The sequence below is a fragment of the Agelaius phoeniceus genome, chromosome 1, assembly GCF_051311805.1.
Source record: "Agelaius phoeniceus isolate bAgePho1 chromosome 1, bAgePho1.hap1, whole genome shotgun sequence".
NCBI classification, from domain to species: domain Eukaryota; kingdom Metazoa; phylum Chordata; class Aves; order Passeriformes; family Icteridae; genus Agelaius; species Agelaius phoeniceus.
This window is the reverse complement of record NC_135265.1, coordinates 95,860,531-95,922,658: the sequence shown is the minus strand read 5'-3', so window position 1 is coordinate 95,922,658 and position 62,128 is coordinate 95,860,531. Positions and strand designations below refer to the sequence as shown.

The following is a 62,128-nucleotide window of genomic DNA, read 5'->3' as shown; positions in this document are numbered from 1 at the left end:
TTCCCTCAGGTAAGTTACTGTGTGGTTTTTGTGTTTGTTCTTCACATAATCCTTTGTGGATTTAGATCAATACAGGCTTGCAGAAAGCTGTGATAATACAGTGCACAATATTTGCCACACAACAAATGTTTCTTTAATGCCTTTCTTTTGTCAGCTCGTGTCCTTGATTCTTATTTTGGCTTGTGAATTTTTTTGAGGATGTGGGGGAAAAGTACCAAAGACTACTTCCATGTAGGAACATGAAAATAAAATAGGTCACCAATCATTCTGTGTCATGTCACTTAATACCCTTCATAAATACAACAAACTGCTTTTCCCTTTCCTTTTAATTTTTTTTTTATTTTTTAATCTTTTTTCCCTTGTTGCTCCCAGGCAAGATTTTTCCCCAACATAAGTGTAAATAGAAACTTTACTCCAGTTTCTAAGTTCCATTTGTCCATTTTGGGTACATTTTGCCATCTGTTCTCCCACCAACACAGAACAGTGCCAGGTGTCCTGGTGTCAGGGGCTCCTCAGAGTCTGGGCTGCCAAGAGTGGCAGGAGCTCCCCATGGGAACCTGGCAGCCAGGGCCCACCCCATCCCATCCCATCCCATCCCATCCCATCCCATCCCATCCCATCCCATCCCATCCCATCCCATTCCCAGCCAGGAGCCAGGTATCTGGGGGGCACCAGGGCAGCCCCAGCTCCAGATAAATCCTGGGGGACAAACCAAGGCTGGCATCAACTGAGAATCTCTGGCTCAGCATGGCCTACAGCCAGACCTGCCTCGTGCAAGGCCCCAGCACTTACCTTACCCCACACAGCACCACCAGCCAAGATCCCAAATGATGCAGCTCTCCCCCATGGCAGCTCACAGACCATCTAGCATGCCCCACTGTTTCTCACTTTTTTCCAGCTCTTGAGCTCCCAGCTATCTCATTTCATCCTGGTTGTACATACAGGCCAGGGAATGAGACGCTGGAAAACAGTGCCACGGAAAGGGACCTGGGGGTCCTGGTTGATGACAATTGAATCTGAGCAGTGCCCTGGCAGCCAGGAGGGCCAGGAGTGTCCTGGGGACATCAGCAACAGCATCTCCAGTGGGGCAAGTGGGGGGATTTTCCTGCTCTGCTCTGAGCTGGGGCAGCCTCACCTCCAGTGCTGGGGGCAGTTTTGGGGGCCACAATATAAAAACGACATTAAGCCCTTAGAGAGTGTCCAAAGGAGGGCAATGAAGATGGTGAAGGGCCTTGAGGGGAAGCCGTGTGAGGAGCACCTGAGGTCACTTGGTCTGTTCAACCTGGAGAAGAGGAGACTGAAGGGAAACCTCACTGCTGTTATGACTTCCTTGTGAGGGGAAGAGGAGGAGCAGGCACTGATCTCTTCCCTGTGGTGACAAGTGACAGGACACCACAGTGACCAGTGACCAGTGACAGGACCTGATGGAATGGTTTGGAGTTGTGTCAGGGGAGGTTTAGGTTGGATATTAGGAAAAGGTTCTTCACCCTGGGGATTGGGCACTGGCACAGGCTCCCCAGGGAACTGGTCACAGCACCAGCCTGACACAGTTCAGGAAGCTTTTGGACAGTGCTCTCAGGCACAGGTGTGATTCTTGGGGATGTGCTGTGCAGGGCCAGAAATTGGACTTTGAAGACCCTTGTGGATCCATTCCAATGCAGCATATTCTATAATTAATTCTGATTCTAGGAACCTGTCTAAACCACATCTAAATCTATTAAACCTATCTAAACCACAAATGTAGGAAGATCATAGGGATACTCCCAGCTTCAACTGGAATAATTCAGTTGTCCAGACTGGTGTCTGCCAGTCTGTTATATTGTACCCCATGTTATATTCGCCTATATATTAAATTCCCCTTTATTACACCCCTGTGTTATTCCGGCCCCGCCCCACAGGGCCGCCCCCCGGCAGGCCGCAGCCCCGTGATGAGGCCCCGCCCCTCCTTGGCTCAAGCTCCGCCCCCGAGGATCTCCTTGCCCGCGGATTGGCGGGCACGGCGCGGCGCGTGCTGCGGGGCGGGGCTGGCACGGGAGTATTTAAGGCACCGTGGGAGGCGGTGGTTTCTTTACTCCAGGTGGAAGCCGGGGCCGCGTGGCTGCTGTGGGTGAGTGTCGGGAGGAGTCGGGGGAACCGCGTCCCTTGGTCTTGTCGTGCGGCGGCACCGGCGTAAGTGGCCGGCCCTGGCCCTGTCACTGCCCCTGCGCGGCCTGGCGGGGAGGAGCCGGGAATGCCGGGTGCGCGGCGCCGCCGGCGGGCCGGGCCTTGCTCCGTGTCTCCCGGTCTGTTCGGCCTTGAGGCGCGGCGGCACCGTGGCTGTCCCCGGAGAGAAGCTGCGCCTGCCTCTCCGCTCCTGTCCCCTTCCTCACTGCCGCTCTCGCTCCCCGTGAGCCCTCCTCCCGCGCTGTCTTTAGGGAGCCTGCCGTGCCCTGCCTCCTTCCCTCCCGTCCCGAGGCTGTCACCGACCTGGGGGGCTGCGGGGACCTCGTCCCGGTGCTGCAAAACCCTGTAGAGAAACCCGCGTTTAACCTTCAGATCAGCCTCGGTCCGAAATGCTGAGCCTGCGACCTGAGCATGGGGCTCCATGGTGGCTGCAGAGCACTCTTGGTTCAGTGCTCTCCTCTGGGATATTCATGTTGTTTGTGGATAAGGAGGGCAAAGTTGTAATGGTGCAATGATAGTCCCTTGGGTTGTTTTATTTCAAGGTGCAACTTCTGTAGTCCTGTGAAAAGATAAAACTCTAGAGCCTCTTCTGCATAAGTAGGACGGGTTCAGCTCTCCTAAAGGACTTACCGGAAGTTCAGACCCTGGTTTTGAAGATGAAGGGGGAAGTAACATCCAGGCTTTTGCTCTGTAGTAACCAATACTTACTTTTTGTAGTTTGAAGCTTTCTGGAGCAGGCTACTTTGCAGCTCTTCTGTGTGACTTGTGTGATTCAATGCCCTTGTGATTTCAGAGCTATTTAACTATGGTTAAGGTGATATTTAAAGTAGTCCCTGATTTAACAAGTAGTTCAGATCTTGTTTGTGTTGGACAGAAAGTCAGCCTCCATGGACCTTGTGTTTTGTGTCTGTGCTGTGGAGCTGGAGCCCTGAGGTTGCTATAGAAACTAGTTGAATGAAGGGGAGGGTCAGATGCCCTGGACTGATACCTGTGGGGTGATTTCCTGAAAAGCTCCACATGAATCCTGCCCGAGCTCTAACTGTGTGTGAGGAGAGTGGCTTCATTAGGGAGCCCCAGCTTCAGTGAGAAGCATTGCTTTAACTTGGTTATGTCTATGTAGTCCTTCTGAAGGTGTTCAGTTTTCATGACTATTAAAGGGAGTGCTTACTTGTCTGATGATTTGAGGTTGTTCTAATTCGTGTTTCAAAGTAGTTATCCAAATTTAAACTTGATGGATGCTTTAAATTAAATTGATGATATCTCTGGTGAGGGAAAGGATTTTTGTATGTCAAACACCAGTATCTGTGCAGGTACAACCTTGCTTGAAAGGAAATTTGGGGTGGTGCATGTATTGCAGTATATTATGTGGGACAAGTTGCAGCTGAAAAGGATTTGTTTCAGATATGCAAAGTAGTCAGCTGCTCAAGAAATCCTAAGACAAGCAGTCAGATGTTTTAACAACTGTCTTGTGACTACTGTGTAGAAGCAGAAGAAAGGCTTAAAGGATCTGGCATAAAGCTGACTCAACAAAATACTGAATGACAGTGGCTGGAGCTGCTGAACATGCTTCTATTACATGGGCACTGGAGTTTTTCCTCCTAGTCCAGGTGCTTGGATTCTAGAGGCACACTTGAGGGAGCCTCCTCTGGGGTTAGTCAAGAGGCTCCTGGATGCTATCCTGAGTAGTGTGCTATAGGGCCACATCTTAGAGCAGCTGACCTCCAGTGTCCCTTTCAACCTTAGCCATTCTGGGATTTGTAAAGCTCATTGCTTTCCTGGCTTAGATGAGGTGCTGTCTCTTTAGCTCTAGCTTGAGAGTTAAGCTTAAACTTGTTTGCTTTGTTGCTTTAGTGGGCAGTATTTCTTTTCAATATGGTAAGGAAGACAGTAAACTGATAAGGAGTCTTGGGTTTTCTCCTTGAACCTCAGTTGAAATGAAAACAAAAGAAGGAAGTGGTGGCACTGAAGTAGTCACTGATAACTTGCTCATGACCTGCTGGGGCTGGCCTCTGTTCCCATGGCTTCATTCTGACCTTATTTGTGAAATCTGGCAGGCTGAGACTTAAGGCTGAAGAAAGCACAGTTTTCCAGCTATTGTTTTTAACCTCCTCTGCAGAGCACAAAGTGTGGTGCTTTCTTGTACCTGGCTACCAGCATTCAAGCCTATGGCATGCTATTAGTTGAACTCATAATGAAATCTACTCTTCAAAGTTGCATTTTACTCAAGTAACATTTTGCCTGTAAGTCTGCAGTGAAATGAAGTGTATGATTTCATTGAAATATCTCTAGAGACAAGACTGCTCAGTTCAACTTTGAAAGTTATTTTGAGAGGAGAGGCATAAAGAGTGGTGTTGAAATTTAAATATGCTTTTGTTTAGCCACTTCACTGTGGTGATTTCATGAAAGGGAGAGGCCTCAAGTTTTATGTTAGTACAGCTTGGTGTGTGGCATTAGAAGCTGAAAGGTGAAAGTCTCCTGTGGCTCTTGATTACTGACTGTCACTTCTCAGCCTTGTGAAAGCTAAATTATTTTTCTGTCACAGAATCTTCAGCAACACTGCTCTGAAAACTAGTCCAAAAATGTCTGCTCTGGAAACCCTCTTTAAATACATTGATGAACACCAGGACCTCTATGTTCAGGTAAGTTTTTTTTCAGTTTTTTCCTGCAGCATGGGCAGCTATGGGATATTAGAAGTTAGGTGAACAGCTTCAAGCTTGTTGTTACATCTCTATGATATACCCAGTAATAATGTCTAGTACTGGGGGAGAGGGGAGAGCAGGCAGCAAGTGTGAGGGATTTGAGTCAGGCCAGAAAACTGTTTCTTAAATTTAGGCATAGTTCTGTTTAAAAACTTTAATGTCCATGATAAATTTATTAGGAAATGATCTATTAGTATATGGTGCAACTGGTGACCTATTTAGAGGTACAGGAAGCTGACACTGGTTTCTGAATGCCAAACTGGGTTTATAGGTTCTTGCCTTTGGAGATGGGCAATGAAATATGTTATAAATGAGGCTGGAAAAAAAAAGCTTTATTGTATAAAACAATTTATGCTGGGGTACAGAGGGAGAGGTTGCCCTCTCCAAAGAGGTACTTTGCTGCTTGACCTGCTGTTTAGTTACAGGTTATATTGTAATCCCTTTCATCCATGAAGGTATCAGTGGTACAGCACTGTGAACTGAGGCATGAACTGTGCCAAGTGTTCAGCTTGATTTCTGCCAGTTGTTGTTGCTGAACTCATGCAGGGAGAAAAAGCTAAAGTGGCCTTTTTGAGAGGCCCAAAAGACTTTAGCTGCTTCTGGATACTTAAAGAAAAATGTAAAGGGCACAACAGGCACTAGCTGTGATACTCTTAAGCTTATTTGATATCTCTGTAGACTTTATGCTATGCAGCAGGGACAGCTGTAGGCAAGTGAGGTTTTAGAGAACTTTCTGAGAGTAATATTATTTGAGCAGGGACAGAGCTGATTTGCCTCAATTTGAGCTTGGCTTAAACCAGTGTTTGTTGAATCACGAGGTGTGTGGTGGTATTTGCATGGTGCCTGTTGAGCAGTAAAACCTGTAGCTCTTCCATCCCTGCAGCGCCTGGCAGAGTGGGTGGCAATCCAGAGTGTGTCAGCATGGCCAGAGAAGAGGGGTGAAATCAAGCACATGATGGAAGTTGCTGCCAAGGAGATTGAGCGACTGGGAGGCACAACCAAACTTATGGATATTGGCAAACAAAAGGTACGTGAGCATCTCCATGGCAGCTTAGTAGGGAAAAAAATCTCTTTAGAACACAAGGTGTTTTGCATGAGGAAGTGCTGGTTTCTTATGTTCCCCAGTATGAAAGGCACCTAGACTCCTTTGAAAGGCTGTTTATTGGACTTATCACTATAAAGAAAGATGATAATGTGGACATTATGTCCCTGCAGATACTGGAATCTCCAAGCTGTGCAGCATCTAGCAGCACCCAACCAGCATCCAACATACTGTGCAGATCCCATGCATGGAATTTTTTTTCCATTTTATTTATTCTGGCTGTTCAGTTCCACTGACAGAAGGGATTTTGTGTGAGAATTTCTTGATGCACTTTTAGATTAAGTCAAGGACAGGTGATGTAATCCCTAGTGCCAAGTGAGAGCTGCCTTCAGGTTGCAGCCAAGTGGCTCTGTTTATCCTGCAGTCCAGGGATATGCACAGCACAATACAGGCAGGAAGGTGAAACTGTGTGTGCAGCATAGCATGGCACAGTCTTTGGGCTATTCAGGTTGTCTTTGTGGGTCACTAATTCCTTGGTGCCTGATGGGCTTCTAGGTTGGGATCACCACACAAAGGTCCTGTGGGCAGTGGCCTAGAAAGGCAGTAGCCTGTTGGGGTGTAGGATAATGTCTTTGCTGCCACACAGTCTGAATGTTCTGTTAAAAGCCTTTGTTTATAGTAAACCTTGGGACCCAATTAAAGATGTTGAATTAAATTTTGGACTGTATTAAATGTGTTTTAAATACTTTTTGAACTGAACATGAATAGAGTGCCTGCATCAAAAATGTTAGACATTTAAACAACAGGCTGCTATTTGTCCTTAGACCCATAGACTGTAAAGATACTTACTGAAGTTTCAGCAAGTCTGCCAAAAGACTTCTGGACTCTTTCAGAAGTGTTACATGTGTCACAGGATTGCATTGCTGCCTTGCTAGATACAAAAGTATCATTAAAAGAATTACTTCTCTCCTTATTTTTAGCTGTCCAGACTGCTTTTTTTTTCCCCTGAGAAATGTATGTGCCTATAAGAATGATAATGATAATCTCATCCCAGAGAAATACCTGCTTGGTATGCTCCTCCTCTGAAGTGCTTAGCCACTACCTCCCTCAGAGCAAGACCCATACCACAATTGTTAGACTAGGATTTGGATAGTGGCATTAAAAACCTTGTGCTGGAATGTTTACTAGTTTTAGAAGATTGTCCTTGTAATTGGTGTGAAAGATTGCTGAGTGAGATCTGTGTTTATGGGAACCTTCTGAGCAGTTTTTGCTTTGGGCAACTGAATTACACTTGTTTGTAGCTACAGGTTCCAGCAGGACAACAGCTGACTTTGAGGGAGTCTATGGGTTAATTCTAGCTCTGCTACTACCTACAGCCTAAAACCCCATCAAAAGCATTTCAGTTAATTCAGAGACAAAGTTGTTTTTTTCATCACTGTAACTTTTTGGTAGCAAGAACTGATTTTAGAGTTTTATATGTAATATTTTTATTAGGTAACTTTAATCTGCAAGAGTTACTTTCAGTGTTCTTTTTTAAGTATAGAGAGAGCTAGTCAATGTGTTTTGTGTTCCTACTATATCTGTGAGGGACAATGTAAAGCAACTGAGCTTGTCAGATCAAAGTTGCTTTACTGCTGCTCAGCAATTTGTTGTGTTGATTACTGTAAATTCTTGCAGGAGGGCTTTAATCATGTAGAGCTGCAGCTGGCCAAGGAACATGTAACCTGTTGATAAAAATCTGGAGCTTGGGACCCATATAAGCAAAAAGTCAAAGCTGATCTTGCATCTGCTGAACAGAAGTACATGTTCACCAGAAGGGAAATACTTGCTGACTGGGAATAGCTTGTGATAATTGCTTATGGGGTATTCCAAGGGATTAAGCTAAATTCAACTCTTGAACTCTTGAACTGAGTTCATCAGCACTACCCTGCCCTTAGTGTAACAATGTAGGCTGGTACAGAGAAATATGTCAGTTATGCTGATTTTATTTGGGTGTAGGCACATGTTACACCCAGCCTTACCACTGTCAGGGAATTTTTGTCCAGAGAGCTGTACTGTGGACAGGATGAAAGTGCAGTGACAAGCAATATTGAATGGAGTTTATCACTTATGCTTAGGTCAGCATTAGATACAGCAGTTTGGCATGCAGTCAGCTTGCTCTGCTAAAATCTGATGTAGGATTGGTAGTTCAAAGCTAACAGTTCTAAGTGGCTTGGAACATTTTGGCTGTTGCTGGGACTTGTCAGGAAACTAACTGGCATGGTGCCACCAGGCCTTCTTTGGCACCCTGCTTCTGGCAATTGGTTTAAGTAGATTAGTTTTGTTTAGCTGTCTGTGCCTCTACTCTCATAACCTCCATAGTATTAAGGTAATTGATGTATCTGATTAAAACTCTGGCATTCCACATTTCATTAGAACTTCTGCCTTCCTATTTCTAGCTGCCTGATGGATCAGAGATCCCCCTACCGCCAATTGTTCTGGGAACACTGGGGACGGATCCACACAAGAAGACAGTGTGTGTGTATGGTCACCTGGATGTTCAGCCAGCAGCACTGGAGGATGGCTGGGACAGCGAGCCCTTCACTCTGGTAGAAAGAGATGGTAAGAGCAGTGGACTTCACAAACTGATGAACACTTCTGTAACAAGTGTGGTATTCCTCAACTGTTCCAAAGCTGTGCCATTGATTGAAAGAGGGAAGGAGAGTTAGAATGGGTATGGGTATTTGATAATGTTGAGGTAAAAATGTGCAGGTGGGGAAATGGTAAAAAAGTCTAGCTACAAAATCTCAGCTACTCTTGGGATTGTTTCCTTCTCTGATAGTCTAGGCTGTAATTTGCATGTTTTCTTCCTTGTAGCTACAGCACAATCTTAACTGCTGCCTTCCATGGTGCCAGCTTGTTGCCAGAGAGCTTTTTAGAACTAATTTCTTGTTCACAGCTTGAAGCCTGTAAGGTCATGTCAGACTGCAGGAATTTTGAACCATTATTGAGAAAAAACACACAACACAACTTCTTTATGCCTGGAGACAGGAGTGGCACAGCAGCCTCTCTGGGTTGCCTTGTGTTTAACTGCTCTACTATGGGTACTACAGAACCTCTTTTGCACAGGTAGTGCCCCAAAATTTGTCCCTCTCCCATACATGGGGATGAAGGAATGGAACAGTATCTCCTGTTGAAACAACATTGCCAGCAGTCAAAAAGACTTGAAACTTCCTTTTCTATTAAAAGCTGGTCCTGCTGACAGCTTCTTTATTTCACTTTCTCAGTGTTAAAGGTCAGATCAATAGAAGGACATTAACCACTCCTGCTCCATAAGCATTAATGATTGCCAGAAAAAGGAGTAGCTGTGCAACTAGTAGTTCTGCTTGGGCACTTACTCATAGGCAGCAGAGTCCAAGTTACTAAACTGAGTTATCTCATCTCCTAGCAAGACCTAGACTTGCCTCAGGCTGTGGCTTGTCTTTGTAGAGCCTGACCATGCTGGAGACATTCTCCAATGGCTTTACATTTGCAAGCTGTCTGGCCTGTTCTGTCACTGGTTACATGGAGTGCTGAGGAATTGTAGCCACAGCTCTGAGTTGCACTGATAGTGCCTCTGCTATGATCCCACGTACTACATTTTCTGGGAGTTCCCTGTGGCCTGCAAAACTCATCTTTGGCTAAATTCTTTTCTAGAGAGATCCACTTTTATCTGGAGAATCCAGAGAAGTGATTTGTAACTAGCTACTGAGATTTTACTCTTCAAACAAAGAATTATTGAACTGAACATAATACTTGATAGATTTCTGTTAAAAGCAGAAAACTTGTTTCTATACACTGAGGTGTTTGTAGAAAATTATATTATCATGAAAAATAAGGCAGCTATGTCTTTTCCTGGGTTATAATAAACTCCTATTAAGGGAGCAGCTGGGGGAAGAGGTGGGGAAGCTCTCTAAATGAGAGAACTATTGCAGTCCTGTATCTATCCTACTTGAAAGGGTATGTGAAGCAGGATCTAAAACTGCTACTTATGATGAATCAGAAATTATTCAAAAATTATTCATTAAGCAGGGTTAAAAATGTTACCCAAAACCAAATGTTCTCATCTAGGCAAGAGGTGAAACGTCATACTAATTTTTTCCTCACTGGTTAATTTCTATCTTGTTTCTACAGGAAAGTTATATGGGAGAGGATCAACAGATGACAAAGGTCCAGTGCTTGCCTGGCTGAATGCCTTGGAGGCTTATCAACAAACTAACCAGGTATGTGCCCAAAACATATTCTGCTTTTTCACGTGCAGCTGAGTCTAGCAATAAATGTTATCCAAGCCACAAACTCTTGTGAGGGAAACCTGCTTATTCAGCTGATTGGAGAAATGATGTAATAGTCCTGTAAATTTCCTGATTTCCTAGTAGGGTTAAGTTGACTTGCTGACAAATTAGTCCTATAGATGCTTAGGTTGCACGTCTAACCATTTTCCTTTAATGAAATATGTAGGAAGGAAAATACATATGCAAGCATGTGGAGCAGGAGGAATAATCAAATGTGATCACTATCACATAAGGATGTCAAATTACTTTGGCATTTATCAAGACTTAATGCCTCACTGCTACTGAGCTCTAAGAGGGGGTTAACTTAGTAACACTAAAATTGGGAGCTTTGCACATTTCTGTTAAAGAAAATGTGCAATCACAAATAGCTCAGACTGTTGGCTTAATCTTGCAAGACAAGTTCCTATTGCTTTTGAGAGGAATAACCAGTTCTCAGTTGCTGTCTAGGTATATGGAATATGCTAGACTGGATAGACAGGGTAGCTCTGTTCCTACTGTGGCATGCAATTCCTGTGGTTTATGTTAGTTTTCCCAGCCTGGTGGCTAACCTTTGGCAGCAGATTTCTGCTGTGTTCCCATGCTTACAGGGTTTGGGGATGATTTTTTAATACTTTTTTGAAGAGTTTGAATTCCATCAAATGAAGGTGTAAGTGCCCTCAACATAAGCACAATCCAAACTTTAAACCAGTTTGTGTATAATTAACAAATTCCATTGTCATTCCACTGGAGTTATTTTAGCCATGTCCATTTTTCTTCTTTGAATGCAACAGATGAAAATTACAGATCACTGAAGGAGTCAAGTGTTCTCACATGCTTAATCTGTTCTTGTTTTTCATTTCAAAGGAGTTTCCAGTAAATATTAGGTTTTGCCTAGAGGGTATGGAAGAATCAGGATCTGAAGGCCTTGATGAACTGATTTTTGCTCAGCGAGATGCTTTCTTTAAAGATGTGGATTATGTTTGCATTTCTGACAACTACTGGCTAGGCAAGAAGAAGCCTTGTATCACTTATGGTTTGAGAGGTATCTGCTACTACTTCATAGAGGTAAGTGCTGAAATACACTGCAAATCCATTATTATTAAACTGAACTTTCCACAGGAGAAGAGTGGTAGTGCAAACCTTTTCATGCCAGTAGCTTTTTTCAGAAAAGAAACTGGCTACTTACATGGAGTGGTTTTTCCTAATTGCCTAAACATCCTTCTCTTGCTATTCTATCTGATACTTGGGTGGGTGGGATAGCTTTCAGATGTGTGAAGCAAGATAAACCAGCACTTCACTGAAGGATTGTCTCATAGCATAGATATCTTTATCCACATACATCCTTCTTATAGATGGATGTCACATTTGTGCTTTCCAGTCAGCTGGAATATCTCCAGTTAACCAGAACTGCTGGTAGATGACTGAAAGTGGTTTGACAAGTTTTTACCAGTTCCCTCAGTACTTTGGGGTGGATCCCATCTGGGCCCATATACTTGTGGGTGGCTAATTGACATAGCAGGTCATTAACCATCTCCTCATGGATCATGGGCTTCCCTCATCTCCCCATCACCAACTTCCAGCAGGGGAGCAGAGCATCCTGAGGACAACTGACCTTGATATTGGAGACTGAGGCAAAGAAGACATTAAATACCCCTGCCTTTTTCTCATCCCCTGATACTATACTACCCTCTGCTTTGAACAAATGATGGGGATACTCCTTGACCCTTGGCCAGATCAAGTTCTAGCTGGGCTTTGGCTGTTGTAGTCTCCTCCCTACATGGCAAAATCTCCGTGCTGAATCTTCATTCACTTCAATCAGGTGGAATGTTGTGACAAAGACCTTCACTCCGGAGTTTATGGTGGTTCGGTCCATGAGGCCATGACAGATCTCATTGCTCTAATGGGTAAGAAAACACAGGTTTCACTGAAAATGCATTTAAAATGGGAGCAAGAACCATCCAAGCATGACTGAGTTTGCAGTAGCAAAGCAGTGACCAGTGAAATGGTGCTTGCCAAGTATCCAAAGCTACTGCCTTAGATACAGAAACATGGTGAAGGTCTTGCTAAGAAGTTGTCAGTTTACTCTGTTTTCCCTAAAACCTTGCTGCAAATTTGCATGTTAGATCAGCTGTCTTCTCAAATTCTGCTGTGGGTATGATACCGAACTCTTTGGGAATCATACCTTCAGACAGCCAGTGAAATGTAGCAGTAGAATTAAATAGAGTAGCAAGCAAGATTGCATTTTGGATACAAGCAAATTCTTTTAAGTGTCTTCCAGGCTCAGTGGTGCATGCTCTGGAAAATAGAAGTCTAAATTTCATTGCATTTACAGAGTTTTCAGAAGGCCCAGACTTCAGTTTCCCAAGGAAAGTGCTCCCAGGAATGACATCTTGTATCTTCTGGTTGAATACTGATATTAGGTGCTTCTTGTTTACAGGTTCTCTTGTAGACAAGAAAGGGAAAATCCTCATCCCAGGTGTTAATGAAGCTGTGGCACCTGTTACTGATGAGGAGCTGGCATTATATGAGAAGATTGATTTTGACCTGACAGAATATGCAAAAGATGTAGGAGCAACAAGACTTCTGCATGATGCAAAGGTGTGCTGCACTTCTCCTCTGCCCTGTCTAGATCAAGCTGTCTGTGTTAGTAGGAGACCAGAAACAAGCTTCTGTGGATGTGTGTGTGTTATTAAGTAATTTATTAGGCAGAGGATTCATCTGATGTCTTCAAAATGGTGACAATGCCTTGAAGATAATTTTGCTTACTGTATGGTTGACTGCATACTTAACACTTTGCAGAGGGACTGCTAGTGTTATGTGCTTGAAAACTTATTCTAGGTTATCCCATGTTTAACTCAAATAGTCTTGCCAACTCTAAATTTGCTCCTTACTCTGTATAAAATAGTATTTGAAACTGGTACAGAACTTTACACTGTTCTCTTAATGCTAGATAAGAATGTTGGCAGCTTTCCAGAGGTCAGGTGACAATCTACACAAAACATCTGATTTTCTACATCTGTAGGAAGTTCAGTGGGTTATCAGAAATAAAGCAGTTGCTCAGAGATGATTGCTCCTTAGGTGAGAAAAGAGCTTGAAACCCAGCTTTGCTGAATTCCAGGCTGGCATTCTGAACATGTTCCTAGACCTGGCAAACAAGGACTGTTTTGTAATCATGAGCTAGGCAGCCCAAATCTTTGAACAATCTCAAGCTCAATAAACTCATGTCTAAAGTTAAATCTTCATCCTGGGAGCTCTCCAAATGAATGCTTTTAACAGCAGTGATTCTTACAAGGTACAAGTATTACATACTAATTTTAAAACCCTAGATGTAAATACATCTCCTGTCATAAAAAGCAGACATAGGTGTTGTAAAAGGCAAGTTTACATGTGCAGGTCTGTCTTCTGTCCTAGTACTGTCAGGAGACTTCAAACTTAAATAGGAATAAGTAACAACTTATATCCTCAACCTTGTCTTTACATGCTCAGGTTTATATCAACTGGGAGCACACAGACTTCCTTGCTTAGCCCTGTCCTTTAAAGTAATGGATGAATTATAGCTTGGATATAAGGAGGAGCTGGCAAGATGTTCTTTGTGATACTGAACTGAAGCTGTTCAGTCTTGGCTCAACAGAAATTCCAGCTAAGGGACTTCTAAGCTGCATACATGCAAGAAGGGCTTTAGGGCTAGGGAGCGATGACTGAAACTTCCAGATCAAAAGCAACTGTGCTTGGGAGATTTGAACTGTGACAGCTACATTTGCTTTGAGAGAAGATGGTAAGCAGGTTGTACCTGGAGAAAAACCAACTTGTTAATGTAATGGACACAAAATTTCTGAGTCTGCTGCATTTCTGCAGTGAAGCTCATGCTGAAGATACTGCACCTGTGTCTGCTCAGGGCAACTCAGCAACTGCACTGAGTTCAGGATCCAAGGTAGTGAACAGTTGTGCTCAAGGTAACAGAGTTATGTTAAATGCAGGAAGTGTACCTGGAAGGCAGTGGTGGTCAGTTTAATCAGCCTGCAGTTCAGGCTTTTTAATACAGTTGATGATATAAAGAAAAGCACACTGTAAGCCTCAGTTTGAGCAGTGGTGAGGCTTTTAGAAAATGTCAACTTAAGCAGTGTCTTGGTGATGAAGGCACCTGCCTGTCCTGAGGCAGTGGGAATTAAAGCTTTCAATGTTCCCTACGAACTGTGCTTGAGCACCTTATAAGTGCTGCTTGTGTCCTAATCAGAATCAGACTCATCATGTCCCCTAAGTTCCACAGAGCTAGGAGAGAGCCAGACTAGAACTGCTGAGTATCTTAAGGTGCTAAGAGCCCAGATGTGTTATCAAAATGTGTGCTTAATGGGAGTAACAGCTTCTGAGTGATGTTCAATGAGCTGCATTTCTGCATGGGAAAAAATGCTATTTCTTGCAAGTTCTTTATTAGGTTGAAGAAATAATTTAGGGAACTCTTGTCAAACCTCATGTAACCTTGCATTTTTCTCTTTGCTTCTACAGAGAGAGATCCTTATGCACAGGTGGAGATACCCATCCTTGTCTCTCCATGGAATTGAAGGAGCCTTCTCAGCCTCTGGTGCCAAGACTGTGATTCCTAGGAAAGTGATTGGCAAGTTCTCAATCAGGCTTGTGCCAAACATGACTCCTGAAGAAGTCACAAAGAATGTATGTTGAGATGGATTGCTGCTAACCAAACAAGTGTCTCTAAACTTCTGCTCACCTTGCCTTGGGGAAAGAGTTTGTCTGTTTTCTAAAGCAGTTCTGTTCATTTGCTTTCCCACTATCTTCCCTGTACTGCACCTCAACACGAGATAACTGAGGGAATCCTGTGGTGCCCCAGTGGACTGTAGTGGTCTGATTATCCAGTTTCTCTGCACTCAAAAGGGCTTAGGAGTAAATGCTAACCTAATTGTGGGACACTTGGACTGCCAGAAATGCATATTCAAGAGCAGCAGTGTTTGACATACTGCCTAATTGTTCTACAATACACTGTTAATTTGCCTAAAGAAGATATTCTGGTTCAGAGCAGAGAATCATTGGATTACTTCAAAATAAGAAAAATAGGAAAAGTATTGCTGCACAATTGTAGTGATCTGCAAGTCCCTAAGATGCTTTTAGAATGTGAGCTTTGCCAGTGCTCATACAAATGCTACCAGTAGATAAGATCATTCAACCTTTCTTACAGGTTGAAGACTACTTGAACAAAAAGTTTGCAGAGCTGCGGAGTCCCAACAAATTCAAAGTGTACTTAGGCCATGGTGGAAAGCCCTGGGTGTCAGACTTCAACCACCCCCACTACATGGCTGGTAGGAGGGCCATGAAGACAGGTCAGTGGGTTTTTCTCTTAGCACTGGTAGGATTAAAAGTCTCTTGTTCCAGCACCTCAAGAAACACGGAGGCGGTCATGTTTGCTGAATATTAAGTGTTCTGCTCTCATGTTTAATACTTTGGCTCACTGAGTGAGGAAGCATGACATGTGCAACCTTTAAACAGAAGTTTAATTACAGGCAGGAGAGATACTGGATATCAAATTCATGTATGCTCTTCTGGGACAAGTTTGTTGATGTGGTGTTGCTTTTGCATAAGGATGAGACTGTTGGTTCAGATCACCTGCTAAGCCAAATTCAGTGAAGTTTGGTCACAGCACCCCTCTTAATCAGTTTAGTTAGATTGTATTGGGCAGCTAGAGCAACTTTAACTTGTGTTGGAGTACAGACAGGCCTTCAGATGAATTCTTTGTGTATGGCTGACAGTGACAATATTCCAGTGCTACATCTGTGGGGAGAAGCTCCACAGTTTTGTGGCCTTTGCAGTCTGGCTGACTTGGCCAGCACCTGGTGCAGATGGGAACATCATGGCTTAAGTGAGGGTTTGTGGGGAAAAAATAGACTTCAAACTGACTAGAGTATTGCTTTTCTAGTGTTTGGAGTTGAACCAGACCTGACAAGGGAGGGAGGAAGCATTCCTGTTACCCTTACTTTTCAAGAAGCCACAGGCAAGAATGTCATGCTGCTTCCTGTTGGAGCTGCAGATGATGGTGCTCACTCTCAAAATGAAAAACTAAATAGGTAAGAGAATATCTATTCCTATTCTGGGGTGTCTTGGCACGTGTTATGAAAAACTCCAAGAACTGAGCTCTTGCTTTTGTTTAATTCTCTGGATGGCAGAGTGTCATCCTCCCCAGGAGAGAATGACTGACTGGTTGGGTAACTAGTTTGTAGCTGAATTTTGATTTCTACATTGATACTCTTGAAACCAGAAGTAGATTTTATATTTTGGTCTCTCAGCTTGGCTACCCTCTCCCCAAAGGGTGTTGTTTCTGTCTTGCCAGGGAGGATGTAGGGTTTGGGCAGTAGTGCCTGTTGCCTGCAGCAGCAATTCCCATAGAGTTTGTCTTGTGCATAGGACTGATGTGTGGGCTTTGCAAATAGAAATCTGCTAGAAATAAAGCTCAGTGGAGACTCTTCTTCTTTGCTTCTCTAAAGCAAACTCTTCTTTGCAGGTACAACTACATCCAGGGGGTGAAGATGCTTGGTGCATACCTCTATGAAGTTTCCCAGCTGAAGGACTAAGTTAGACACCTCACCTTCTGGTTTATGGATCAGAAGTCTGAATTTTCTTGCAAAATGTCATCAATTACCAAGTCTTACATGGCTCCCCTTTTCTACCAACACTCCACTGCTTTGATGGGGGAGAGGGAAAGGGGCAGTTCCACTTGACAAGGAACATGATACACCAAAAATACTTCTCTAAATGCTTACTTTATATGAACAGACTATTCCTTAACTGGTCAGCAGTCCTGAACTGCATCTTCATCCCTCTGTATCACTTCAGTTTGCTGCATTGATCTACTTTTCCTGTAAATGAAGAGGAATGATTTACCCTCAGCAGTTTAAGTAGCCACAGCAGTGGCAGAACTTCCAGCCAATTTAAGGTTCCTATTCCTGGGTATGTCCTGGAAACAAGTAATCAAGATTATGGGGCAGCACTGGAACGTGCTCAGGCTGTACTGAGACATCTGTCTTTGCTGACTGTGAGTGATTTGGAAGAGCAGTTTGTCTCTTACAGTTGATGCCTGCCTGCAGGTTTCAATTTACAGGGAATCAGGTTGTAACAAATTTCACTGTGGTAGTGACTATTGGCCATTTTTGTAAAGCTGCCTTTGTACTACCGAAAAGAATAATAAATAATCATGCTCTAGTTTGGCTCTTGCTCTCTAAGGTTTAAATAATGGCTTGGGTGGGAAAGCAGCTTTGGGAACTTGGGAGGGACACTTCTGTGGCTATAAAGTCAGATGAGCAACATGGCTACCCAGGCTGTATCTTGTGGGAATCCAAATTTTTATTTCTGGGCTCTGGCTCTGTAAGAATTTTTTGACTTGAAGCTGATGTTGCAAACTCTAGCTCTCCTGTGAGAAACTGAGCTCAAAGTGTTTCATTTTGGCTCTGTAAACCAGGTCATCACACTGTAGCATAACTGATAATACTAAAGGGAGTGAATGGAATTTGTAGGCATAAACAGAGACAGAAGAGATCACTAGTTGCAACTACTACTGCCATCCAACTTCAAGCTCTCTACTGGATACATTTAACTCCAATACTTCTGTTATTATGCCAAAAAACTCCAGAAAAACAAACCTCTTAAATGATTGCTATCTGAACTGGATTGGGCTCCCTGCTTCTGAATGACCTGATCAGCACTGGCAGCCTAAGGTAGGTAAGTGTTTCAAGTGATGGTGCTTGGCTTCTGGTACAGTCCTGTGTCCTGACACAGGTTGGCAGCATGGGATGATTCCCACTTTGAAGGGTAGAAGGTGGGAAAATCTTCTCTACCTGGTCTTTACTGTTGCTTGATCTGGAGACTTTACAGTGGAGAGCTGTTGGGATAAGGAGTCTTCTGGTGTCACTGAAAACTCGTTTTGGGTTTTTTGGTTTGTCACTGAAGTTGATGACTGGAGATAATCTGGTACCATTAACCCTTGCACTTGGAGCTGGGGTACAGTCAGACCATCCTGTGTCAGTTCTTGTGAGCACTGAACACAGACACGGTGGAGTGAATGTTTATTAATTTGGTTGTGAACTATGTTCAGAAACCATGTGTAGTTGTCCTTTTGTAACAAATTTATTGAGAATCAGCTAATTGGCTCGAGCTCTGCACTGCAGACACTGTATCAGATGCTGTACTTGCTAAGTACAGCATGGCAGAGTTGTGAAAGAGGCCCAAACAGAAGAAGAGGTGTCAAGAGGTTTGTAGAAAAGGCTGACGAGCAGATACTGTTGAATATACAGCAGAAATATTTTGGTATAGGGAGTGCCAGAATCCTGTGAAAAAGACATTAAAATGGGCCTTTGACCTGAGCAGCCTGCAGGGGTCCACAGGAGTAGGTTGCTAAAGTAATCACTACTTAATGAGATTTAATGGGACTTCAGATATGTTTAGATGAATTATTTTAAATTCAGAAATCATCAGTATCTGTTAGCTTGCTACAATGGGGCTTGCTTTACTGTGACCTCTCCTGTCCCTGCAGAAGGTGACCACAAAAGCAGTAGTATGTGAATGGTAGTACTCAGTGAACAAGGCAGGCAGAAGGGGACTAGTGGTGCCAGCTTATTTCTGTGGCCTGTGTGCTTCAGACCTGGCATCCATGAATGCTTGTGCATGGTGTCAAGAGTTTGCTCAGCCCAAGCTGTTTATTAACAGCACTGTTGTACAACACAGACATGTCTGACGTGACAGAAATTGTGAGCTGCTCATGAAAGCCAAAATGCATCAGTGAAGCCCAGAGCCTGATGCCCCTGTGTCTGCTCTTTGTACAGAGGCCACTTGGCACTTCTCTCACAGAACATTGCTTTACCTGTTGAATTTGAAACTGGGGCATCCCTGGATCAGTGGCATGTGGCTGTCAGGAAGTCTAGTTTGCTGGTACTTCCAGTTCTCCCACTCCAAGAAGGGAGAAAGTTCTACAACATGGGTTTTACAGCTAATTGTTCTCAGGGTGCAACTACTGCAAAACTGAGAATGTGGACTTGTGCCCTCATTGCTCACTAGATTGCTTGTGTCTTAGCAAAATCCATGGCAATGTATCTTGATATGGAATATGCACTCAAAAGAGCAGCTGGAGTTATTACAAGCTATTATCCCTAAATAAGCCCTAAGTGCCATTTAAAATGTGATTTTTCTTTATTTTTTTGTGTTCTGGGAAACATGAGCATGCACATTAAAACTCAGCCCTGATTCTCAACTTTGATGCAATGCATTTTAAGCTCATCCAGTGCAATGTTTCCTAATTTGAAACTGTTTTTAAATTGCAAAGCAGAGTTTGGTTTACCATAGTGAGTTTGCATGCACTAACTAAATCAAACCTTGAAGAGCTTCAGCTCTATAATCTTGACCTTAAAGCAGTGTGGAGAGTGGAGATAACATAGAGCTAATATAGATAAAGTATTCTAGTTTGTTCATTCTGTTAAACTATTAGCTCAAAAACAGTACCATTTTTTTAGTGTTATCTGAACTCATTTAATTAAAATATTATAGATTAATGTGTTATATATGCATTTAAATTATGAGGTGTCCATCTGAATAAATTGCCTTCCTGATAATTAAGTTATGCAGGGAATTTAAATCACTCTTCAGAGAATCTTCTTAGGCTACCCAGGAAAGTTTACTGGGTAATTTTGATTCTAGTCCCTTGCTAACTCGATCATAGCATTTTACATCATTGTGTTAGGTTATGACAGGGCCTGAATGCTGAGACATGTTTTTCTAGCACTTTCAAATATTCATTTTTCTATTAATTTTGCATACCCTTAGTGCTTCTGAGATTTCTTGAGGAAAACTTAACATGCATGCTAATGAAATAGGCCTGCTGATGCTCAAGCAGTGTTCTCTCTGTGCAGGCTCTTAATTTTCAGTCATGGAGAGGCAGCTCACAGGCCTCCAATGTTTCTGCCCTTTAAATTGAAAAATGCCATAACAAGCACAGTTGAGCAGCTTTTCTTTATCACTGTTATTGTGCTGTGTGGTGGTGTTCACAGGGGTCCCAGGACGAGGGGAGATACGAGAATCTGACTCCATGTTTCAGAAGGCTGATTTATTATTTTATGATATATATATATTATATTCAAATGATACTAAAATAATAGAAGAAAGGATTTCATCAGAAGGGTAGCAAGGAAAGGAAAAAAATGGAATGATAACAAAAGCTGGTGACTCTCAGAGTCTGAGCCAGCTGACTGTGGTTGGCCATTAATTAGATACAACCAACATGGACCAATCAAAGATGCACCTGTTGCATTCCACAGCAGCAGATAATTATTGGTTTTCTTTTCCTCTGAGGTTTCTCAGCTTTTCAGGAGAAAAATCCCTTTGCCAGGATTTTCATAAAATATCATGGCTGCAGTGCTGTGCTTGCCTTCAGAAGGCAGCTTCCTGTGTAATTCCACTGGGATAACCACCATGGAGTCACTCCTCAGGCTCTCTGTATGTACTGGGGTTGTGTGGAAGGTTCTGGGCAGGGCTATGGGAGTGGCTGCTGTGAGGAGCTGCCAGAAACTTCCATGTCTGACAGAGCCAATGCCACATGGCTCCAAGACAGACCACCCCTGGCCAAGGCTGAGCCCATCAGTGCCAGTGGGAGAGCCTTTGGGACAACATAACTAAGGAGAGAAAGAAGTTCCTGCAGAGAAGAGAGGAGTGAGAATATGTGAGAGAAGCAGCCCTGTGGGCACCAAGGTCAGTGATGGAGGGGGAGGAGGTGCTCCAGGTGCCAGAGCTGAGACTCTTCTGCAGCCCATGGTGCAGACCATGGCAGCTCTTCTCAGCCCACAGAGAACCAACTTATGATGAGCTGACTGTCTCCCTGGGGTGAAGGAGGCAGAGAATTGGGAATCAAGTTAGGCCTGGGAAGGAAGAAGGAATCAGAGGAAGAGGTTTCACAGATTTCTTTTCATTATCATACTCTGATTTGATTGCTTATAAATTAATTTATCCAAGTCGAGTCTGTTTTGCCCATGATGGTACCTGGTGAGTGAGCTTTCCCTGCCCTCCTGATCTCAGCCCATGACTTTTTCATTGTGTTTTCTCTCCCCATCCAGATGAGGAATGGAGTAATAGAGCAGTGTTGGTGGAGTCCAGCCAGAGTCAATCCCTCATGCTGTTGCAACACTGCACAAATTTGACCCACTGCACAAAATGCCAAAATATTTGAAAGTGAAATATGTTCAATTATTAGATTTTCATAAAATCATCTAGAGGTGCTTCTGTGTTGGCTGTTGCTTGTGAAAATGTGCGCCCCACAGCTGTCAGTTACAGTCCAGTAGTCCGTACTGAAGGAACTTTAAATAAAGCTGAAGTGTTGTTTATAAGCAGTGTGTATGAATAGTGTTTAAGGTAGGGTCCTTTGAAGGGTGCTGCTACTGCCTATGTGTGAATACACCTAAAAACATGGATAAAAATGCTAAATGTATTCATGTAAAGGTGAACCTTTGGAGGACTGTTTCCTCACTCTTTTGGACAGAGTAAATTAATGGAATTGCAAATATGAGCTGTCTATCTATGCAAAATTGTAGCCAATTCCTGAATTCCAAGATGTATGCTAAGAGATGTGATGAAATTAAATACAATATTTCTGAAGTACTTAGTGGATTTAATTTTGGTGTAGTGGATGGATTTGAGAATAAATTCTGTGTTGCCTTGGACTGATTTTAAATGCTTGTAGGTGGAATTTTGAGATTCTGCTCATTAATTTTAAGAATACCTTTTAAACTCTTCTATAGACTTGTAGAAAGCAACTAAACTAAGTGCTAAAGTAGTAAAATGACTGTAAAAGACTTTTGAAAACTAGAATGCTGTAAAATATCTATTTATTTATTTATAATTCTTTGATAAGGTGTTGGTTTAGACTATCTTTCTGTATTAGTAATGGGTTGACAAGTTTTTCTCTTCCATTTTCAACTGTGTAGCAGTGCATCATTAGAAACCTTTTAAACATAAAAGTTGTCTCTTTTGATGGATTTTCAATAATACAAGCAGAGTACAGAATACCTGCCCTTTGCTGCTTCACATATTCTCTGCTGTTGCTGCTGTTCCTGCTTCCCCACTCCTATTTTTCTCAGTCATTCACATGAGGAGAACTAATCCTGCAAGGGGAACCCATGAAGTTTCCAAGGAATATTTCCAGGCTTTTGCTGTATAATGTGATAGTTACATGTTGACTGGATTGAGTCTCTTCTGCTTTTTGTATAAAAACTATAGTTCTAGTTCTAACATGAGAGCTGCTAGGAGGAATTGAACTTCAATTTTACTTTGCAGTTGCCTCTGCAATAGTTTTCAGTTTTTGGAAGTTAGCATACCATTATAATAACACTAAATAGAGTGGGAGAAAGTAAAGACATTAAGGGAGAGGAATTTGGAAACAAAAAGTTACTATGTGAGTGAATAGCAACCAGTGAGCATTTGGGCAGAAGAGCAGCTATGTCTGCAAATCCACTGGAACTTTTTAATTTGTGGAAATACCCAAAGTTAAAAGCATCAGAAAAAAGGAGTTGGAAATGGTTCCAGGCATATCTCTTTAGGTTTTTCTATTGTGTTGAACACTTAACTACAGGACTGTAGTTCAAAGCTGCAAGAATACAATAGAAATTCAAAATACAGTAGAGCCTGCATGTCATTTTTAGGAAATGGTTGTCAAACAGAGAATTAATGCAAAGAAAGCAAAAGATTTATTTCTGCACAGCTTTGAATCTTGTTAACATTTCCAAAATATCCTGTAATGTGTTGCCAACCATATCCTAAACTTTTGTACAAGGAGAGTCAGTGCTGCTTGTGATTAGTTTAAGGCAGTTTTAATTCTGAGCAGATGGGTTCAGGAATACAAATCAAGAAAAGGGGAAAACTGCTTCAGGAGCTGAGGCACACCAATTCTGTTGCCTGGCAACAAAATTTCAGTATATAGTTGTGAATAAAGATACCTTGAATGTGGACAGGCTTGGAAGAGACACAGGTAGAGAGCAGGTCTCTGAAATTACCTAAAGGGCTTCACGGGAGAGGTAAAAGTGAATGTACAAATACATGTTCCTGGAGAACAGAGAACCAGAATTCATTAACTTCCAGTCTTTAGTCTGCTAATGTTCCTTTGCACTTATCTGGAAATTATATTTAATGGAATTTGGCTTTATGAATTTAAAGTTTGTAGAACTGCATATAATTTTTGGAAGCTTTCCTTGGAGCTGTCTGACACTCATAGATGAAATTTTAATACATTGAGACCAGTTCAGAAATAATTTTTTAAAGTTCATGAGTTCTGAGGAAGGGATTTGAGAAATGGCATAATAAAATTTTGTTTTTAACTGCAGATAAGTTCATGCATTGACTGGTTTGAAATAGAAGTAGATTAAAATGTAGCAAACACATCTGGGTGGGTTTTTTTCCCCATGGAAAATTGGAGCACCAGATTAACTGAGTATTAAATTAATAGAAAACTGTGCTGTATTATGTCTCCCACTGTGTGAAAGTGTTCCTATAGGATATGACAGGTAATTGAGTCATCAACATAAAATATTAATAATTAGGATGATACATTTCATTCTCTTAATGTGCTGTAGTTCCACATCTATCTACGTGCAAATATGACACAGATTTACTGGGACACAGCAGTCACCTTGAAGCTGTGCTCAGTAGCAGCTGATTAGCATTATCTCTTCCAAATGCAAAATAAGTTCAGCTTCTCTGACCTCATTAGAGGGAGCTGAGAGTGCCTCAGTAATAAATGCTCATCTAGCTTCTTCCAATAATTTGATTTATATGGAAGAAAGTTTTAATGACACATTCCGTGCCACCACTAATAGGCCAGCAGTCCTTATGGATGTAGAAGAAAGATTCTGAATATAATTAGACTCAGCACTAAAAATTGAAAAGGGGACTCAAGCAGGAAAATATTGTTTTCACTAGCATACAGTCTGTAATACAGCTATGAAGTAGGAAAATATTGTTTTTGCTAGCACATGGTCTTAATACAGCTGTCTTTTCACACACTTGTATTCATACACATCAAGACAGAAATAAGGTTTGTATCCAGAAGTGTTTGATAATCTCTGAACTTAGATACATGCACCTGTTTACTTTTGAATTTGAATTACTAGAGTCTATGCCCATCAAAAATAATTATTATTCTGGCACACTATTATTTTTATTTTCCATTGCTGAATAGAAAGAATTCAGTTAATAAAATGATAAAGTGGTCTGTGAAGCTGAGAGGCTGGTTCTTTAAGTTTGGGTCTAAATCAAAAGTAGAGGAGGGTGGTGAATTGAAATTGTGAAATATTCAGAAATTTGTTTGCTTTATAACAGAGCACGATGGTACATTTCAATTTCACACACTTTGCATATGATTATAATGCAAAAATAAAGATTGCAATCAGTCTGTTCCAAATATAATCTTATCTGTTGATAGAAATTAATATGTCATCCTGAGTCTTTTAAACCTTAATCAAGTTAATCTGTAACTCAAAACTAACAAACAGCAAAATGGTATAAAAGCCTCTTCTGTAGTCTGTGATTAGGCAGAATTGGTTACTTTAGGAATGACAATTATATTGGCAAGTGATGCATAAGTTTATAAGCTTGGTTGTCACTCATTTGTCACAGATGTGTCAATATTCAGAGTTTTCAAGATGGCAGAAGCTGAGAGCAACTTAGATCTTACTATTAGCAAAGGAACACACCAAGTACCAAAAAGCCTGCTCCCCAGCCCCCTTATTTCAGTACTTGAAGTGTCACATGTCACAAGGATAACATCCATTTATCTTTCAGTTTAAAGATCAAAAATTCTCTTTGTGTTTTTGCAGTGCTCTGAATTTGAGAGCTTGATCCTGCTAAATCTGGTAGTCAGTTTAGGGCCCAATTACTAGTCACAGGAACAAATGAAAACTTCAGATAAGATGACACCATGCTGAGATAATTCAAAAGCAATCAGTTGCACTCCTTCAGGCTTTTTTTTCCTCGAAATGTGGCTCTTTGAAAACTCTTTATGAGGAAAACAAAAAGCACTCTTTTCTATTTTTTTTCCCCTTTACTTGCAGAGTTCACCTAAAGCCTCAACTGTGTGAGAGGCATTATCTTTCTAATATCTCCACAGAGCGTTTTCCTCCCTCCAAGGTAAAATAGAGCAAGTCTAGGTAGATAAAAGACATGTTTACTTGTGGCTGGGAAGGCTACACCCAGATAAAGGATCTGACATCTCTGACACCTTTGTATTTAGCTGAGATTGCTCACAAGGTACTAAATGGATGGTTTGGACTCTTTAAATCTGTCATATTCCAGAGCTAGATTTTTTTCACTGTGACTTCATCATGTAATTTTTGCTTTGGAAATGGACACATGTGTTGCCTCTAGCAATATTTTTCAGTAATAACTTTTCCTTTACCCTAGTAGTGAATGATCAGATAGGTAAAAGCAGACTTGCTGCAAGTGGAGAAGCTGAGGCTGACATTATAAGCACATTTGTAGTTCTCTAAATGTGACAGAAACTGGGTTCATTTCATGATGACATTATCTTCAGTCCCCTGTACTAAATTGCCAGTGTGGGGGGTTGTATGTATGTTCCTCAGTTGGCTTTTTGTTAAGGGAATCCTTGCTTAGCCAGTTTCCCTGTAGGTAGTAAGATGAAAACAAACAATCCTAAACTCTATAGCCTTAGTGAGGAAAGGCACCATGGGAAAGTAAGGGGACATCAAAATATGGTTTTTTGGTTCCTATATGCTTTTCTGTAATCTAAGATACTGACTTCTGGCATAAGAAATGAAAAAGGTAGCATTTTTTTTGTTGTACTCTAATTAGGAGGCTTAGCAAAAGAACACACATCTGGTGAGTTTTCCATATAGAGAAGAAATGAAAAAAAATGCTTTGTCTAAATTGTAAGTTTTTCTTTATGGGCAGTTTCTATGCAATTGCATGTCACAGACTGAGATTTACTGTTGAACTTAACCTGAAGATATTTTCCAACCTGAATGATTGTTGATAAAAGGATATCCAGCTCTACCACTGACTATATGTGTCCAGCACGGGGAAACAGTCAAAGAACACAACGAGGTTGCACAAGTAAGTGAGAAACAAAAGCAATGGGTGTGTCAGACTGGTGGGGTTTGTGAATAAGAGTCAGAGTTTGAAAACCTGTGTTGTTTGTTTAGGTTGCCCAATAGCATCCTAGAACAGTGTGGAATGAGTCTTTGGAATGTTTGGGGAGCTGGGATCAGTGCCTGTAGCAATGCACTGGGTGTGGTTCCTTGCTCTCAGCAGCTCTGCCAACTGAGTGCTGCCACAAAGCTCAACCCAGCATGGTGTGCACAGCCCAGCACCTCCTCTCTAAGGTAGGTGATGAGAACCTTGTTTTTTAGGGGCCTGATCAGGAAACTCTCACTAGAAATAGTTGAAATTAAAGCCTGTGGTGGTAGTGTTGCTCATCTGGAGCACCAAAGGTCTCGTGACTCAAGCACATATCCAAGCAAGATGTGCCCAAGATGCCATTCCCTCCTCAGCCTTCCCCTTTCCCATCTTGTAGGAAAGGGTACATTGAGTGTTGCAAATGGGGAGGAGATGCTTTTCTTCCTGGTCAAGCTGTGCTCTGCTCAAAGACTGGCTTCCAGGCATGAGGACAGGAGCATGTGGTGGAACTGGTCTTCTAACAGCTGTTTGTGCACTTGACATTTCATAGCTAATGACATTTTAAAATATCACCATGGGACTTCCTGTCTTTCTCTATTTTAGATCACAGTAAAACTTAATTCCATCTGAAGTGCAGTGAGTGGTGGGGTACAAACTTTATGCATCTTCATGAACTATCTCAAATATTTCAACCAAAATTTCATAATTTAAATAAGGATTTAGGCACTCAGAGTGTGGGATTAATGGCTTATATCCAAATCAGTGATTTGCAGAACTGTCATTTTCTTAGAAGTTAGGACTTAAAAAAAAAAAATTAGTTCTACATGTTTGATTTTCTATAGTACTAAAAATGAAAAGCCATCATTGCCTTTTAAGCCATGTCAAAGCACATGCTACAGTTTTGTTGAAAAGGCCTTTGAATATATGACAAACTTCTCTGCTTGAAAAGACTGTAACAAAAGAGCAAAACTATTTGTCTAAAGGGAGAGAGTGGAATGGGTAGAGAACTACTTTCCAGAGAAGTTGTAATTAAATTTATAGCAACTCAATTAAAGATCCTGATTCACTAGTCGTGCATCTGCCTGGTTGTTAGCAGGCTCAGTGCCTGGTTGCAGGTGTTTAATTAAGATGTCTGGATATGAACCAGTTATCTAACCAAATGCTCCAGTCTTGTAATTATCTGTCTGTCTCTTTTTGTTGAGATTCTGTTGCATTTTTCACAAAAAGGCCCATGGCTGGCATGGGGTGCACAAAGTGTGAGTGGTGCAGAGCCCTGGTTCAGTGGGCATTTTCCCTGCTGAGGAAGGTGCTGCACCCTTGTTACAGGCAGTGGCACTTTGACAGAAGGGATGTGCTATGAAATACCTCACACTCCTCCTTAAGGAGGTCACAGTCACAAAAGTTTTGCAGTGGTAATATCTCTTAGCAAGAGGCATTATTGTGTGTGTGTGTATAATATTCATGTATGTATAAACATATATGTGTTCTTTTAATTTTTAGATATTTAAGCTTAAGAAAGCTTATACTTAAGCTTAAAGGAGCTTGTGTTTGTCAAAAGAAGAACCTTTGCTTGCTTTGGCCTTCTCCCAAATACACTTCAATGACAGTCAGACTGAAATGGAAAAATACTCCTAAGCCTTTCTTGGGAGGCTATGGCTCCTGGGACACTCAGCTGAGCTGCAGAAGTCAGTGAAGTGTCAAAGTGAGTTAACTTGGTGCTGCTCTGGTGTAGCCATGTTATTTTCTGAAAAATCCTTTCCTTAGGATTTTTTCTCCTGAGAAGCTGAGAGGCCTCAGGAACAAAATGTAAACAATGGTTATCTGCTGCTGTGGAATGCAACAGGTGCATCTGTGATTGGTCTCATGTGGTTGTTTCTAATTAATGGCCAATCACAGTCCAGCCATCTGGACTGTCTCAGTCAGTCACAAGCCTTTGTTATTATTTCTTTTCTATTCTTAGCTAGCCTTCTGATGAAATCCTTTATTCTATTCTTTTAGTATAGTTTTAATATAATATATATCATAAAATAATAAATCAAGCCTTCTGAAACATGAAGTCAACATTCTTGTCTCCTCCCTCATCCTAAGACCCCTGTGAACACTGCCCCACTCTGGACATGTGCCTTGAAGGACACCATGCACGTCACCACCTCAGTGACTTGTGCCCTGACTCTGCCGGCTCCTGGAACTCACAGAAAGCTGGGAGAAGGCAGTAGGAAGAGCTCCATAAACAAAGTGCTGTGCTGGCCCTTCTGTCAAAGTGCCACTGAGCCTGAAAAGCCAGTTTCTGGTGCATCTGTTTGGAAATGGCTATAAGCTGGATAAAAGCCTCACCTGCAAGGAGGACATGAATCATCCCTAAGGAAAACCTATGCAATTTGGCTGAGAAAAGCTGTCTGAAGGAAATCAAGATGGGAATAACCTCTTGCCATCATTTCAGTGTGATTAATATCTGAAAAAAATTGCTTAATTATTAAGCCAAATGAATTTACAATGTTGCTTTTGAAAAATAGGACAGTCTCCTATCTCAGCACTCAGAGCAGTGTACGGGAATTGGCACTGGACAAGAACTTGCTTGTTTGTCTTATCATTTAAAGCCTGAGAGCTTGGAGCTGTGGGTTCAGAGAGGTTGCTGAATGAGCCACCAGGTGGTGAGAGGGCTCCGTGTTACTGCTCTTCCTCCACCCACTACCTCAGATCTTTGTGGCCCTGCTCCTGGAAGGTGCTGGGTGTCATTGCTCTGTACAGAGGACAGTCTGCAGCCACCTATCCTTGTGAAGCACCTCCTGCCTGGGTAAGGGGACCTTTTCTAAGTCAATCTCCTTCCACTGACATACCCGGGTGTGATTATGGACATCCAGGTAACAACTACTAAAGCAGGGTCTTGGGGATCTTTTCCTCTCTACCAGCAGAATCTCACTCCACTGCTGATAAGCTCTCACGTGGACAGTGTTGCTTAAATTGTGTTTTGGTGTCAGTTGTGGTTATCTTGAAGGATTGATGGCTGGGAAATACTTTTCTAACTGCAGTGTGAAGTGGGAAGGACGAAGAGGTGGAAGGGCTTGCTGCTACTGCACAGGGAAGTAGAAATACCTGTAGGGGAGGGAGATATGGGGAGTTGTGTGAAAGGGCCTCTCCATTCCACACCAATCCTTTGGGATGCAATGACAAGTTATATTAAGGGAGTATATTGAGAAATGACAGCTGCAAAAATAACCAGGTACCACTGATTATTACAGGACAGTAACATTCCTGCTTTTCTGTACTTCACTTTCAAGAAATGAAAAATACCTGTCTTGAACTAGAGATAGCTGCTTATAGAGGGACAGGAAGCATTGAAAACCATCACATCATTTTTCTGTCAATGAAATATTGCTCCTAATAGCATATTTCTTACATATCTGCTCACTCAAACTTAGGATTGTAATTATTTAAGATACCCTTTTAATTAAGGTAACAATTAAAGCATGCTAATTCTGCTGAAGTGAAAGTACCATCACTTTTGTAACCAAGTGAGGGTGCTACACTTTGCCCTGAGGTAGAAATGGAAACACAAAGTAGGGGACCCATCTCTGCCTTAGATTGTTTACATTTTCAAATAACAAGAGAAACAGAGCCAATGATGCTTCCCATCCCCCTTTATCCTATTGTTTCAGTTCTGCTCTTATTTTCCTTGAATCAGTCTATTTCCTCATGCTTAAACAATTACTGTATCCCAAAGAGGATATTCAACCAAACTATTTGAGTTGGTTCTTTCATTTCTTGTCGTTAATAAGCTACCATCAAAGAATGGTTTTATTAAAGAGATAAACCTGCCTACATTTAAAAGTCCTTCTAAACAATGTTGGCAATGTTTATGATATCCCATAAATGGAATAAGGACCATAACAAAACAAATCTCTTATATTGTGGACCTTAAACCTTGTCCAAGTTATAGGTTATAAAATCAGGGACAATTAGCAATGAAATACTAAGCTATAAAGTAATAATAGCTTTTTTTTTTCCCCTTGGTAGTATAGTTCCTCAGTAGTATTATGTGATAAATAAACAAATAGTTGAATGGATCTACTAGATATAATGGATCTATTTTTAATCTGACTTTTACTATTCTAATTCGGGAATAACTCCAGTGTGAAACACTTAAAGCTAAGATACATGAAAACAGGATTAATGTAAAAAAATATTTTAAATGAATGAAAACAAACATTCAATTCCCCGCAAATTTTGCATTTCATTTGCAAATGAGGTTTTACACATTAATCAAGTGAAGAACAAGTGCTTAAAAAATGAAAGGTCTTTGTAAGGCTCTAAGACAGGACCTGGACCTCCCTTATTATTTATTACTTTATTATGCTTATTATTGAATTTGATCATGTCAATAAAGGTTCTTTCAAAATGGGCAGAGGACTTTAGGGGAGAAGTTTGTATGCAGACACAAGCACCTTAAATTTATTACAAGTTCAGCAGTTCTCCCTTCTGCTATGCGAGATGTGGCAGCTAGAAGATGGTGAAGCTATCCACGTCTAAGAACAAATATTGCATATCCCACAGTTCTTTCCTACAAACCTTTTTGCCATGAAAAAAGCAAGAGCCAGCAGAGCTATCTTTCAAGGAAGAATGTTTTTATACCCACGTTTATCTGATTGCAAACCAATCAGCAGAAAATTTTCTTAGGTAAATAGTGAATTATTCCTCCTCACTGGGCACAAAAGGCTGTACTACTTCCTGGGAGAAGGGCTTTGCCTTAACACAAATGTATTCCTTTTTTTGCCACTCTTCAAGACAAAGCATAATCCACCTCTTCTCTCTGTCCTCCAATACACTACAGTAAAGCAGCAACACTTATCAGCAATGTTAAAGTGCTTTCTGGCACTGGGATGTAGGATACAGGAATTCCAGGAGGAAAAAGGAGATGGGAAAATTTCTCATGATTTGATGTGTTACTGATTTGGCCATCCTGATTTAATTATTGTATTACAGAGAGGCAGAAGTGAGCATCTAAACCCAAAATTAATCTTTAACTTAAAACTATCTCTTCATTAACTGCAGAACTTATCAGTAAAATTGAGCTAAAATGCCCCTGTTCTGCAGGTGAAAGAGGGGACCTTTCCAGTTCAGGCTCCCATCATCAGCCAAAAGGCAGTTGCAAAGAGCACCTAGAGATAAGGATGTTATTTTAAAATATCATCTGCATTACAGCAAAAGAGAAGTGATAATCGGGGTCTCACTTTTTTCACTAAAGGGTTGGCTTGAGCACGGGCAGGGCTGGTCACTGCTGTTCTCCAAAACACCATTCAGGCAATCAATATTGCAACACTTTAAGAGCTGACTGCTGGAAATAGCACTGGGTGTTGCAGCATCACCTGCCAGCAAGTGCAGACCTTGCCTGTGCTTCCCACCAGGTATTTTCATTGCTGTCACACACTCTATTGATTTGGATGACACTTCTTTACTAATCTCCAAATGCAGTCAGGCGCTGTGAGCTGGCATTCGTTCCCCTGCAGGTGTCTGGATCTTGGCAGCTCCTGCTCCTCAGCAGCTCCACGTGGTCAGGGCTGGGCTTGAGAACTGCCACATGAAGAGCTGTCCTCTTCCTCCTCCTCCTCCTCCTCCTCCTCCTCCTCCAAGGGTCTCACTCAGCTGGAGAGGTGACTGTGGCTTGATTGCCTGCTGCTACCAAAGGTATGCCACTTATCACCGAGTATTGTTAAAGGAAGTTAAAAAATAAACCTACTTGCTCAGTTACCTGCCTTGATAGTGATTGCTTAGGGGGAATGTTCCTTTCAATGTAGTCCACCAGTGATTTGGTAAATTAGTTCCTACTGCCATAAACATCTTTATCTCCTTTCATGTCAAATGTACTTTGTTATTTGCAAGCCAGATGAGTCCTGACTGTTTTTCTCTGGGGTGTTTGCAACCCAGTGTTCAGTTTTCACTGGCACCCTCCTCCTGCACCCACCTGGAATGCTGTGTTGCAGGGAGGGAAGTGCATGAAGCACATGCTTCAGGAGAGACAAGGAGGCCTTCAGAGCATGTTCAGGACCTTCTTCTGAAATGTTTGTAAGTTTAGTTGATATTTCATCAAACAGTCACCCTAGTTAAAGAATCAACTTGGATTTCTTGTTAAGTCACCACAGAAAAACACTAAGTGTTCCTTTAACAGTGCTTAACAACATGGGAGGGAGCGACACAAAAAGTGTTCTTACTACTGAGGAACAAAGAAAGAGAGCACAACTGACTGCCATGCATTATTTCTAAAAATAGGCATACTACAATTTTCTATAGAGCAGCAACTGCTCCTTTAAATGACATCAAATAAAATATACTTGACATTGAACACTGAAGTCTTTGTTTGATATTCCCCCCTGAATTTATCATTCTTTCAAATAATTTTTCCACTCCTCATGACACTGAGATATTTCAACCTTGCCTGAAATCTTTCTACAGCTTTATTAAACTGACTCCCTTTTTGGCACGAGCTGTTCCAGTTGCCATCCAAATGCTCCTGAGCAGCACTTTGTGTATTAGTAGTGCATTAACATGAAGTTCCTCCAGCTACTCCCCTCCCTCCCTTCTTCTACTACAGCAAAACATAGCTGTTACCTAATTTCTTCTTTGAATTATTAATATTTTGTGCACTCTGCTACTTGGTATCTCCTCACATTCATTTTCCTGGACTTTGCCACTGTTCCTTACTTTAATGAGAGTATTTTTGTGATAATCTATGGTCTTTTCTTTAAGTTTGGTCTGTTTGGAAAATATCACAGAATAATTCCAAATTTCCCTAGGATATTTTGCTTCATTGGTTGGTTTTTTTTTTTTCCTTCACAGCATTTTAGCCTTCTTGTTTCATTTTCTTAAACAGTTAAATGCTAATGAAACATGACAAAGACCTACGTCTCTTGTCTGCCTCTTTCCAGGTCATTTGCACGTAACTGAGACAAAAAGAGAAAGATACCAGCACCACAGCACACATCCTCTGTAAAAGCAAGCAGCCCTTTTGTGCTTCTGACTTTAGCAGGTATGTATTTATTCAAGTCATGTATTTATTCAAGTCACCAAAAGGTGACTTATTTATATATATATATATATATATATATATATATATATATATATATGTATACTCTAATTTTTTAAGAGTGAAAAATGCATAGAATACAGCAATATCAAAGATTTGTCTAGAGGGAGGGGAAATCAATGTGATGGAGACACTGATATTTAAATCCATTGCATGAGCTTGGTGCCTCTAGCAGACATGTTCTGACCTCTGCTATGATCTTCCTTGGTCAAGCATGGCATAACCAAAAGATCTATTTTTTAACATAAGTAAACCTGAGAAGCCTGTCTAGTTTTCTACAGTTAGGTTAAATGAGGGTGCATTCAGTGGCCTCTGTTGTAAATGTTTTCCAAATTGAGGTTTGGAAATTACAAGGTAGAAAAATGAGTGAAATAGGTGTGAAACTGAGGCATCCAGCCAGCTTCGTGGTAAAGGAAGATAAGAGCCCTGATGTCTCTCTAGATGAGCAACTGATTGAAATCCTGGGATCTCTTGACCAGCAAAACCAGGTCTCATCCCACCTTCAGATGAATTCTCTCTGTACCATTCCTATTTCTATGTCTTTTTTTCTGGACGTGCAGTGCCTTGCACTTTCCCAGAGCCCCTCACAAATGCACCCATTATAGTCCCATCCTCTTCTTCAGCTCATGTGGTGCCCAGCTCCCAGGTGGAATACACTTTATCAGTCAAAAGCACCAGCCAGAAGGTAAACTTTGCTCCCCTGGCACACACTGCTGGCTGAAGTGAGACTGAGCAACATGGCACAAGCAGAGCTATTGCCCAGTCCCCCAGAAGTGCACAGTGACAAAAACAGAATAAAATAACATAAATGGCCTCTGTGCTCAGCTTTTACCTAATGCTGATCATCTTCAAGGACCTTGAGCCCCTTTTGAACATGACCTGCAATGTCTTGGCTCAGATGCCCTCCTGTATCTACCCAGGTACCACCCCAGCAAGAGCCAGTGTCTTGTCTGTGCCAGGAAACTCAGGGTCCTGTTACCATCACCCCAGTCTGGGGCTCATGGTCTTCTCTCCTGTGCCCTGTGCAGCCTGGGAAGTCCCCCTGACCATGCCTGTGGGCCACACTCTGCCTTCCTATTGCCCCCTGAAAAATGGGCTTCAGTTGGCAAATATTTGCAGCCACTTGCACAGTCCAAGGCTGGAAGAAATATCCAGACTGGGGGTTTTAAGTTTAGGGTGCTTATTGCAGGATTCCTGTTCTTAAGCCTTACCTGAAGGAGCTCAATCCAAAACTAACTGTAATGTAAATTATCAAAGCCTCATTCTCTACCATGTCTTTGTTGCTAAATCCCAGAAGCTGCTTTATCTCATCTAAAGTGTCCAGATTTTTCCATGCTTGCTTCAAAAATTTCTGTAATCATCACTTTTGCTTTAGGACAAATTGCTGCTGCAGTGACTGGTGATGAAAATATTTGAAGGGTATTATTGATTAGATCCACCTCTTGGAGGCAGGGTTAACTGTTTTATGGAGAAAAAAATGTGAGAAGAAAATGCTACTTTGCCCATCACTTAAGGCTGGGGTTTAGTATTTTAAAAATATTTCTATATTGAAATAATATAGAAATATTATTATTTAAATATAGGAATATTTTTAAAATGCTAAACCCCAGCCTTAAGGGATGGGCAAGGTGATGGGCAATGGCTAAATTTCATCTCTCCATCCTAAAAACCACCTCCAAATTTGGATTTTCTTGGCTTGGTTAACAAGTCTTCTCCAAAACAGTGCTTTGCAGATTTACTCTCCTGCAAAATCAGCATTTGGTCTGTTTTAATACCAGTGTTTCCAGTGTGAAGAGATGTCAGGAACTGGACACTGGGAACTAAATTTACTGTCAGAGGCCTTCTCAAAGATTCACTTCAGGAAGTGAAGCAAACCTTGCAACGTTGCTTCTGTGGGAAGCCTGGAAAATGGGGCCCATCCTTCATACAGCCAGGCTCTCCAGCCTAAGTGAACAATGTTTCCCTCATCTTTTTCATCATGCTTGAATTTTTAGTCTTCCTTCTCTGTCAGAGAAACATAATTGAAATTATTAATATTACCATAGACCATATCACCTTAGCAATGGATCAAAGCTGAGGAGTTATGGATAGATCTGCATCTATGCCTTTTGTTATTAGTATGGAATATCTTCAGAAAAGCACTGGGTTTTGACCTTGGAGTCCATCCTATCACAGCCTGATACAGCAGCTGTTCTGAATTTAGCCCAACCAAGTATTTAGCCATCCAAGGATTATTCTGCTAAAACCAATTCAAGACACTACAGCAACAACTTCAAGCAAACATGAAAGGAAAACTGGAGGAATAAGAAAAACACACTTTAAAACCTTATCTTGTCAAAAGAAAAAAAGATGGCAGAGAGGTTTGCAGGTAGTAAATGAATTCTAGAGTTATCAAGTGTTTCAGTATTGTCACTGCTCTTAATCAACCACAAAAGCTATTTGTTTTCTAATACTCCTAGTGTCAGGCTTGTTTTCCCTTATTCATGTAAAATACTGGATGTGTGTCAGTGAATCCATTTTTCTGCCTTCTTCTGGCAGTCTGGGGGAAAATCAAGTCCTGGGTGCAACATCACCATCTGGGCAAGGGAGGGGATTGTTCTGCTCTGTTTTGCACCAAAGTAGCCTCACCTCGAGTGCTGGGGGCAGTTTTGAGTGCCACAATTTAAGAAAGATATTAAACCATTAGAGAGTGTCCAAAGGAGGGCTATGAAGATGGTGAAGGGCCTTGAGGGGAAGCTGTATGAGGAGCACCTGAGGTGACTTGGTCTGTTCAGCTTGGAGTAAAGGAGACTGAGTCGAGACCTCATTGCAGTCAGAAATTCCTTGTGTGGGGAAGAGGAGGGCCAGGCACTGATCTCTTCTCTGTGGTCACCAGTGACAGGACCCAAGGGAATGGCCTGAAGTTGAGCCAGGGGAGGTTTAGGCAGGATATCAAGAAAAGCTTCTTCACCTAGAGAGTGGCTGGGCACTGGCACAGGCTCCCCAGGGAAGTGGTCACAGCACGAAGACTGACAGAGTTTGAGGAGTGTTTGGACAATGCTCTCAGGGACATAGTGGGATTCTTGGAACTGTGTGTATAGGGACAGGTCCTGGACTCAAAGATCTGGGTAAATCCCTTCCATTTCAGGATATTATATGATTCTAGAAATGAAGAAAAAGAAAGATGAGTTCCCTGGGCTGTTGGTATCTGCAAGTCTTGCCCCAGGGTTGTCTTCCCAGAACATACAATTTGATGCTTCTGTACTGAAAAACTGATGCAACAAATGTTTCGGTAGAAAATGTTACCCCTAAGTTATTTATAAAGCTGACACTAAAGATGTTCACTCTTTGGTCATTTTTTCAATTTTTCTTTCAGCATCTTGACTGTGAATCAATTGAAATTTTTATGTGATAAAATGAGTATACTTTCTCCTGGCTTGAGGAGATTAAACGAGACTTAAATAATCTCAGCACTTTGTAAATGTCTCTGCTTTTTAGTGCTGAAAAGAAATGTATATTGCAGGATGTCTGCAATGTTGAATTTTATCCTTAACTTTCAGATAGCAACCATTTCAGCCCTGTGCTGCTCTCTAAGGCAGTAATGTCCCCCTCATCCTCTTCAGCATTGGAGATGGAGATCTTCCAGTACATTGATGCGCATCAAAGTGATTTCATCAAGGTAGGACCTATATTGCAGTGAAATAATGAGCACAGAGCTGGTGCTCCAGAGGCCTGGGCTCCTCTGGCAGGAGAAGAAGTGCCTGTCACAAGGGTAATGAGCAGGGTTCCAGGTCTGGCATCAGGAGGGCAATATGCACTTCATGCAGCAAGGCTGTAAGAGAGCAGGCTGCTGGGAACCTCTGGGCTGAAGGAGGGACTTGCATGGACTTCAGCAAAAGAGATGGTCATGGGCGTCCTTTGAGTGTGTTCAGAGAGAGGCTCCACTAAGCCAAATGCACCTGCATGGGGCATGCAAGCCAGATAGGATGCTCACCCTGTCTGCTTCAGAACTGATTTTTGTGGGTTTGCTCTTTAGAAGGAGAGGAGTCTTGGTCCCATGCTTGCTTGTGCTTTCATTTTTGTCAACCCTTTATGAAAAGACAGAAACATAATTAATCCAGTCTGTATCACTTATGCATTGAATCAATGAGCACTTCTGAATCCTCATGAGAGCCACCAAGGTAAGCTGTACATAATGCAATTTCTATAATGCAAACTAGTCAGCATCTAGTCTACCTCCTCTTCCATTGGATTTTAGATCCAGGGTTGACAATGTGAATGCCTAAGTGTGAGCACCCTCTCTGTTTGGAAAATCAGGAATCTCAACCCTGGGGAGACATCTAAGGGACTCTTCTCTATGCTGAAACCATAGAGCAACTGTGATAATGTTGTGATGATACAGAAAGGAAATCATCTTCTAGTGTGAGATTTCTGATACAAGGGCTGAGGACAATAACATTCTGGATCACCTAATTGCACTTGTCTTCCTGTGCAGGATCTGAAGGAATGGGTGGCTGTGGAAAGTGATTCTATTCAACCACACCTGAGGAAAGAAGTAATGCATATGATGGCATTGGCAGCAGACAGACTTGCAACTCTGGGAGCCACTGTTAATTTAGTAAACTTGGGGTCACATCAGGTGCTTATCTGATTCTTGGCCTTAAAGCATCATATCTACCCATGGGTCTACCTGTTGTATTCAGTGCTATGTATATGTATGTTATGACATAGTGTTGTTTTTTGAAAGCTAGATACAAATTTATCAATAGTCCTGTACCTACATGACACCTGTTGAAATCAGGTCTGAGAACTGAGAGCATACTGGGAACCACAGAGGCAATCCAAATGCAAATTGATGTTCTGTGCATAGGAGGGAGTTTGATGCTTTTAATTGAAGTAAAAGGACTGAGTTTTTTACTGGGGTTAGTTTTTAAATTTTTGTCTGTAATGAAGCATCAGAACTAATGCATCATTTGTCACTGAACTTACTTTATGAGGGAGGTTGCTTTTACAAAGAAAATGTTGTCAGACAGAACATGTAGGGGTGGTAGCTACCTAAACCATCATTTTTGGTTTTCAGAGCTTCTGACAAGTGACCCAAACTATTTTCTTTCATTGTTGGAAAGCAATAGGGAAGAATTTATCTCTGAGAAACCTTAGTCTTTAATTAACTTAGTTTACTGTAGCCATGGGCTTTTTCCTGCCCTGGGCTGTTTCATTCCTAATCTAACAGGAATTCAAAAGTTCAATAATCGTGATTCTCTTTTCTTTTCTCTGATGCTTTCGGTGAGGATTCCGATTCTTAGCACAAGGAGCCTGAAGTACAGCAACACTTCAATATTTCAGTTTGTGTCATTTGATAGTTGCAGAGAATGCAATTGGGCCATGCAGAGCTCTGTTCTGCACAGAGCCACATTAGAGGTTTAGCCTTAACCTGTTTTTAAGACAGTCTGACATAGCTGCTGCCTCCTGCCAGCAACACTTTTCTTCAGATTCTATGTTTGAACTTACAAGCCTCCTGCCCTCTGTCTGTGGTTAAATCAAACCTCAAATTAATTTGTGTGGCTTTTGACTATTTCAGTGTCCCAATAGACTCCATAGCACAAGGTTCCCTCTGTCTTCTCTGGTGCTGGGAAGTGAGAGCTTAGTGAGGAGGGCATTTATGACAATAAAATGTTTGAAGACTTCTACAAAGTCCAGCAGGAAATGAACAGTTGAGGAGAAAGATCTTAGTTTCTCTGAATAGGTTAGAACTGGAGTCAGTCAGATTTGTGCACCTAATCAAATAAAAGTCAATTGAGTGTATTTTCAATACTGAGAATTCCAGTTGTTTTTGTACATTTCTAAGTTTTAGAAGATTTGGTTTTCCTTAGTTGCCTTTTTCTAACCTTCCTCCGCAGCTGCCTGATGGCCAAGTCCTCCCACTGCCTCCTGTGCTTCTTGGAGAACTGGGGAAGGATCCACAAAACCCCACTGTATGTTTCTATGGTCATGTGGATGTGCAGCCTGCCAAGAAGGAAGATGGCTGGGACACTGACCCCTACACACTGACTGAAATCAATGGTGTGCATCTTCTCATAAATTTTGTATCATTATTGGAACACGCGACTGAGGTTCTGTGTGGGAGAAGGGTTCCTGTCTGTTTAACCAAAGCATGAGGATTTCTGTGGAAATCTTTGGGACATGTCCAGCAGCTTTCAGCTTTGATGGTTGTTCTGTGACTAGTGAGATCCATCAGTGACTGCCTAATACTTGGTGTGGAAATATTAGCATTTGTGGTAGAAGAATGTGAGGACCCTTTAATGTAATTATCCTTCCAGCGCAGCCAGCTGACTGAAGGAACAAAAATAATGGATAGAGGGTCAGCAGATAAGTAAGACCTCAGAAATCCTGATTCCCAGGCTATAACCACTGAGTTGCCCTTTCTCATTATCTGGAATCAATTCCCAATAGCCTTACTGGCATAAATTTTTTGCCTTATTCCAGTGTATATCCAGTGGGGACTGCTACAGAAGTTTATACACAGGCACAGATTTCAGTTTGTACAGTGATAAGTATATATGATGTGCAGTTGGAAAAGAAATTGAATACTTAGACTTGTAGCTTCATATTTCTGCCATGGCATTTATCTGTAGAGTTTTGCTGCTTGTTAGCTGGTCTGAATGATGTGTCCAGAAACTGCATATTGTGGAAACCCTCCAGGCATATCTGGTATGAACAAACAGTTCCTGAGAAGAAAATTGAAGCTCAAAAATTGGCATGTGGCAGAAACCACAACATAATGCATGTAAAAGGAAGGAAAGAGGAAAAACAAGTGTACTGTTCCTTTGGGAAGCGCCCAAACACTCATCACCTTATTTAAAATGAGTCAGTGAAATCCTGACACTTTTGGGACTTCTTCCCTCCATCACTAAAGCTTCTGTGGCAACTGGAATTTGCCAATTACATTGAAGTGATGAGGGAAAATTCAAAGATTGCTTAAAAACTTTCCTCTTTTCCTTTTAAGGAAACCTCTATGGCCGTGGAACAACAGACAATAAGGGACCAGTCCTAGCTTGGATAAATGCAGTGGAAACATTCAGAGCCTTGAAATTAGTAGGTATCAATGATAACTTTTTTATTTTTATCACTAATTTTTACTGTTCAGTATCATTTGTTGTTATTTTTATTATATCTCTGGAGGGATGTATTTGCATTCCTGAATAAGATGATACCTCTCTGTCCCAAAAGACTACATACAATTTGAAATATTAACTATTTCTGATGCAACACTTAGGGCACTGGTCCCACTCCAGTAATAGTTTGTCTTTGAGCATTCCTGTTCTGAGCAGTCTGTCTGCAATGTAAATACACTCTTGCTGCCATTGCCCTGCAGAGGAAAACCCACGGGGAAGAATTCAATATGTATTACATACATTCAATATGTATTACATACATTACACAGCTCTGATAATTGTTCTGTTCTCATGAGAGCTTTTAAAATGGTAAAATAACAGACATTACAGAATGCTGATGAAGACTCGTCTCTGCTGATACATTCTGCTGATCTTTGGTTTTGTCTGCCTACAAGATACCTTCAATTTATGTGTCTGTGTGAAGGGAATAAGCATCTAAAAATATTCATCCAGAATGGGCTGTTATGTCACCAACAGTCCAGATTTATCAAAGCAAATGCTTTGAGTGGGTGGATTCTCCAAATATGAATACAATCACTCAGAGTCTGACAGATTTCTGAAGTCAGACATTTGCCTAAATTACTACAATGACGAACATAGCCATCTTCAAACAATTTAATAATTTTGGAGTAGTCTTACCCCCAAGGTCAAGGTAAACCAAAAATATATTTTAGGCTTGTAACTGGGTTAACTATTTTCCTTTAAGCTGAATTTGAATGACATATTCTGTTAGTAGTTTTCTGTCTCTTGTATGACATTATGGCACAAACTGAGCATTAAGTCTTGATTTTTTTAAAGTCCCCTTACAGCCTTCTGGAAAACATGTTTTCCTTGCATCTATAGTACTGAATTGACCTTGGTCTCAAACCCTTGAAAATGCACATTATTTGCCCAAAGACTAGTTGTAAGTGGATATGGTTGTGGATTTGACATCTTTCTAGTTTTTTCAAATCACTAATAGCTATATTGACATTTTAACAAACAAGCAAAAAAAAAAAAAAAAAAAAAGATTTTTTTGTAATTTGAATCCTTTCTCTAGAAAACAACACAGACCATCAAACAATATTCATTAACAGTTTGTTTCTAAAATTTCTTTGGCCAGCTGATGATTTATCAGTGAACCCATCCATGACACAAGTTCGTTTAATTTTACATATTTGTTCTTGCCTTTAATCTGAGCAGCGAATCAAAAGAGAAAACATCTTAAAACCTCAAATGAGAAAACAAATTGCAACAGGAAACTAAGTTGAAATTTATGTCCCCTATGGGATATGTCAGCATTTTCAACTCCCACTATTCCATAATAAAGGTTCTCCTAATTACTCTTGGAAATGCATTGTTATCAACCAGCAGGCTTGCAAATTTATGAGTGTTGAAAAGACAATTATAGTAGAGTAACTGACAATGTTTTTATTACCATATAAGTCTGGTGATAGACAACATTGGGAAAACCACAGCCAGTGGCTCCCACATGGGCAGTAACAGTGCAAATGTAAGGGGCAGGAAATTTTCTGTGAAAATGCAATTGCTATTAGACAGTTATAATTTCCAAAGCAATTAGAATATTGAACAGCTCTGACAGAAAGCCTGTTTAATGAGACATTCCAGCAAGTTTTCTGAAAACGCAAAGAAGGAAAAAAGACATCACTTATTGTCCTCTGAAAATGAATAGTAGATAAAAACATGAGGAAAAGAACAAGTTTTTCTGGGAGCCTATATGTGTCTGTCACTGGCTTTTCTAATGTAACAAGCTATATATCCTATGTACTCATCCAACATCTTTCTTATCCTAACACAATTTGCATAGCAAACCAGTCTGCTCCTAATTTTAAAGCTTTTTTTAAAAGAAAAAATAAAATGCTTGTTTCTTACCCAGACTTTTCTAATTTTTATGTAGGCTATGCCAGTGAACTTCAAGTTTGTAATTGAAGGCATGGAAGAAGCAGGATCCTTGGGGCTAGAGAAGCTACTTGAGGAAGAAAACCAGAGCTTCTTCTCTGATGTTGATTATATTGTAATTTCAGACAACCTGTGGCTCAGCAACAAGAAGCCTGCCCTCACCTATGGGAGTCGGGGCAATGCCTGCTTCTTTGTGGAGGTAAAGGACACAGGTTCACTCCAGCTGAGCCTCTGACAGACAGGGATGATGTAGCTGTACTTACATCTGCATGCAGAGAAAGACTGAAGGAAAGCTTAATATTTACAAGTACAGAGCTTTCTTCTGCGTCCCTTTTGGCTTCTGCAGATTCCCCTCCTCATTTCAGTTCCATTAGCCTTATTTACTTCCATTAACTTCTCTTCAATCATTTCTTCCCTTGATCCCTTTCCTATCCCATTACTCTCCTGCCACCCTGCCAGTCTCTTCTCATTTCTCTCTCTGTTCTCATGGACACCATCCCTACACCTGCCTCTCCAACTCTCTCCAAAACCATCATTTCTGCTGCCCTGCTCTTTTGCAGCAGATACTGCTGGGTATAATGAATCAGCCTAAAGGGACTCAGTTTGGTTGGATCTCTGGGTTTAAAAGCCACACAAAATTTTTGTAAGCACTGACAGGAGTAGATAAAAGTTCACTGTAGCCAACATGCTATATTTAGCAGGCAATGTGAGCTACTGTGAAATAAAGAGCAGAAATTTCTCATCTGGAAATGCTTCCTGATGAAGCATAAAAGGAATTCGGAGAGAAGATTAAAGAACTTGAGAACTAAAGAAAAATCTGCATTAACCTTTATGTCTGAAAAAGAATGAATTTTTTTTTAAACTGAAAGAGCCTTGGCAGCCTTGATTCAATTCTTCTAAGTCTTGGTTAAGAAAAATGATGCTATTAAAACATCAAAAATGATCTCTCCCTGCTAGTAGACAGTTAGCTGTAATGAGGTTTTGAGAAGAATAAACAAGTCCTTTGCAGGAAAATATTTTATGATAAACTCAAGTATGAAAATGTGTCTGGAAAAAGAGCACATTTAATAACTCAAATGCCTCTATTCTAACGACTTTTTATTCAAGAGACCTATAAATTTTTATTTGTTGCAATCTTGAATTAAGATTGGACATATATTCTTAGTATCAAACAAGATTATTTTTTGCCTTTTTTAAAGAAGATTTTGCATTAAATAAAAAGGGTAGACAACTTGAAGAATTTATTCTCCAATGTTAGAAACAGTAATAATATGCAAATGTTTAATGTATGATGTCTTTAATCTTACTGAAGCAAAAGAGGGAGTGGAGGAGGACCCTTGCTCTCAAATGTGTGAGTGCTACAGACAGCTGAATTTCTCTCTCTTGGTGGTTGACAACGGAGCTCCATCTTCTCTGCCAAAGCAGATTGTTCCTGACATGATGTTTTCTATTTAATAATTAGAAAAAAACCCAACCATTTACTGTTCATTTGTGATCTTGTTCAAAAAAAATGGACCCAGCAGACAGAAGAATAAGGTAGTGAGTGTTCACATGTAACCAGTGGTTTTGGTGCAGGTTGAATGTGGCAGCAAGGACCTTCACTCTGGAACTTTTGGGGGCATCATTCATGAGCCGCTGCTGGACCTGATAGCGCTGCTGGGTAAGAACACACATCACTGCTCAGGGGCAGCTGGGGAGAGCTGCCCATCATCACCCAGCCAAGGTCAGGGCCATGGTTAGTTGTTGTAAGGTAAGGCTCATTGAAGAAAGATCCTCAGATGTGGTCACCAATTGCTGCAGTGTTGTTGTGAGGGTCCCCAGGAGAGGTGAGAGATGAGAATCTGACTCCAAGTTCTTAGAAGGCTGATTTATTATATTATATTATATTATGATATTATATTATATTAAAAGAAAATGATATACTAAAACTATACTAAAGAAAGAGAAAGGAGATATTAGAAGGCTAGCAAAGAATGAATAATAAAAACTCATGACTGACCAGAGTCCTGACACAGCTGGACTGGGATTGGTCATTAAGTTAAAACAATTCACATGGAACCAATCAAAGATGCACTTGTTGGTAAGCATCCTCCAAACCACATTCCAAGCAATCAGATAATTACTGTTTACATTTAGTTTCTTAGGCTTCTCAGTTTCTCAGGAGAAAAATGTAAGGCCAGTAAGGCCAGGACTTCAGACATGTTAAGCTGATGTCAGTCACACATCAATTAAGAACATTTAAGCATTACAGGCAACTTTAATACATGCCCACATAGCAAAACCTGACTTTTTAATGCTGCTTTGTATCCCAGTAGGATGATGTTTTCATGTCAGAAGCTCGGCTGACACATCACACACTACACACAAACAGCAGCTCAATGATTTTCTTAATAAATATGCAAATATATCAAGTTTGGTGAAGCAACTTGACAGATGCAAACAGTTGTGAGGCTCACTCATTTGGTAAGGAGCTAGGTAGAAGGGAAAAGGTGTTATGACTGCTAAGGGGAAGAAATAGAGGCTCCCCTTGTACTGATATCTGTATCTTATTTTGTAGACAGCCTTGTGGATTCCACAGGTCATATTCAGATTCCTGGAATCTACGACAGTGTTGCTGCCCTGACGGAAGAGGAAAGGAAGTTGTATGAATCGATTGAATTTGATCTAGAGGAACATAGAAATAACTGTGGTGTGAAAAAATTCCTCTATGGCACCAAGGTAACATAATATCTCTGTGAATACTCAGCAGAAAGAATTTAAATCACCTATTTGTAGCATTTATATATAAAGCCAAACTGAAAGAAATTTTCAGTCAATGGCAAGCTCAAAATAAAATAAAGGAGCACTGGGAAGTAAAAGATAAATAAAATCAGTCTGCTGAAAATGTAAAGCACTGCATCTGGGGAAAGTGACCTGAAATATGAACAATCAATTAAAAGTAATGATGCAAAACTAACCAGTGTAAGTCTCCCTTCCTTGCCTACCCCTTCCCTCCCCCTAAGCCTAATCAGCCAAATAAAACATGAATTAAAATGCCTGCATTTAGGTTACATAGTAGGAAAGAAGTTGTATTCAGCTCTGAAAAAATGGGAGGCAGCCTTAGGCAGATGTGTTTCGGATGGTTTTCATTTAATACAGATTTTGATGTCTGCCAAGCCTGCCATAAAAAGCATCCAAAGCTACAAGCTTCTCCTTACCAGCAATTAAAAATTATATCCTAAATAAAAAGCCAGCAGGTAAGGGCTGGCTCAGAAAGATTTCTCTGCATAAGAGTGGCAGCTGGGAGAAAGGAGTTGATTGATTTTTTTATAACTAACATAATTATTGTAGTGTAGGTTCTGCTAACAGGGATGCTTTTATAGCTTTCAAATTACCTAAAGCTAGACTGTAAGAATCAGTAATACAAAAGTAAAATGTGACTACACTGAGTTTTGATGCTTTACCTGTATGAGGATGAATTGATGTTAATTTTAAGTATAGATAAAGGTCTAGTCTCATAAAACTGAAGGAAAGCAGCAGCACCCTGAAGTTCTGCATGAAGACCAGTTTATAATTTATACATTTCTCCTATTTTCCTTAGAATGATAATCATAATATTTTTTTTTCCTCTGCATCTTCTCCAGGAAAACTTAGTTACTGAAAATTATAATCTTTCCTATTGTGCTTTTTAGTGTTCATTGGTAGAATTTCTTCACTGGTATCATCTGGGTTGGATCTGGCTTTGTGGTTTTTCCAGTGACAAGTTCCAGGATAAACATGCAGTCAGATCAGAAGTTGTTCTGATATTACTTTTCACTATGAAAATTTGCTTTGAAGATTTTTAAAACAATGATCTATTTTTCTCACATTTTAAGAAAAACGATTACCATCCAAATCGTTCTATGACTGAAAGTAGTAGTAATTTTTAAAAAGAAAAATACACGTGCATGGGTTTAAATAAAAAAAAAATCAAATATCTTTAAAATACAGAGGTCTCCAAATACAAATTTTAGGATGGAAAAAGCTTGTTTACATAAATTGTGGCTTGTTAATATCCCTTCTATTCTGAATTTTTTTTAAAGGAAGAAATACTTCTACACCTGTGGCGTTACCCCTCTCTCTCTATTCATGGGATTGAAGGAGCTTTCCATGAACCAGGCATTAAAACAGTCATTCCAGCAAAAGTAATTGGCAAATTCTCAATCCGTCAGGTCCCCAACATGGACCTTTCAGTTGTGAAAAAACAGGTAAGATACAAATCTTTTCTTTGGCCACTACTGTGTAAACTCAGCACCTTGCAAACCTAGACTTGTAGTACACTGAATGTTTTTAGCACTAATTTCTTTCCAAGAGAAGTAGAAATGTGGGTATAAGCTCGAGGGGCAAGATGAAAGCTTTTTGTAAAAGTATTTTCCCTACAGGTGGTGGACCACTTGGAGGGTGTCTTTTCCAAGAGGAACAGTCCAAACAAACTGAAAGTGTCCATGCCTTTGGGTGTAAAGCCCTGGCTGGCTGATTTTAATGATCTACTATATAAAGCAGCAAGAAGGGCAATAAAAACAGGTGTGTTCCTTTTTTTTTTTTTCCCAGTTCTTAGTGTGTCTGTAGGTGTGCAAGGGCATTGTGCTCAACAATAAGGCAAAGCAGATTTCCCAATTCAGTGCTGCAGCCTCTTACTCTTACAAATCTCATTGGTTTTGATAGAACAACTCATCAGCATCTTCCATACCTTGTTAAATTTTGATATGTTTTATAGGAGTAGCCAAAAGGCCTTGTTTACTTATTTTTGTATTGATAAGAAACCAGAGATTTATAGAGCAGAGCTGATTTGTGAAAACAACTGACTTCTCACTCAGACCCATTTCTATTCAGAAGCTCTTAGTATCAGCTCTTTCCTTAAATCTATGATAGCAGATAGCAAACCTGGATTACACCTATTTATTAATTCATTTTTCCAATATATTTCAGTTTTTGGAGAAGGTCCCGATTTCATCCGTGATGGCTCAACAATTCCTGTTGCCAGAATGTTTCAGACTGTAACACAGAAAAGTGTGATGATGCTTCCGATTGGAGCGGCCGATGCTGGGGAGCATTCCCAAAATGAGAAAATAAGCAGGTTTATTTCATTTGTCAGTTGCTGCTACTAGAGAAGGGAGGGCAACTGAAGTCCCTTGGTACCCATGAATGAGCATGCCTAGATGGGAAGCTTTGCTGTGCATTGGGCAGCCCAAACCTACTATCTCCAGCACACTAGATGTTGTGCTAAGCAAGAAAGGAAAATTCCCAGTCTAAAGCATACCATTATACACTTTTCACTGGGTGTCTACTCAGTCTTTAAATTCATTGCATTGGCAATTTTCAGTTCTCTAGCAATGAAGATGATGGTGTGGATGGGGACTCTTCCATCACAGCATCTGTTTTGAAGTGCACCAGTCACAGACACTCACGGTTCTGTGAGGATTTTGGTGGTTTTCAGTATAAACAGCTATAAAGAGTTATTTATAGTCCAGGGACCACAACTAGCATAATTATACAAAAAAATAGCTTAAACCTGTCACTGGTGTTTATTGTTGGAGGCACCATGGTAAGCCACTATTCAGTGTGTTGCCTGAACACTTGTGCAGTCTCTGAGTCAATTCATGCTGAACTCTGGAGAGAGGAGAATCCTACAATAATTCTCAAATTACTTTTTGCCTCTCCTCATTAAAGCCTCAACGCTGCTGGCTACAGGTAATACCAATTTGGGTATGTAAACCTGGAAAATAGTTTTCTGAAGTAAATCCAGAGGAGTACCAGATTGAAGGATGTCCAGCACTTCTGTGCACTTGGTAATTTTCGGGGGTTACCAGTATTGCAAATTCCTATGAAGACTCCGAAAACTTCACTGGACTACATTCCTAATTTTGTGAGCACAACAGCCTGACAAGACTTCATTGTGTTTCTTTCCTTCTTCACAGACACAACTATATTGAAGGAACCAAATTGTTTGCAGCTTTTTTCCTGGAGATATCAAAGCTACATCGGAACTTAAATGAAACTTCCCCCACAGAGACTATCAACTGACAGACCAAGAAAATCAGCAAAACACTTTCTTAAATTTTCTAACTTAAATAAAACACATAAATCACATATTCAGTGGCTGTGAATTGGTGGGGAAAATAATAAATGCTGTGCTATTTCCTGGCATTCTACTAAATGGCATGCATTTGTTATATGGTCCATCAAGTGCTCTTATCCCTAATGCTGTAAAATAGGGTTAGGGATAATTAATTCTTGCTGAATGGAACACGTGACATTTTAGTTTTAAACTTCAAGACAAAGGGAATATATACATGCATTTTATCAACATGACTTTATTTCTGTTTTGTAGTATCACTCTTCATGCTGCCTAGCTCACATTCCAGTTTCTGAATATGAGCAATACACACTGCAATTTCCTCCTAACTATATACAAAATTTTACTTACCTAATTCTTTGAAGAAAGATCTACTGTCAAACTAATCTCTTTCTTTGTCCTTCACTGAAGGTTTTAAGTAGGAAGTGCAATGAAATGTTCTTGTTGAGTTTGATGTGAAGATTTGCCCATTATTATCTATTTATGGGTATAATCACTGAGGTAAGTAGAACTACAACAATAAATAAACATTTCCCGGTCTGGATTATGCCTTCCCTCTTATCCAAATCACCTCTAACTATGCTGTGAGTAGTTTTAAAAATCACTTAATGTTTTCTTTATGTGACTTTCTTTCCATACAATAGAAAGAAATTTTTGTAAACATCTGTTCTGGCCAAAGTCTGTCATCAGAACAGTGTTTTCTCACCCAATAAGCAACTTGTAAAGCATCAGTTTACATTAATAATTAAGTTGAAAGCAAATTATATATTTTGAAATAAAACCAAACTAGTTGAGAGGTCTGATTGCTGTTTAGGCAAAACATCCAGCACAAAGCTTATAATTAAAATCTAGATTTTTTTAAACTTTAAAATGTGATTTTCACTCTAACATAATTCACACACAACCAAACCAATGGAACCAGTAGTGTTATCCCTACTGTTTAAAAAAATTACATTAAGTAAATTACATACTGTACTTGGGATGCTTTCTTTTTCTCCTGTTACAAAAAACTGCAAGAACAAAGATGTGGATACAGAGACAATAGAAGAAAATACAGGTACATTCTCAATAAACACCCATTTTCAGCCCTAGCTGAGACTGTGAGACAGTTCAGCTGCAAGAGCTGAGTAAGGATTCTGGCTCTGGCTGCTGATGGTGTTCAAGGGGAAAAGGAGAACTCAGCTCAGTGTCTTACTTCACTGCTGACTGCAGAACTGCAGGGTACTCCAGGACAAGGAACAAAAGCCTCAAAGACCAGAAGACTCTGCTTTGTGTATCATCAACCTGCAGAATAATTCTCTGTGGCTCTCAGTTCCCTTCACCTGAAGAAAGCATTTAGGAACCAGCATGGTAATGAATGTTGCAAGGGTGAGTACTCCAGTGTCTGCACAGGACTCAGGGCAGGTTGGCCTATGCTGAAAAGCTATCACACCATAGAGGTACATGAGGGAATTTTGCTGAAATATTTCAAGACATGTAGTTGACATAAAACATTGCAATCTCTGGGATTGCAGTGGTTTTACAAGTTACAGAATCACAGACTCACAGAATATGCCAAGTTAGGAGAGACCCACAAGGATCATCACAACAAAGTTGTAGTCCTGAACAGAACCATCCCCAAATTAGCTTAAAACATAATGGAAAGAAACATCTGTGCATAAATATGACCCTTTTGGCAGAAGAGCTGAAAAATTAGTGAGATGGAGGTGGCAGATTTCTTCACAAAAAAGGGATGGAGACTGTGTTTTAGGAATATGTCTGCTCTGAAATACCACTATAATATATGCTATGTGATCTACAACATTATGAAGTTGGAATGGAAGATGGGCTTATTTATTTTTTACTGTTGCTCTTTGGAATGACAAATAAAATGGAGCCAAAAAAAAAGCACCATTTTATAAGCACAGATACTCTCAGAGCAGTGCACTGAAACAACGTTCTGCTCTGAAATAGCCACTTACTGTCAAGTTAAAACTATGTACAGTGGGGCCACTGAATTATGCAGACCATCTCCATGCCTCCTTCAGTCCCAGAGGAGAGAAGAAGCATAAACCTTCAATTTCAGATTCTCCTCTCCATGAAAGAAAAAAAGCATTGAGAAAGCAACTCCTGTGCACAGGGGTATTGAGAGCTACACTTTGCTCCTTAGATCAAGAATGAGTATCCACCCTGTCTTTCCTTTCTTTTTTTTTTTTTTTTTTTAATATTGGGCAGCATCTCATCAGCCTTGTGAAAAAAAAAAAGAATTGGTATGCATTTTTCTAAGGTCTGTAGTGTTATATAACATTTCTAGAAATGTTTCTTCTTGGTTGCACTAACAGCTATTTCTTGCCACAGTAAATTAAAGATAACTCTACAATACTAGTGTTAGAAATAAAATTAAGGTTTGCTTCTCTTTGTTAGCCACATCAAAGTCAGAGCACATTAGATATTCTCTAATTGTGACCAACTAACTGCAGAAATCATATGTACAATTTGTGTGTCTACATATGCATGTATGTAGCTATATATATATGTACACTTCCAAGATCTAATCCAGTTATTGATTTAAAAAAGAAAAAATCTTGTCCATTTTGATTCAGGTTTTTTCTTACTAATGACTGAATAATGGGAAAACAACATTGTGGGGATGTCCAAAAGCAGCATCTGTATCTCTGAAAGCTTGATACAGATATCAAAACCTGGATCATAGGATAATAAAAGGATTTTGGTTGGAAAGGACCTTAAGGATCATAAAATCATAGAATTGTTTGGGCTGGAAGAGACCTTTGGGAACCATCTAGTCCAAACCCACTGCAATGAGCAGGATCAAGCAGATCAGGCTGCTCAGAGCACCATCCAAGCTGACCTCGAATGATCCAGGGATGGTGCATCCAACCACCTCTCTGGGCAGCCTGTGCCAGTGTTTCACAGACCCCAGAGCACACCTAACAGTACTAGGTGCCTGTATATAGCTGGTCAAGTTCTGCCTGTTTCCCTGGTAGAGAAAGACTTGGCACAAGTTTTCCTTTTTCTTGTAGGCTGTACATCTGTGTTGTAAGGAACTGAACACTCAAGAGTGGGAACATATTTTTCTACTGATTATTAATGTGAAAGAATAAATTAGAACATTTTAATTTCCATTTCAAATCAGTGGGTTTAAATGTGAAAGTTGCTTTTTATATTAGATAAACACAGTTTTTAATCCTTAAGTAATGTTTCAAAAGAGAAGACTGAAAAGTGTGTCAGCTAAAATCATGGAGAATAAGATGCTGACAATAGGAGCTGAAGGCATAGAGAAATGAGCAGCCTCCTGAGACTGAGAACTAATCAGGTCATCATCTGCTTAGCCTGTGAAAGTGGAAATTAGGCTTACTCACGTAGTTATGGTTTTACTTTTCAGAAACAGTACTCAAGAAGTTTAACTTTGACTCCTGCTAGTTATTCCTTTCAGAATAGAGCATTTGGCTTGTTTCACAAAATGTTCTAAAATGCCTTGCTAGTTAAGGATGTTCATAGTCCATATTTAGACAGGGAAGATTGTGCAACTGTGCTTTTATGTGTGACACAGAGGCCCATGCCACAGTGGCTGGTGCCAAAGAGACCCCTGAGTTCCCTTGTCTCTGCTGCAACATTCCAGCTGCGAGTAACATGGAAAGTTAAACACTTATTGCTCCAAGGTGAAGCTTAACTGATTTTCAAGTCTTCACCTTGTATCATAGAATATCTAGAATTGGAAGGTACCCATAAGGATCATTGAGTCCAACTCCACGTATATCTGTATTTAGAGCTGGAGATACATTGTGCCCTTTAGGAGATGTGTCAATAAATATTTTAAACAAATATATGAATAGAAAAATACGAACAGATCCTTATTAACAGAGTGCATATTTGTCTGGTTTGCTCTACTGCCAAATATTTCAGTAATTTTCTCACTTGCATTCTTCAGAACAGTCTATGAAGAACACCTCCATGTTGCAGATAATTTCTACAAATATGTAGCAAGGGTTTTCCTGCAATGCTGCTACATTAGATTACATAAAAGTAGACCAGGAAATTCAAAATTATCTGCTAACAACACAAGCATGGTGGTATGCAATCTTGAAACCTCTTTTCATATTTTTTTTTAGCTATGAACTTGAACCAGTGCGAGTCTCCTTCCTGAAGTCACTTAGAAGTCATTTCAACATTTCCACTACTTTGTAAGGAGGTGAGTCACTGTCTGTTGTAATGGGAGGATCAGCAGCTCCCAGTTTTCAGCTGGTTGTCACATGGATTGAGTTGTTTGGATGGAGGACAATGGAGACAGTTCCTAGTTACTTTATCAGCTCTCACAGAGTTTTAAAAATTGTAAATACTATCTGAAAATGTGCTTGTATTTTGTTATGCAATTTCACTCAGGTTCTTTGAGTGAAACATGCCACATTCACTCCTCAAGGCAGGAGCAACAGCTGTGTACTTGTGAAAGAGATAAGTGAAAGTGCAAACACATTTCCACAGGTGTGAAATTTGGATTATTTTTGCTAAGAAACTTTACTCTTGGGAGGGGAAAAAAGCCAAACAAAACCTTGCTTAAGCTACAAAGTCCACCCTGCATAAGGTGCATCCCAACAGCAAAGAAAAAAGGTCACATTCCTTATTTGATGAGTGTTTGAGAATTTTAGTGTGTAACCAGAAAATTCTTCCTTTAGAACTAACAGTATAAACACATTCTTATTTCAGTGGATGTAGTTCTAACAGGACTAGGATGCATGTGTCAGGTGGATAATATGTTGACTTAGTGAAGATGAAAAATAAGGATTAAATCTCTATTTCATGTAGCAAACTTTCTTGCATATTATTTTCTGATCTGCTACCACATTAAATTTTAATGTATTGATGCATAATGTACTTGATGTTTGTATTTGAGACACATGTCTATTTGAGAAACTTGCTTTGTGAGTTTGCAAGAGATTAATTATACAGTCACAGAGCTGTAAATTCTGGCAAGCTGGACATCTTCACACATAAGAGACAATACATGGTAATAAATGACTCTCATTTCACTGCAGTAAATTATTATTAAAATTAGATGAATTTTTATTAAAAACCCACAGTACAAGAAAACTAAATCCTTGAAAGTTTGGCAGAGTTACCCTCCAGACAGACTTAAACATATCCGTAGTTAAATGAAATCAGATGTTGTGGATATATGTGTGGATAATGCTGATTTTGCTACCTGTCTCAAAATCATTTTGATGATCTCTCACTGTGAAATAACATGACATGTTGGCCAATTGCACGTTCCCCATCCTTCCAATACAATTACAATTTTCTTCTTTCTTTTTGTTATATCTGTAAGAATAATTCAAATATCACGCTTTTTTAATTTATTTATGGAACTGAAGGGGAGCTTAGAATTGAAACTGTAAAATCTCTGTAATAGAAAATTGAAAATATTCAACATGACATGCTCCTGACATATACTCTTCTGGCATGAAGAAACAATTGGCAGCAGAGCTCTCATATGAATTTCATGTAGGTTTGCATCACTCTTTTTTTTTTTTACAATTAGAAATCCAAGAGCTAGTACTGCTTTACTTGTCTCCTGTGCATTACTGCCTTCCTGACAAGCCATCAAATTCCATAGGCAGAGTTAATATCCTCAATTTGGCAGCAACCATAACATTCCAGTGACAACTTCAAAAGAGAAAGTTTCATTAAATCACAGTGGAAGGACCAATGAGATCCTGGAAGTACATTCTCCTAGAGCTGCCTTTTTTGAGGGCTACTTATATATAGTCCACTTTTTATTGAAAAACAGTGGAATGAAAAGTCCATTTTAAACAAAATAACAAGTAAACAGACAAAACCATGACAGTCACCCAAAACCATGAAAATCACCCTTATAAAATGCACACCAAAGTGTATGGGCCCAGGAAAAAAGATATTTCACCTGCAGTGTTCTAGAGGTGCTTGTGTATCTTAACATGGGATTGTCTGGAGGGAACAGCCTGAAGACTTAAAGATAATGTCCATGTGTAAAATTTCTGCCTGTGTGCTTCAAGTAACGTCAGTTATTTGTCAGCATGGAAAAAAAACCCACATCTGATTTATTGGTATATTGATATTGATGTTTGTATCTAGAAAGCTGCATGCATGGAGACATAAGTGAGGTCTCCTGCCTGCATGATTTGTATTGTGTATGCAAAACAGCTTAGTTGTTGGTGCTTATATACGATAGCTTTCTATGACCATTTATTACTATTTATTTTTTAGATGTTGGCTACTGTGACACTGAGCAGACAGCTATATCACTACTGTTTTAGACTTCTACCTCTCATAGATGTTACACAGTTCTCTTACCACCCCTCACCTGGACTGTAACCTGACTTTAGAGAAACATAATTCAGATTATTCAGGATGATTTATTCAGGATGAATAATTATTCATGGGATCTGATGAAAGATCACATGTGACTCTTCAAGTGCCTCTGTGAAGACACCTCTCTGTGCACATGCAGGTAGACACCCATGGCCCCCATTCTTCTGTGCTGCAGGCTGAATAGAAAGCCTTTAATACTACTGGCAAGACTAGGCCTGGATGATGCTTCATTTGAGGGCCAAATGAAAGGATTTGCAGTCACTCTTACTTTCTTTTGTTAAGTGGGAGAACTTCAAGCACTATCTTGTTTTTCTTCATATTCTTGAAACTTCTATATGTAAACCTAAACTCCTATAAAAGTATTTTAATTGCAAGAAAACCCTTTCAATCACTTCACACAGCTCAAAAATATTTTTTCCACCCTAGATTTTATGTAATTATAAGAAATTAAAACTAATCCTTTGTAGCTGTTCCATTAAAGCTCAGTTGCTTTCCTTCTTATTTTTCTCATTTATATTGCACTTACAGTAGCAGGAAAAGTTGGGAAACCACACATTTTTACTACATTTTTACCTGCCTGCATAAGGTTCTTTATATCACAACAAAAAAAATTAACAAAAGGTACCTAGCAGTGGGTGAGCATTTTGTTAATGTAAAAATGGTTAACTACTTCAAACAAGTTCCTTGGCACGCCTGGGCAGCGAACCCAGCGGGTAACACGACGTGAGTCAGAAGGTGCAACTTTAATGACAGAGTGGGCACGGGTGCCACGGGCAGTGTGACCTCGGTGGCACAAAGGTGCAGCCGTGCCCTGACGCGGCCACTCCTCCTCGGGTTCCCAGAGCTGTCGTGGCTGCCCGGCCGCAGAACGGGGCTGTGCAGGCTCGCTCTCCATCCCTTTGGACACCAGGGGCAGCGGGCACGGAACTGCCGTCACTGTTCCCTCCACAGGGACAGCTCCCCACAAAACCACATCGCAGCTGCAGCCACCCGGCCTCAGCCAGCCCATCCGTGCTCAGCTGTGGCGCTGGCCGTGCCCTGGTCCCGCTGTGACCCTGCCGAGCCGGCCAGAACACAGAACCTGCCTTCTGCCCCGGCCGCCCTTCGGCCGAGCCAGTGCCGGAACAGCTGAGCCATGGATCCCAGTGGTGCTGCACCAGCGAGCGACCAGGATCACAGGACCACGGCCGATTCATAGAATTGTTCAGTGAAATTGTCCAGTGTTAAAAAAGACTTTATCGAGTCTGTCAGGAAAATCCAGCCTCCTTTTATTCCAAATTCCTGGCCGCACGTTGCCCAGATTCCTTTCCCCCCTGGCTGAAGCACTAGGAAGGTAAATCCTGCCCGAACTGCCTACTGCATATTCCCCCCTTGAACCAACTATTTTACCCCAAATGTCAGAAACTCAGGCTTGTGCAAACCATTGTCTGTTTCAGGAGCAGAACTGCCTGGGCTCTGCAACAAACCTGCTGCCCCAAGTCAGCAGAGACATTAAAACCCATTTCAAAGACGTTAACAATTTCCCCAGCACTGCCAAATCCACCACTAAACCCTAAGTCCCCAAGTGCCACATCTACACATCCTTTAAATCCCTCCAAGGATGCCGATTCAACCAAATTCCATCAGTTAGAACAGCGTGCAGCAGCAGGTCAAACTGGAATATTGCTCTTTGCTTCTTGAATCACACACCTTGAAAAATGGGCAAAATAACTTGCATTAAAAAAAGGGAAAGTATATATACATGTGTATATATATATATATGTATAGGTAGTTGAGACTGAAAAGATTCTTGGTGTTTACATCCTAATTATTCTGTTTCATGTTTTCTTAGGGGTTGGAACTGCAAACTAAAGATACATGCAACTCTTCTTACAAAATTTGCTACTCAGTGAAAAATCAGTGGTGGTTAAGGAACCCTTACGGGTTGATGTTGATAAGTTGATATCCTACAGACACCACCATGTCCTTTGGAGGGCCTGCCAGTGACATTCTACCTATGAGATCATCATTAAGCCATGGGTTATTTCTTCTCAACAAATCTGGTGGGAAATCCCCTGATTCGGAGTTGGTAAGTAGCATTATGGTGACTGCCTTTATGCTGCTGAATGTCTGACTTCTGGTAGTAGTAGTTACAAAGCTGTGTGTGTTTTCTGTACAGGAGCAAACACAAAATATTGAGTAGGAAAGGTAGGGAGAGTTTAAGTTACACAGCCAAGTAAAGTGCTGGTACTACTCTTGGAATGAGTAACCATTCTAGCAGAATCAGTATTTCGGTGTGGTAGAAATATAGCAACTGCAGAATCATTCCTAGTGTCATATTCGGTTAGAAAATAAATATAGTCTATATTTACAATCTATTGATAAACTAATCTATTAAGAAATTAAATTCTTGTTAATTACTCATTGACTTATTCAGCTTGCATTCTAATATATCTTTATTAGTGGAACGATTTCAGAACACAGAACCACTTTTCAGCACAACTTTAGAATTCTGTATATACCTGAGCCAGAACATTAAATGTACGGATGTAAACATTTAATAAATACAGCTTATAACTGCAAAATAAAATTAATTATTTTTGGTACAGGTATGATTTTTTTCTTAGATTAACAGTGATTCTGCCTTAGTTGCTACTTGTCCCATACCAATGGCTCCCTCTTCAGGCAATTCCTAAAATATGCTGCCTCTCCTCATTTTGTTAGAAATGTTTCAACTATTAAGACTCCAGCTCGCACAGTCGTGTCTTCTTCTCCAGTATGTTTCCTCTTAGTAAACAAATGATGAAATAACTGATCGATCAGGCAGGTTCACTTGCTGTTATCTGAGACCCAAATCTACAAATCTTTAAAGCCACATGAAATGAATTTGTAAACTGCAGAGAAACTGAGCTTTGAGGACATCAAAAGGTTGTTTTACCTCTTTTCCCCATGCTGAAAAATATCCAGAACAATCAGATTGTTCATAATTGTATTAGTCTTACAACTGCCAGTGGCTTCAAACGATTAAATCTAAATATGTATTTAAAATCCCACAGATATCTTTACTACAAATTTAGCCATATTCTGTGGGGATTTCCTATTATACACAGAATAATTAAATTCTGTACTATAACCCTTAGGTACAGGACAAGGAGATACCCTCTCTCACCAGTGTCCTATGTGGTACTTTGCTGTTTTAAATTTTGTTCATTCATTTCAGATCTTTCCCAAGACACTGGTAAAGTCTGGGGTGCTCCACTTTGCTTCAATGAAGGCTTCAGGCCACAGCAACTCTTTTGTTTTTAACACATTCTTACAGTCCTTACAACCCACAAGAGAATTGGCATTGCTGTGCCATAAATTTAGCAGATTAGCCAGTGGCTAACTGGCTGAATAGCACTGTGAATTGTCACTTCTAGTTGGTAAACTCTGTGCACACTGCGTCAGTGCCAAGTCAATGAACTGCAAACCTAGTCCCGAAGAGGTGTTCTCTCCTTGGGCCTCTGTGCCACGCCCTTGAAGAATGCTAAAAGCTGTTTAACTAAGATACGGTCTACTAAAAAATGTTGTGTCATCAGGAGATAAATGGGAAACCTGCATTTTAAAAATCAGAAGACACTGTGAAAAAACAACTGGATTTCACCACAGGCATCTGAAGACTCTTTACACGTTGCTTCTTTGCTTTGGTATTATACTTTATCATGTAACTTGGCTTAAAAGAGAGGGAAAGAACACTTAGGGTTTCATCATCACGGTTTCTTCACGAATTTATAAAATGCGAAATACTTTACAAACTGCCTCCCTCTTGCCTTTTTCAACTGTTTATTCCTTGAACTGCACTCTCTGACAGGTATTTTAATATAGCTTGGACCGTCGATGCCTTTCGACTGATAACCCTAGTGAAGCCCAGTGAACGGCTGCGGGCTGTGCGTCAAGGACTTGTTTCCCCCTCCTCCTCCAGAACAGGTTTCCCAAGGACCAGATCCAAATCTCGCTGCGGTGCGATGCGGGGTGAGAATGTGAAGCACAGCTTTGTCCACAGCCCTGTGCGGCCCAAGGTTACCCTCGCGGAACCCAGCGCGGGGGCTGCCCTAGGGCCAGAGGCCGCCTGCAGGCCGGGCTGCGCCACGCACCAAGGAACGGGCAGCTGCGGGGAGCCCCAAACCCGTGCCCGCAGGAGCCAGCGGGTCTGCTCTCGTCCGGCAGGCGCACGACGGGAAAACCCTCGGGGCTCCGTCCTTTCTTTGGGGACCGTCCCTTCCCGGGATGTGGCGGACAGCAGCGGCCGGGAGCCAGGGGCGCTGTCAGGGCAGGGCAAGATGGCGCCGGACCGTGCGTGCGCGCGCGGCCGTTGGGCGCGCGGCCCCACGCGCCCGCGGCTGCACGAGCGGCGCCGCCGCACCGGCTCCCCCGCCCCGCCGGCGCCGCCGCGTCACGTGAGCGCGCCTCGCCCCCGCCCCCCCCGCGCCGGGCGTGACGCAGCGCGGCGGATCTACGGCGCGCCACTGGTGACACGGCTCAGCACAAGCGGAGGCGCTCGGCTCCCCCCGCGCGGTAAGCGCTGCCCGTCGCGGCGCGGCTGGCCCGTCCCGCCGCCCAGCGGCGCGGGGCGAGCCGCTGCCTCGGTCCTCGCGAGGGGGGCTCACGGGGTCGCCCCGTCGCCGTCTCCCCTCGGGCTTTTTGGGCCTCTGCGCTGCCGTCGTTTTTTTTTTTTTTTTTGGGTGGGCGGGCGAGCGGGTTGTGGGTCGCCATCTGAGCCAATCCCGTGCCTGCTTCCTCCCAAGCTGTTCGCCGATTGGCCGGGGCGCTGAGGGCGGGAAGAGCGCCTCTGGCGCTCATTGGCTGCCGCAGCCGGCCCCGGGGCCCTGGGGGTCTTCCCTTCCGCTGTGCCGCAGGCGGGCGGCGGCGGGCAAAGGAGAGGGCGAGGGCACGGGCGAGGGCAGCGGGGACGGACGGAGAGAGAACCGGGCAGGGCGGGACCCGCTCGAGCCACCACCGCGCTGCGCGGTTCCGGCTGGCGCGTGCTCCGGGCTCCTCCCCGGTTCCCTGTGTCCCCCCCCCGCCCAGCTCCCCGGGGCCGGTGCGCACGCGCGGGGCCCGGCCGGGCGCGGCTGCGGCCTGAGGAGACGGCGGGGCACGGCGGCGGCGGTGGGCGCCGATCCCGTGGAGCCGCCGCCCCGCAGGGACGGCCCCGGGCGGCACCCCCGACCGGCCGAGCAGGGACTGATGGCGCGGTGCTGGCTGCGCAGGCGCGGCGGGGCGGGGTCGGTCCGGGGAGGGCGCTCGGCAGTGGCGGTGCTACCCTGAGTGGTTTCAGCCACCCGAGCCCCCCGTTTTTTACTTCCCCCTTCTTTCCCGAAGGTTGCTGTAAAATGAGCGGGGATGAGCTTTGAGAAGTGCAGCGGTTGACGGTGAGGGATGGACACACGTGATTGCAGGAGCTCTGTATGTGGCTCTTGTAAGGGATAAAGGAAGTGTGGTTGCTACTTTCCCTTTATTCTGCATCAGTCAACAGGCAGAGCAGTCACAGAATTACAGAAGTAGGTTGGAAAGGACCTCTGATACAGCGAACACCGTTTTGTCAACAGATAGCATTGTGTGCCACATCCAGTCTTTCATTAAAACACCTTCAGGAACAGTGACTCCGTCACTTCCCTGGGCAGCCCATTCCAAGGTTTAATCACACTTTCAGTGAAAGATTTCTTCCTGATGTCCAGCCTAAACCTCCCCTGGTGCAGCTTAAGGCTTTTGTCCTCTCAAGCTGTTGCCTGGGAGAAGATGCTGACCCACACCTGGCCTCACCCTACTTTCAGGTGGTTGTAGAGAATGATAAGGTCTCCCTTGAGCCTGTTCTGGGCTAAACAATCCCAGCTCCCTCAGCTTCCTCACAGGACTACTGCCCTCCTCTGGAGGTCGGGCTCTTGAATCATGAGCACCTCCTGTGCTCTCAGTCTTCTGATTTTCGACGTGGCTTTGATCTAAGGAGTCAGACCCCTAGGGAACCTGTCAGATGGTGGCAGGGAAAGCAATAGAAATGTTAATACACTTCTGAGGGTGTGTCTGTCTTCAGAAAGAAAGATCATGAAACCAGAACTGCTGGGTGGCCTTTGAGGGATTGGTTATTATCTGTATGTCCTTTATATAGAAGAAATTGTTTAGTGTGAGGGTGGAAAGGCACTAGCACAGGTTGCCCAGAGAGGCTGTGGGTGCCCCATCCCTGTAACTGTTCCAAGGCCAGGTTGGATGAGACTCTGAGCAACTGGTTCTTGCAGAAGGTGTTGGCACTAGGTGATCTTTGAAGTCCCTTCCAACCCAAGCCTTTCTATGGGTCTGTGTCCTGTCCTGTTTACTTTGAGCTGTTGTGAAAGGTTTCCTGTTGCTGCTTCAAATAACTTCAAATAACTCCATAACAAATAGTTGTGGCCTGTGGACCACAATGTTAATATTAAATGTAATGTTAGGTGGAGGAAGGAAAAACCATTTGTGATCTGAATGCAATAGCTTGTAGTGATCTTAAAATTTATAAAGTTAAAGGTTTTGTTTCTGTTTTCCTGTGCTCTCTTTGCTTCTTTGTGTAGTTGTACAGATGCAGACTTGCAGGACCTTGGCTTTGCTCATGCTCATCCATATGATACTAAGGATGGTGGTATCACCTAGGGAGTGGTAAATAATGGGAATCTCAAAGTGCAAGGGTAAGAGTGGCAGTGGTGGATTTTCTGGTGGTGAAAAACCCTTACAGACTAACATACAATTTAAACACTGGATGTAATTCCCTGCGATTCTCACCTTAATACCCCAAAGGTGTGGCATGTGAAGACTATAAATTTTCCATTCCTCTATCAGAATATGAGTAACCAAGATGTTTGTATGAGGCTGGAGCTTTGGATGTTGGGATCTATATTTTTCCCAGGTCACACCTCTTCATGAAAGATGAAGACAATTACAGGCTTCAGTTGGGTCTCTCTTGCAATCTCCTACACTATTCACAGCAAGTTACATTCATCATGGAAGTAACATTGCAGTCATTCCGTCCTTATTTCATAAATTATCTCAGCATGGACATATAATCAGATTGTAGCTTTTATATATAAAATATGGAGCCTGGCAGTAATTGTATAATCCATACATTTTAGAAAAAGTTAAATGCACTGATGTGACAGGACGATGATGGACTGTGACTTTTTCAGTATGTTCAAACATGTCAGTTTTATTAGCATTTTGGGAAATA

At 41.4% G+C, this 62,128-nt stretch overlaps 3 protein-coding genes across 4 annotated transcripts in view; all 3 read left to right on the top strand.

Moving 5' to 3' along the window:
• Positions 1 to 1,978: 1,978 nt before the first annotated feature.
• Positions 1,979 to 17,396, top strand: CNDP2 (carnosine dipeptidase 2). Of its 2 annotated transcripts, none has more exons than XM_054628023.2 (12): positions 1,979 to 2,107; positions 4,706 to 4,802; positions 5,746 to 5,889; positions 8,343 to 8,505; positions 10,057 to 10,145; positions 11,058 to 11,258; positions 12,013 to 12,097; positions 12,631 to 12,791; positions 14,697 to 14,861; positions 15,382 to 15,523; positions 16,117 to 16,264; positions 16,699 to 17,396. In XM_054628023.2, the coding sequence occupies exons 2-12, from the start codon at positions 4,743 to 4,745 to the stop codon at positions 16,766 to 16,768; spliced, it is 1,428 nt and encodes a 475-aa protein (XP_054483998.1). In that variant the 5' UTR covers positions 1,979 to 2,107; positions 4,706 to 4,742; the 3' UTR covers positions 16,769 to 17,396. The 2 variants fall into 2 exon arrangements, with proteins under 2 accessions (XP_054483998.1, XP_077039758.1); XM_077183643.1 differs by lacking the exon at positions 1,979 to 2,107 and adding an exon at positions 2,146 to 2,169.
• A 19,586-nt stretch (positions 17,397 to 36,982) lies between these two features.
• Positions 36,983 to 48,551, top strand: CNDP1 (carnosine dipeptidase 1). Its single transcript, XM_054639278.2, has 11 exons — positions 36,983 to 37,090; positions 37,907 to 38,050; positions 39,312 to 39,474; positions 40,418 to 40,506; positions 42,484 to 42,684; positions 44,061 to 44,145; positions 45,043 to 45,203; positions 46,547 to 46,711; positions 46,886 to 47,027; positions 47,433 to 47,580; positions 48,422 to 48,551. The coding sequence occupies exons 1-11, from the start codon at positions 37,013 to 37,015 to the stop codon at positions 48,525 to 48,527; spliced, it is 1,482 nt and encodes a 493-aa protein (XP_054495253.2). The 5' UTR covers positions 36,983 to 37,012; the 3' UTR covers positions 48,528 to 48,551.
• A 10,763-nt stretch (positions 48,552 to 59,314) lies between these two features.
• The window catches only part of ZNF407 (zinc finger protein 407), a 335,712-nt gene continuing 332,898 nt past the window's right edge, over positions 59,315 to 62,128 (top strand). Inside the window, exon 1 of the mRNA XM_054646000.2 lies at positions 59,315 to 59,454. The gene's annotated coding sequence lies outside the window, so the exon portion shown is untranslated. The remainder of the gene's footprint in view (positions 59,455 to 62,128) is intronic.

What these genes read in the sequence shown, in the direction of transcription:
- CNDP1 (XM_054639278.2), top strand. Translation starts at nt 37,013, where the DNA reads ATGTCCCCCTCATCCTCTTCAGCATTGGAGATGGAGATCTTCCAGTAC. An exon ending in CACACTGACTGAAATCAATG is followed by an intron (nt 39,475 to 40,417) that starts GTGTGCATCTTC and finishes TTTCCTTTTAAG; the next exon opens with GAAACCTCTATGGCCGTGGA. An exon ending in GGACCTGATAGCGCTGCTGG is followed by an intron (nt 44,146 to 45,042) that starts GTAAGAACACAC and finishes CTTATTTTGTAG; the next exon opens with ACAGCCTTGTGGATTCCACA.
- CNDP2 (XM_054628023.2), top strand. Translation starts at nt 4,743, where the DNA reads ATGTCTGCTCTGGAAACCCTCTTTAAATACATTGATGAACACCAGGAC. An exon ending in CACTCTGGTAGAAAGAGATG is followed by an intron (nt 8,506 to 10,056) that starts GTAAGAGCAGTG and finishes TTGTTTCTACAG; the next exon opens with GAAAGTTATATGGGAGAGGA. An exon ending in TCTGCTACTACTTCATAGAG is followed by an intron (nt 11,259 to 12,012) that starts GTAAGTGCTGAA and finishes CACTTCAATCAG; the next exon opens with GTGGAATGTTGTGACAAAGA.